Source organism: Musca autumnalis, unplaced genomic scaffold (genome assembly GCF_047663935.1).
Source record: "Musca autumnalis isolate F117 unplaced genomic scaffold, ASM4766393v1 scaffold_3, whole genome shotgun sequence".
NCBI classification, from domain to species: Eukaryota; Metazoa; Arthropoda; class Insecta; order Diptera; family Muscidae; genus Musca; species Musca autumnalis.
In genome coordinates, this window is record NW_027411866.1 from 256,272,695 (window position 1) to 256,344,783 (window position 72,089).

General features: G+C 35.9%; 3 protein-coding genes across 3 annotated transcripts; 2 read left to right on the plus strand and 1 right to left on the minus strand.

Annotated features, from left to right (window-relative positions):
* Window positions 1-35,001: 35,001 nt before the first annotated feature.
* LOC141398492 (uncharacterized) lies at window positions 35,002-38,179 on the plus strand. Its single transcript, XM_073975778.1, has 2 exons — window positions 35,002-38,092; window positions 38,139-38,179. Exons 1-2 carry the CDS (start codon window positions 35,002-35,004, stop codon window positions 38,177-38,179), a joined length of 3,132 nt encoding a protein of 1,043 aa, XP_073831879.1.
* Window positions 38,180-39,681: 1,502 nt separating this feature from the next.
* On the plus strand, window positions 39,682-40,440 carry LOC141398493 (uncharacterized). Its single transcript, XM_073975780.1, has one exon. It carries the CDS (start codon window positions 39,682-39,684, stop codon window positions 40,438-40,440), a length of 759 nt encoding a protein of 252 aa, XP_073831881.1.
* A 16,262-nt stretch (window positions 40,441-56,702) lies between these two features.
* LOC141397409 (acylphosphatase-2) lies at window positions 56,703-57,721 on the minus strand. Its single transcript, XM_073973554.1, has 4 exons — window positions 57,318-57,721; window positions 57,135-57,225; window positions 56,941-57,079; window positions 56,703-56,825 (listed from the first exon to the last, which is right to left on the minus strand). The coding sequence occupies exons 1-2, from the start codon at window positions 57,608-57,610 to the stop codon at window positions 57,213-57,215; spliced, it is 306 nt and encodes a 101-aa protein (XP_073829655.1). The 5' UTR covers window positions 57,611-57,721; the 3' UTR covers window positions 56,703-56,825; window positions 56,941-57,079; window positions 57,135-57,212.
* Window positions 57,722-72,089: the final 14,368 nt, after the last annotated feature.

Below are 72,089 nucleotides of genomic sequence, written 5' to 3' on the forward strand. Positions count from 1 at the left end.
AATATGGGATTTATAATATATATGTCCGTTTTTAGTAATGACATGATTTTCATCGAGTTCCTCCACATTATCATTTCGAAACTTTGAGTGATTTTTCCCGCCCCGATCCTGTTTTATATAGACATCACCGGTGCGGACTTCGCAGTTTTCACGATTTTGATTAATTTTATTTATTGATTTTTGTTTCGCATTCTGCAGTTTTTCTTTTATAGTGGGGTACCTATCTTGTCCTATTTTCCCGTTTATAAAGTCTGAGGGTCTACATCCCGTTGTCGAATGTATGGTATTGTTGTAAAACGAGATTATTTTGTATATTTTTTCTTCTACGGTATCGATCTCTTTGTCGGCATCGTGCCTGAGGATCCGTATGTGTTCATTTATCGTGTTGTGTAGTCTTTCAACGTCGGAATTGGATGAATGATTGTTATTTGATGTGAAGTGAATTTCTATATTATTTTCCTTTAGGAACTCTAAAAGGGGTAAAGCTTTAAATCCTAACTCATTATCTGTAACAATTTTCTTTATACTTCCCATAATACCTAAGTACTGAGTCAGTGCTCTTCTGAATTCAATCCATGTTCGATTTTCAATTTTGATTGCCTGTGCAAATTTGCTGAATTTATCGATAAATGTTAGGAACAAGGTTTTTCCTAAACTGTAAAATACGTCTATGTGTATTATTTGTCCTGGTCCGTCTGGTGTTTCGGTGATTTGAAGTTTTGGTTTTATGGGGTTCCTATCGTATTTTTCTCTATTACAGATGTCGCAATTATTTATGAATTGCGTTATTCGTTTTCTGAGCTTCGGATGATAGATACTGAATTTCAGTTGCTGGAAGTTTTCATTTATGCCTCTGTGATTATTTCTCGTATGTTCCTTTTCTATGTGTTCCGCAAGTTCATTTTCATCAGTAATATCTGTGAGAACGTTAGTGCATTTAATAATTTTGAATGTTTGGCTTTGTCCAAAGTAGGTTGAAATTGTTCGGTCAAATGTTTCATTGGTATCCGCATCTTCAATAAATACAGCGTTCAGATTTTTGGGATCAAAGTGGTTTTTAACTATCGTCAGAATGGTTGATTCGTCGAATAGTCGTGCAGTGATCGTCTTTCTATTGTTATTGAAAATTTTCTGGTTTCTTATTTTTAATGACCCTGACCCTATTTTCCGAAATATTATTTGGTTTCGGTACATATTTATAGGAACATTCTTTTCCGTAATCCCATTGATATTAAATAATTCAATAAAGCCTATTTCGGGTTTGATGCGTGAAAGTGCATCGGCATTTCCATTATTTGTGCCCTTTTTATACTTTATATTGAAATCAAATTCTCCTAGTTTCAATCTCCACCTAACAAGACGTGAGTTTGGTTCCTTTATTGAAAAAAGCCATTGCAGAGGTTGGTGGTCAGTAAGGATTGTAAACTTCCTTCCAAATAAGTATGGTCGAAAGTATTTCACTGCCCATACTATTGCGAGAAGTTCCTTTTCTATGGTGCTATAATTTAATTCGTGATCATTTAATGTCCTGCTTGCGTAACATATTGGATGGTTGTCTTGTGATAAGACGGCACCTAACGCAAAGTTACTTGCGTCCGTATTTAGAATAAATGATTTAGTAAAATCGGGATATGCTAGTATAGGATCGTTAACGAGGAGAGTCTTTAGCGTCTCGAAACTTTTACGGTATTCAGTATTATTTATGTCGATTTTAGCGTCTTTCTTTAGATAGCTCGTCATGGGTTTCGCTATTCTGGAATAATCCTTTATGAATTTTCTATAATATCCACTTAGTCCCAAGAATTGTTTAATTTGTTTTGGACTTTGGGGAATTGGATATTTCATGACACATTCTATTTTTTTAGGATTTGGTCTAATTCCTTCTTGAGTTACAACGTGTCCAAGGAATTCAGTTTCGCGTTTGAGGAATTCGCATTTGTCGAGTTGTATTTTCAAATTTGCAGATTTGAGCCGATCTAGTACCAAGCGTAAGGAATTCAGGTGTTCATCCAGGGATGTCGAGAAGACAATTATATCGTCTAAGTATACTAGGCACACCTTATTAAGTAGATCTCCTAAAATAGTATTCATAAGGCGTTGGAACGTGGCCGGGGCGGTTTTCAGCCCAAATGGCATACGAAGAAATTCATAGTGCCCTCCTTCGACTGAAAACGCCGTTTTATGTATATCTTTATCCGCGATTTCTACTTGATGAAATCCCTTTGCGAGATCAAGAGTAGTAAAGTACATACTCCTGCCGAGTTTGTCGAGGATTTCATCTATGTTTGGTATGGGGTAGCGATCGTCTATAGTTTTCTCGTTTAGTTTACGGTAATCTATCACTAGTCTCCATTTCTTCTGTCCGATCCAGATTGGAGCAGAATATGGTGAATTTGATGGTCTAATTATTTTATTTTCTAGCATTTCCTGAATTTGTCGGGTCACCTCATCCTTGTGTATGTACGGGTAACGATACGTTTTGGAATGGATAGGAATGTCGTCAATAGTATTAATTTGGTGTTTAATAGCGTTTGTGAAAGTTAGGTTGGAGTTCGTCTGATAGAACAATGGGGAATATTTGCTTATTAAATGTGTAAATTTTGATTTTTCCTCGGAATTTAAATGGTCCATTCTGATTTGGTTTAATAATGGTAAGTCACTACTAATTTCATCCTCTGTCATGTAATAGTTTTCCATAGTTACTGGCCATGAATTTCCAGGTTGCACATTGATTATTCCAGGACATTCGATATTTGTGTCTGTTTCGACCTCGACATTTTGGGAATTGTATATTCCTTCCTTAAGGATCAATTCTCCGCTGTGAGAACGGAAATCTGTAATGTGTGTTAGTCCGCACTCTACAGTGGTGACAAATTTAATAGTACGGGTACTTGGAAACTTCAGGGGAATAAGTTGGTTATTTATTTTCAAAATGTTTTGATCGTAATCTAGAGTTGCTTTGTATTTACGCAAAACATCATTCGCGATGATGCCATCGTATGTGTCATGAAATTTACACTCGATTAAATAAATCCAGTCCTGTGGGTTCCCTAACTCAGAAAACATTGGTACTTTATATACGGTGTCGGTTTTTACGTTACTTTGTAGTGTTTTGATATTCAATGGGGGAACATTGATTTTCCACTTGGGATTACATAAACCTGGGTTAACAATCGAATGTGTGGCACCAGTATCTATTAGGAATTTTAGGTCGTTTTTTAATATTATATACGGTAGTTCGGCGGAGAGGCTACTAAAGGAAAAATTTTGAATGTTTTCATTGTTATATTCGAATGGAGACGGTTGGTCGTCCACCGGTTCGGTTATGTTGTCGTAATTTTTATCAAAATTTTGTTCTAACAATTCATCTTGGAATATGTATGATTCATCGGAATTTTCGACGAGGTTGACGTCCATAGGTTCAGGGGCTGGTACATTATTTTCCCTTGGGACGTACTGATGATTGTTAAATTGTCGTTGCTGAATATTCGGATTTGGGTTACCCTGGTAGGTTCGGTTGGGATAATTAGGATTATTCTGTCGCAAATTTTGGTTATTAAATTGTCTGTTGTAATTCTGATATGTTCGTCCGTCTGCTTGTACCTTTGTGTTATTGTCTGTCTTAATCTTATTATTTGATTTGACTGGTTTTACGCTGTAATACGCGTATCCTGACTTAAATAATATTTCCATTGCATCCTCTAGGCTGCTTGGATTACGACAGGCCAGAATAGTTTTCATGGGTTCTGGTATTTTTTCTTTAAAGATATTCAAGGCGCTTTGCATATTATTTAAAGCGATTTGACTAGCTCCTGCGTTATTACCAATGATCATGCTGCTTTTATTGTTCAGACTCCTCAACCTATCTTTGATTTCATTATAAAAATCAAGTGTGTTTGTTTTAAAAGTAACTGATCTCATACGGTCAAATAGATCTTCTACGCTATACTTCTCCCCGAAGTTATTCATCAATATATTTTTTATATCGGTCCAGGACTGAGCATGGAAATTGATTTCAATGGTTTCCCTAGCTTTTCCCCTAAGACGACCTTTGATTAAATCAGAAAATACGAGTTGAGACATTTCATCGTATTGCCTGAGAAGCGGATGTATCCTGTCCACTAATGTTACGAAGTTGTATAGGTCTCGTTTGTCTCCGTCGAATTCGGGAAGTCTTTCAAGGTATTTGATAGGGTCAAGTGATATTGTTGGGGCGTTCGGTTGTGCCATTTTGTAAGAGTGTTGAATTAAAATGTATTAGGAGAAAAAAAATGTATTAGGAATTTTGCCTTGGTCTTATTCGTCTATGTCGTCTTCTAACAATCCGTCTTTGTTGATTATTGTCCCAATCTCTGATGTGTTCGTTGACCTCTGTCAAGTATCCGTCATTAGAATCAAACCCTGGATCTAACTCTATTTGCTGTAATTCTATAGATTCCTCTAATTCTAGATCTGACACGTAGTCTGAAGTTGTACTATCTGTATCACTCATACGAATTAAAATTAAAGTTCTATACTAGGGCTTACGGATTACAGGTTCTTGTTGATTGGTGGTATTTTTTGTTGTCTCCTTCTTCACGATCACGGTTATTGATTAGGGACTTCTCTTTCTTGGCTTCACAACTTCTCCTTTTCACAATCGTCGGTCTTCACAAGAGTTAGTTCCTTTTTTTCACGTATGCATTGGTCACACAGGCCCTTAATATTATGAGGGTAGTGTTTTTATTATATTTCTTTTTGTTCTTATTTGTTTTTTCACGGATCCTTAGTATTATAAGGATTTTTTTTTACAGATCCTTAGTATTATAAGGATTTTTTTTTCACAGATCCTTAGTATTGTAAGGATTGGTTTTCACGGATCCTTAGTATTATAAGGATTTTTTTTTACAGATCCTTAGTATTAAGGATCTTTTTTTTTTACAGATCCTTGGTATTATAAGGATAGTGTTTTTGAGTCACCTTTGGGTTATCACTTCACACGTCCTTAGTAATGTAAGGATAACGTTCGCGATTCACAGATCCTTAGTATTGTAAGGATTTTTTTTTCACAGATCCTTAGTATTATAAGGATAGTGTTTTTGAGTCACTTTTGGGTTATCACTTCACACGCCCTTAGTAATGTAAGGATAACGTTCGCGATTCGCGGTAGGCCTTGGTAATGCAAGGATCGATTTTAAAAGATACGCGTTACTTTCGTTGATACGAAAAAAGAGTAATGTCTTTACGCGTATCCTACCGACTGCGCCAGATATGATGTTGTTATTATTTTTTAGGAAAAATAAAACAACATTATTTTATTTCACGAGTAACTCTTTATTAAATTGTGGTAATGCACAATTATAACCAAGATGATAACTAAAACTACTTATTTTAGTGTCTCTTATTTATATCAATAATCATAGAATGGAAAAGAGGAAATGGGCTCATTCGGCCAGACAAAATACCGGGAATTGTTTATTTGTTAAATAGCTGATAGTTCAATATTCACATTGACAAATTATAGCCAACCATGATCAAAGTGATACAAAGTAATTCCAATGAATTATTGGATCAACTTTGGTTGCGAAAAAGAACTGCATTTGCATATTAAGAATTTTATATGTGAATATTGGGCAATTGCAAAAAGGTAAATTTCCAAAGAATTAATATTTGGTCGATTTTGATTGTTGCAAAAGTGCATGTTACTATTTGGACAATGAAAATAAGTGGCCTGATAAAATTTTGGGTAATTATTGGAAGACTGATTCGGATTGTGGCGGAAGTGTTACACGTGCCGGCATACAAAAGAAATTACATACATACATACATATGCTAATGTGTGTGTATGTGTTCGTTATATTGTGAATATTGGCGTGGCCGTAACTTATAACCCCTGTAGAACGGTACCGCCCAATTTTCGGCTGAAATCTTGTTCCAAAACAATATTATGGTTGAGGGTAAACAAAGTTCGGCGAATATGAAATTCACAATCAACAATCTATATTGAAGTTATTTATTTTTAGTTTGAAAAACAAAACATTTGTTTTTCTAAAAACTATGATTCATTAAACAAGTTCGGAGAAAAGTGGCTTACAATTTGTTTCGACATAAATTATTGGGTGTTAATGGGAAATATTAAAATAACTGCAATTTCCCCTTATGTTTACATGAATTTTATGAAATACTAGCGGACCCGGCGAACTTCGTCTCGCTATTAAGGAATAAAATTTCATACAAAAACTCAATTTTCGATTTTTCCAATTTTCCGACTTTTCCAGAGAGATTTTCCAAAATTTTCTTCCGTAAAGACCTTCTCCTCGAAAATACGAATAACTGACAAAAAATTTTACAGAAATCGGCCTAGCCGTTCTCATTTTATGAATTACTATACATTTTTTACACCATTTTTATATATATAGATTACCCGAATGCTAGAGAAAAAAAAATTCATGGTAATTTAAGGTGGGTAAAATAATTTTGGAAGGGTAATAATGAAATAAACCAGTTTTACCTTCCCTTGGTTACAAAAATTCACATATACCTCTCTCTACGCAGAACTCACAATGTGATCTGAAAGAATTAATTAAACAAAAACTTTAAGCGTTCAAAAAAAAAAAAACTAAAACAAAACTCCTGCAATATCGTTTTTATATCTGCTGTAATTTGCTCACATTAAAAAAATGAACCACATTAATATATTTTGTTGATATTAACCTTAATATTTGCTCATTTTCACACAAATATAATTTGTTTTTGTGATTAATTACATTTAACACTAAAGTTTAAGCCATTATAATATCACACAGAATGAAGCAACCATTTTTTTGGGACTGTTATAACTTTTCGAACAAAACCCATTTAATGATTAGTGGCGGTTGGTTGAGCTGGGTGGTTCCTTTTGCTGGTTGGCCTTTTTTGCTGTAGCAACAATAGCGAAACCCAAAATGCGCTTTATTTAATTAATTTAACTTGTCATTTAATACATTTTTAATTTCCTTGTAAAATTTAAAGCAATTTGTGTCTCTTTTTAATAGTTTCGTCATCAACAAACAGTACGTCCCTCATCAACCCCCCATCACTAGCAGACCATCCGTGGATTTCCGTGGATAATAACATTTAGTGGCATGTAGCGATGTAAATTTGGTTATATTGTTGTCTTTATTTTTCTCTCGTAATGTTTGCTATATCTCAGCAGAGTTTGCAAATATACATATGCATGTATATTATACATACATACGTATACATTGTATACAGATATGAATGTATGTATCTGAGGTGGTACCATGCACTTTGCGTTTTTTCCTAGGCACCTTAAAATTCCCATAATTACGAATAAACTATAAGACGAAAAAAAAGTTACACTAACGCAAATGTTGAAAAAATTAATAAAAAAAACATTTGCCATGAATGACAATTTCGTTTTCATTAAACAATTTGTGCTGTGCGTTGAAAACGTTGAAAACGTTGAAAACGAATTAATAAAAAAAACATTTGCCATGAATGACAATTTCGTTTTCATTAAACAATTTGTGCTGTGCGTTGAAAACGTTTTTTTTTTTTTTTCATTGCACAATTATTTTTTGTATTTGTTTTTGTTCCACTTGCAAATTACCACACACATCAGAATTAAGTTGCAACAGCAAATGTATGATCTGTGTGCGGACAGAAAAAACAACAACGTCATCAACACGTTGGTCAAATATTGAAAAAACAAAATTGTATGTGGATCTGCAATAATTACATTTAGTTGCAATGTTTATATTATGGGGTAGATCGAACATTACATTCCTATATGCACAATGTACATACATACATATATAATAGATTGGTTACACTTCATTGCATATAATTTGAACAGATGTCGCAGAGAAGCACCTAGACTTGAAATATATAGGCAAAAGTCTTAGCACGTACCCCTGCCATAGAAATTTCTTTTTTCGCAATATTTTGTTAGTGGACTGATTGCCAAATTGATATTTTGAGTTCAAAATATTAATTAATTTATGTTTCTGGAATATAAAGATATTAAGAGGAAAGTAAAGACCTTTTAGCCATCCAAATAATTAAGACTATAAAGCACTTAGTTGATTATTTTTTGGCAGAAGCAATGCCACACATTTCCCTCTAATATTGGTATCGATGCCAATGGAATGCCACTTATTGGTTCATTGCAATGTTTTTTAAATCGGCTTTTAATTAATTTTCGGTGTTTATTTTCCTATATAATAGGAGCCACCGTGGTGTAGTGATAATCACGACTGTCTTTCCCTCAGAAGGTGCAAGACATAGGTGAAAAAATTGATTTTTATTTCCTACTTAAGGAAATGGGTTGATATAATCCATCTTCGAATTTCATCGATTACTGCGTTCGAAAACAATATGCAACATTTTTAAGGCAATCTTGTGCAAACACTTTGAATTGAGGATTTTTTGAAACTACAGACCCAAACGACAAAAACCCTAGTTGGGTTTTGTTGTGTCAAATCCAACTTGGATTTTATGGCCCCATCTAAGCATGGTTAAATTATCACTTTTTAAAGCAATTCGGGGCTATATCTATGAAATCAACGCGAATCTTCTTCTGACCTCTGAAGCAAATTTGTAGATAAGGACAAGAATAAAATATTTGGAGAAATAGTGAAATCGATAAACTACATTTACTGCCTCAAATTTTATAATATTTCTAAAAATTCCATAATCTGTATATATTTAGCACCCTATCTTCAAAACTGCTAAATTTTCAGTAATATTATCTTTGAGAAAAATATTCGCTGGAATTTAATACATAACTCGTCAGAACATTCCTTACTTACTTACTTAGTTGGCCCATTACAGAACATTTCCATAGACCCAACTAAGAAAAGATCTCCATTCCTCTCTTTTTTCGCTTGACTTTTTGGAATACCGCGCCATTCCATTTCTTCATCCACTTGTTTGCTCCATCGAAGCTTAGGCCTGCCGATTCTGCGTGCACCGCCATGTGGCATGTATTCATACGCCTTTTTAGCGGGTTCATCATCGCTCATTCTCATGATATGGCCTAGCCAACGCAATTGTTGCATCTCTATACGTTTAACTATATTCATGTCTTTGTATAGCAGATAGAGCTCGTGGTTCATACGACCGTCAACGCAAATCGGCCCATAGATCTTTCAAAGAATTTCCCTCTCAAACACACCAAGCACTGCCTTATCTGCTTGCGCAAGTACCCATGCTTCGGAGCCATACATTAGCACGGGTAGTATCAGCGTTTTGTATAGTGTTATTTTTGTTTGACGAGATGTGGCTTTGTTTTTAAATTGCTTACTTAGACCATAGTAGCATCTGTTGGCCAATACAATTCTTCTTCTTATTTCACAACTGATGTTGTTTGTTGTGTTTATGGCAGTGCCGAGGTAGACGAAGTCTTTAACTACCTCAAAATTGTAGGTACCAACTTCCACAGTTGGTCCGAGCTCTATGGACGCTTTGCGCGTCGACACCATCAATTTGGCCTTTTCGCCGTTTACCGCCAGACCCACTTTCGCAGATTCTGCTTCGACCTTCCTAAAGGTATCAGTTACTTCCTTTACTGATCTCCCATGATGTATATGTCATCAGCATAGGCAAGTAACATGTGGCTATTGGTGTAAATTGTGCCATTTCTGTTGACATTTGCATCTCGTTTTACCTTTTCCAGCAAAATGTTGAATAGGTCACACGAAAGGCTGTCTCCTTGTCTGAAACCTCTTTTGGTACAAAGTTCTTCGTAGAGGTTCTTTCCAATTTTAACTGAGGACCTAGTATCAGTTAAAGTCATCTTACAAAGCCGGATGAGCTTTGCGGGGATACCAAATTCAGACATTGCGTGGAATACCTTTGATCGGAGGGGAGTGTCGAATGCTGTTTTATAATCGACAAAAAGGTGAAATATGTCGATCTGCATCTCTTGGGTCTTCTCTAGGATTTGCCGCAGGGTAAATATCTGGTCAATGGTGGACTTGCCAGGTCTAAAGCCACATTGGTATGGTCCAATTATGTCGTTGACCATTGGCTTTAGTCGTTCGCACAATATCCATGACACTATCTTATAGGCAATAGGCAGAAGTCTTATGCCCCTATAGTTTGAGCATACAGTCTTATCTCCTTTCTTGTGGACGGGATATAGAATGCTCAGGTTCCAATCGTCGGGTACGCGTTCCTCCTGCCAGATGGTACTAACTAGCTGATGCATACACCTTATCAGCGCGTCGCCTCCGGTTTTAAACAGCTCGGCTGGTAAGCCATCGGCTCCTGCTGCTTTATTATTCTTCAGCCGGTTGATTGCTGTGTTTACATCATCTTGGCCGGGCGGTATACATTCTATACCATCTTCTGGGATTGGATCTGTGGTATCATCGTCTTCGCTACTATTGGATACCAGCAGATTGGAGAAATGTTCCTTCCATATCCTGAGCACGCTATCTGTATCTGTTACCAGATTACCTTGCTGGTTTCTACAGGAGGATGTGCCTGTACCAAAGCCATCTGTTTGATGTTTCACTCTTTGGTAGAATTTTCGGACTTCATTCTGGCTCCTGTACATCTCGATTTTTTCACACTCCCGCTTTTCCATTTCTCTCTTTTTCTTGCGGAAAAGACGTTTCTCTTCTCTCTTTTTCTCCCGATATCTCTCTCGCGCGCTACGCTTTGCTACTGATTGCAAAGTAGCTCTATATGCCGCATTTTTCTCTTCGGTAGCAGCGCGACACTCCTGGTCATACCATGAATTCCTTTGTGGAGGTCTCTGGAATCCAAGTATGGATTTTGCGGCTGTTTGCATGGAGTGGGCAATATGTTGCCATTGTGTTGTTATGTTATCAGGACAAGGAGTGCTCGCGTTAAGCAATTGGGCTAGTTGAGTGGAATATGCTGTGGCTATATGTTGTGTATGCAGCCTATTGATGTCCAACTTCCGCGTTGAGTCTGTTCGTGCTTTATTTTCAACGTTTAGACGGGTACGTACCTTTGCTGGAACAAGGTAGTGGTCCGAATCAATGTTTGCGCCTCGGAACGATCGTACATCCAACACGCTGGATGAATGTCTTCCATCTATTACAACATGATCAATTTGATTACTTGTTCTTTGAACTGGAGACTGCCAGGTGCCCTTATGAATATCGAGATGATTAAATCTGGTACTGCTAACAACTATGTTTTTTGCAGCTGCAAAGTCTATCAGCCTCATACCATTGTCAGATGTTTCACTGTGGAGACTGAATTTCCCGACTGTTGGGCCAAAGATATTCTCCTTTCCAATTTTGGCATTAAAATCGCCTAGAATGATTTTAATGTCATGGGCAGGGCAACGGTCATATGTTTCTTCTAAGCGCTCGTAAAATATATCTTTGGTCTGTTCGTCCTTTTCTTCAGTGGGAGCATGAGCACAAATAAAGCTGATGTTGAAGAATTTAGTTTTTATTCGAATTGCAGCAAGTCTTTCATTCACTGGGGTGAAGCTTGATACCAGATGTTTTAGTCTCCGACTAACTACGAATCCGCAACCAAACTCATGGTTTACGTCATGGCAGCTATAATACAGTGCGTCACCTTTAGGTGTTGTTGTGACGCCTTTCCCGCGGAACGCGGTATTTCCTGTATGGCAGTCATATCGGCCTTGTATTTTTCAAGTACGTCTGCCAATGCGAAGACTGCACCTTCTCTATAAAGAGTGCGAACATTCCAGGTGCAGATTCGCAGATCATGGTCCTTAAAACGTTTGCGGGGTTCGTCAACTTTAGAGGGGTTTGCTTTTCTTTTCTTTCGTTTTTTCATAGTAGGATGTTTTTTCTAGGGGAGGGTTACTAACCCGACGCCCAAAACCAAGTTTTTAACGTTCTTATGGGTGAACGCGCGGCACATGTTAGCTCACCACCTTTAACGGGTGTTAAAGGCAGTTCCCCAGGTGACACCACTTGGAGGTCAGTGTCCACTTGAGATGAAAGAGGGACCAAGATAAATCCTGGGCTTTGCCATGTTAAAGTCAGAACATTCCATTGTTGTTAAATACCTCTATCTCGTTGTTTTTAGAATATTTTTAAACGACGATTTAATAAATATGTCAATAATGTGGTGAAATCTGAAATGCTTGAATGTTGGTGTTGGTGTGAACTGTGTTTGAAATACGTGTTGTAAAAGATATGATACAAAATACCGCTGAAACAACATGAAATAAGCAGTTTAGAGTTTCAGAATGTTCTGAAGAATTGTTAAAAACATTATTTGGAACATTTTTGTTGCATGTTAATTGGTTCAACTCCCAATAGTTTAGCAGCTACTGACAGGAATTCCAGAAATTATGTAATTATACCCTACACCACTATGTGGGGGGGGGGGGGGGGGGGGGTATTATAAGTTGGTTTTGGCCAAAAAGTTTGTAACGCATCGAAATAATGGTCGTAGACCCATACTTATATATACCAAAATGAATGTCTCGACGAGCTGAGTCGATCTGGCTATGTGTGTCCGTCCGTCAGTCCGTCCGTCCGTCCGTCGGTCCGTCTGTCCATCTAAACCTTGTAATCACGCTACAGGTCGCAATTTTGATCGGATCGTCACGAAATTTTGGATGTTGATGGGGGTCCCGGAGGGGAAGATGCCTATTGATTTTGGTAATGGTCGGATAATATTTAGGGGTCGGAATGGCAAAAAACTTATGTGCATAAAAAGACAACGTTTTTTTCCAAAGCGAATATCTCAGCTTCTATATGGGGTATACCAAAAGCAAAACCACAATAACAATAAAAGTAGAAAATATCGCATTTCTAATGATGTAAAGTAGGTTCTCGTAGGTGATCAAACAACGAAGATATCACAATAGTCGCAAATAAAACCCAAATTTTCATTTTTGCAATTTTAATTATAATGACGAAAATCACAGCTTTGGTTGGGGACTTTCCAAAAGCAAAGCCTGGCTGTGAAAGTAGAAGATCCCATTTTTACAATGATGTAAACTAGGTCGGCGTAGGTGACCAAATAACGGAGATATCGCAATAGTAGGTAATACATCCCATTTTTCCACTTTTTTGGAAATCACACTACAGGTCTCAATTTTGATCGGATCGTCACGAAATTTTGGGGGCTAATGGGGATCCTACAGAGAAAGAAGTCTATTGATTTTGGTGATGGTCGGATAATATTCAGAGGTCGGAATGGGAAAAAACTTATTTGGGGAAAAATACAACGTTTTTTTCCAAAGCGAATATCCGAATATCTCTGCTTCTAAAAGGGGCATATCAAAAGCAAAACCTGCTGATGAAAGTAGAAAATATCACCTTTGCAACGATGTTACGTAGGTTGTCGTAGGTGGTCAAACAGCGAAGATATCACAAAAGCCGCTAATAGAACACAACTTTTCATTTTTGCGGATTTAATAATAATAACGAATATCACAGCTTTGGTTCGGAACCTTCTAAAAGCAAAGTCTGACAATGAAAGTAAAAAATCCCATCATTAGAATGATGTAAAGCAGGTTGGCGTAGGTATCCAAATAACGGAGATATCGCAATAGTCGGTAATACATCCCATTTTCCCACTTTTTTGGAAATCACGCTACAGGTCGCAATTTTAATTGGATCGTCACGAAATTTTGGTTGTTATTGGGGGTCCCACAGAGGAAAAAACGTTTTGATTTTTGATAATGGTCGGATATTATTCAGGGGTCGGAATGTGACAAACAAAAATATTTGGAAAAAAGGCCAACGTTTTATTTCAAAGTTAATATCTCCCTTCTGTAGGAGGTATATCGAAAGCAAAACCTGCCAAGGAAAGTAGAAAATATCACCTTTACAACGATGTGAAGTAGGTTGTCATAGGTGGTCAAACAACAGAGATATCTCAATAGTCGGTAATGCATCCCTTTTTCCATTTTTGTGCAATCACACTACGAAATTTTGATCGGATCCTCACGAAATTTTGGGGGTTGATGGGGGTCTAACACAGAAAGAAGCCTATTGATGGTTGGCATACATCCCACTTTTCCATTTTTTATTTGGGTTGTACAGTAGATGCACTTAAATGCGTTTCAAAAAAATTGACCTGTGTTAATGTAGACATTCAGAGCAAAGGCGCTAAGCTATCCCAATTTTAATATTTTGAATTTTATTAGTCAAAAGCTTATGAACAGGGGTAGTGGTGTAGGGTATCACATAGTAGGCCCCGACCCGACTATAGCCTTGGCTCACTTGTTATACCCTCAGCCTTTAGGCTAAGGAGGGTATATACACTTTGATACGATGAAAATGTGCCTCATCGAAATAATGGTTTTAGACCCCAAGTATGTTTGGACGAAATGTGTTTCAGACAATTTGGAGTCGATCTAGCCATGTCCGTCCGTCTGTCTGTCTGTCCTGCTGGCTGGAGCGCACGATAACTCTCGAACGGATTAACCGATTCTGTTCAAATTTTGGCTTTCGTAATATTTTGTCCAAATTTAGTTTAAGTTCGAAGATGGGTTATATCGGTCCACTCCTTCCGGTACCTCCCCCACATAAGTTCGAAAATGTTCGGAAAAATTGTGCTAACGATAACTCTTAAAGTAAGTAACCGATCTGCTCCATACTTTACACATCGTGAACATTCTACCAGACATAGATGTGGTTCCAATATGGTCTCAATAGGTCCACTCCTTCGGGTACCTCCCACACAAAATTTCGGAAAAGTTCAGTTTAGGGCCATCTCTCGAATCGCTTTGATTTTTGTTTCAGCAACTTGTATTCACTGCCCTCCATACGACGGTACTAGTTTCATCAGGGGCAAGTCCATACTTCCTGAGGAAATAGCATGAAAGTTGCAAAAAATCCCTATGACACCCTGTGAGGTGGTTGGAGCGCAAGATAACTCTCGAACGGATCTGCCGATTCGGTCTAAAATATGGCCTTAGTAATATTTTGTCAAAACATAGTTTAAGTTTGAAGATAAGCCATATCGGTCCACTCCTTCAGGTACCTCCCCCACAAAAGTTCAAAAATGTTCGGAAAAATTTTTCGTACGGTAACTCTTGAAGGGAGTGGCCGAATTGGTCTATACTTTACACATCCTAATATATCTACCAGATATAATTCAGGTTCAAATATGGACTATATTTGTCCACCCCTTCCGGTACCTCCCACACAAAATTGCGGATAAGTTCACTTTAAGACCTAATATCGAATCACTTTGATTTTTGTTGAAGCAACTTGCATTCGCTGCCTTAATTACGATGGTAAAAGTTTTTTTCAGGGGCAAGTCCATAATTCTTGAGCAAACAGCCCGAAGGGTGTAAAAGCGACCTATGGCACCATATGTAGTGGCTGGAGATCCACTTCCATAATGGTCAGTGTCGATCCATTCCTTTTAGTATCTCCTCCGCAAAACTTTTGATCTTTAATCCTAATCAACATTTTTGTCGGTTCAAACGCCTAAAATTTTTAAAACCCCCTAAATACATACGTTTTTTAGAAAAAATTGTTTCAATATACACAGGCTGAGGGTATATCTCTGTCGGCAAAGCCGACTGATACTTTTTTTACTTGTTTTTTTTTATATTTTATCGATTTTGATGGAGTTTTTCTTGTACTATCTGTTAACCAGATAAGTCCTATTTATTTAGGGCTACAATATTGCTAAAGACATCAAGGCAAAATTCCTATTCGTTTCTGAGATAAAGACACTATAAATGCAAAAAATTTCATTTTAGCCCGGTTTAGATGAGGCCATAAAATCCGAACTGGATCTGATAGGACAAAACCCAACTAGGGTTTTTGTTGTCTTAATATGTAGTTTCAAAAAATGCATACTGGATGTTGTTTGCATTTTCAGTGTTGTACAGTGAAATTGTCGTACGCAGCCGCCACTACATTTGGTTCAAACGATTGAGAACTTTGTGGGGGAGGAGTGGACCAATATATGGAGTTCATCTTCGGAACTGATCTCCATCTGAAAGAAGTATTACGACATATAAGACCAAATCGTTTACCCAGTGTTCACCATTTTAGCGAAAAATGCTAAACTTTTGTTTAGGATGTGCCGAGAGCAGTGAACCCATAATGTCCATCTTTGAGCTTAAACTGATGTTGAAGAAAATATTAAGATATACAAAATTAACACCCATTAAGGTACTCTGTTCCGGATTTATCGTTCACTTCAGTCAGATAGATGGACGGACAGAATTTAGTCGACATCGAATTTTATGAATTTCTGAGAAAACGAAAATGTTTGTCGAATGTGTTGGATGTACGATTGATCCGAGAAGCAAACATGGACTCAGATGACTCCCATATTGCAATAAAGTTATCCCAATTGCTTAATGGAAGCGCTCATTTGCTCAATAACATCTCAAAGCTATGGCAAAATACTGTCAAATCGATGTTCTTACTTACTTGGTTGACCCCCTACAGGGCATTTGTCCTAAAAGCAGAACTAAGAAAAGATTTCGATTCCTCTCTATTTGTTGCTATGCTTTTCCAATTTGGAATACCACGTTTTTCGATCTCGTCTTCCACTTTTTGCTCCACTTGGCTGTCTCCTTGTCTGAAACCTCTTTTGGTATTAAACTCTTCGTAGAGGTTCTTTCCTATTCTAACTGAGGAGCTGGTAACAATTAACGTCATCTTACAAAGCCGAATGAGCTTTGCGGGAATACCAAATTCAGACATGGCTTGGAGTACCTTTGAACGTATGGGGCTGTCGAAGACTGCTTTATAATCGACAAAAAATTATGGGTTGGATTGAATCTTCTTCTTATCCAGGGTAAATATCGCAGGGTCAATCGTGGATTTGCCAGTTCTAAAGACGCTTTGTTATGACCCAATTATTTCGTTGACCATATGCTTTAGTCATTCGCACAATATCTCTGACACTATCTTATAAGCAATAGTGAGCAGATCTGCGGAAAAGGCGTTTCACCACTCTCCTTTTCTCCCGATGGGCTATGCGTTGCTACTGTTTGTAGAGTAGCCCAATATGCCGCATTTTTCTCTTCGGTAGCAGCAGTATACTCCTGGTCAAACCATGTGTTCATTGGCGGAATCTTGGGATCTTAATATGGATTTTGCGGCTGTTTGCATGGCGCGAAGTGCTTTGATTAAGCAATTGGCCCAGTTGAGTGGAATATGTTGTCCAACTTCCGTGTTGTGTCTGTTCGTACTTTAATTGTTACGTTGAATCGGATACGTGCCTTTGCTGCAACATGTCGGTGTTCCGAGTCTATGCTCCTCGGAGTCTATGCTCCTTCAAGTACATCTGACAGTGCGTAAACGGCAACTATTCAAAAAAAAATTGCGAACATTCCAGGTGCAGATTCGCAGATCTAGGTCCTTAAAACGGATCAATATTTTGCCCAAACTTAGTTAAAGTTCGAAGAAGGGCCATGTCGGTCCACTCTTTGGGGTACCTCCCCCGCAAAAATTCAAACATTTTCTGTAAAATGGTGTGAACGATAAATCTCGAATGAAGAAATAGATTTGGTCCAAACTTTGCACATCGTATTATTCCAGATATGCTTAGGGATCGAATACGGACTATATCGATCTACTCCTTCGGGAACCTCCCACAAAACATTTGGAATAAGTGAAATTTAAGAGCTCCTTTCAGATTGTCATGAATTTTTTTTCACCAGGTTGTTCTTGCAGCACCATTTACGACGGTAACATTTTTTCGGGGGGAAGTCCATACTTCCAGAGATAATGGCCTAAAATCGCCAAGGAACTTAATGGGAGCAACTAAAATGGCAAATCCGCAAGGGAGTTTCTGATTGGTGAAAATTTGCACATCGTATTATTTCAGCGGGTCATGCATCAGGTTGGAATATACCATATCAGTTTCGTCTTTCGTGTACCTATCACACAAAATTTGCGAAAATGCAGTTTGAGAACTCGTCTCGGATCTATTTAAAATATTTTGCAGAAGATTGTTTTCACGGTCAGAGTAAATCCTACTTCCTGATATAATGGCCCAAAATCCTGCAGCACATACTTAAATGGCTAGTGTGCAATAGGGCTATAACCAAAAAATTACCACACCAGTACCATGTGCGGAATATTGTCCTGATTGATTTTGATATTGATTTTGAATTGGATTTAAACTATTAATAAGTTATTATAAAAAGCGTATTGTCATTATAATAAATAAAATTAAGTAATTCATTACTGAACTTCATTGCATTTGGTGCGGAAACTTTTTTCGCGATAGAGAAAAAATGACACGTATTTCATAGTAGTTTTTCATGCTCTACACAGCTATTCGGTGGTATTTTTGATATTTGCAAAAAATGCAAAAAAGTTATATCCCTAGTGTGCAACTCTCAAAGATTTTTAAAAAATTTTCTTCTTTGCTTACTAATTTACGGTACTACAGGTACTACTATATTACGGTACCTACAGATTCCATCTACTTTGAAGCAATTGATACAAAACCAAAATATTTTATGAATATTTTTGGTCAGAGGCCACTCCAGTAATATTTCAACAAATTAATCGCAGTTTAAGGCATGATCGAAAATAGCTTTGAATTATTTTCGTTATAGTCCTGATTACAGGGTGACGTAGGGGGTGGAAGATACCAATCAACGGTCCTGACCGGTTTTAACATGACAAAGCCCAGGATTTATCTTGGTCCCTCTTTCATCTCAAGTGGACACTGACCGCCCCGTGGTGTCACCTGGGGAATTTCCTTTAACACCCGTTAAAGGTAGTGAGCTAACATGTGCCGCGCGTTCACCCATAAGAACGTTAAAAACTTGGGTTTGGGCGTCTGGCTAGTAACCCTCCCCTTGAAAAAACAGCCTACTATGAAAAAACGAAAGAAAAGAAAAACAAACCCCTCTAAAGTTGGCGAACCCCGCAAACGTTTTAAGGACCATGACCTGCGAATCTGCACCTGGAATGTTCGCACTCTTTATAGAGAAGGTCCAGTCTTCGCATTGGTAGACGTACTTGAAAAGTACAAGGCCGATATTACTGCCATACAGGAAATACGATGGATTGGGAAAGGCGTCACAACAACACCTAAAGGTGACGCACTGTATTATAGCTGCCATGACGTAAAGCATGAGTTTGGTTGCGGATTCGTAGTTAGTCGGAGACTAAAACATCTGGTATCCAGCTTCACCCCAGTGAATGAAAGACTTGCTGCAATTCGAATAAAAGCTAAATTCTTCAACATCAGCTTTATTTGCACTCATGCTCCCACTGAAGAAAAGGACGAACAGACCAAAGATATATTTTACGAGCGCTTAGAAGAAACATATGACCGTTGCCCTGCCCATGACATTAAAATCATTCTAGGCGGTTTTAATGCCAAAATTGGAAAGGAGAATATCTTTGGCCCAACAGTCGGGAAATTCAGTCTCCACAGTGAAACATCTGACAATGGTATGAGGCTGATAGACTTTGCAGCCGCAAAAAACATGGTAGTTAGCAGTGCCAGATTTAATCATCTCGATATTCATAAGGGCACCTGGCTGTCTCCAGATCAATGAACAAGTAATCAAATTGATCATGTTGTGATAGATGGAAGACATTCATCCAGCGTGTTGGATGTACGATCGTTCCGAGGCGCGAACATTGATTCGGACCACTACCTTGTTGCAGCAAAGGTACGTACCCGTCTAAACGTTGCAAATAAAGTACGAACAGACACAACGCGAAAGTTGGACATCGATAACAGATAGCCACAGCATATTCCACTCAACTAGCCCAATTGCTTAACGCGAGCACTCCTTGTCCCGATAACATAACAACACAATGGCAAAATATTGCCCACTCCATGCAAACAGCCGCAAAATCCATACTTGGATTCCAAAGACCTCCACAAAGGAATTCATGGTATGACCAGGAGTGTCGTGCTGCTACCGAAGAGAAAAATGCGGCATATAGAGCTACTTTACAATCAGTAGCAACTCGTAGCGCACGAGAGAGATATCGGGAGAAAAGGAGAGAAGAGAAACGTCTTTTCCGCAAGAAAAACAGAGAAATGGAAGAGCGGGAGTGTGAAAAAATCGAGATGTACAGGAGCCAGAATGAAGTCCGAAATTTTTACCAAAGAGTGAAACATCAAAAAGATGGCTTTGGTACAGGCACATCCTCTTGTAGAGACCAGCAAGGTAATCTGGTAACAGATACAGATAGCGTGCTCAGGATATGGAAAGAACATTTCTCCAATCTGCTGGTATCCAATAGTAGCGAAGACGATGATGCCACAGATCCAATCCCAGAAGATGGTATAGAATGTATACCGCCCGGCCAAGATGAGGTAAAAACAGCAATCAACCGGCTGAAGAATAATAAATCAGCAAGAGCCGATGGCTTACCAGCCGAGCTGTTTAAAACCGGAGGCGATGCGCTGATAAGGTGTATGCATCAGCTAGTTAGCACCATCTGGCAGGAAGAACGCGTACCCGACGATTGGAACCTGAGCATCCTATGTCCCGTCCACAAGAAAGGAGATAAGACTGTATGCTCCAACTATAGGGGCATAAGTCTTCTCCTTATTGCCTATAAGATAGTGTCAGGGATATTGTGCGAACGACTAAAGCCAATGGTCAACGAAATAATTGGACCATACCAATGGCAAAAAGTCAAGCGAAAAACAGAGAGGAATGGAGATCTTTTCTTAGTTCGGTCTATGGAACAAATGTTCTGTAATGGCCAACTAAGTAAGTAAGTAAGTCCTGATTACAACATTACATGTAGACTGTGTTGCCACCATATATATCCACAAATTATTTTTAATATTATAGAAAAATTCCGTTTTCATATTCGCTGTAATAATATCAAATGATCAGGTAAGTGTATGAATGTTTCATTATAATATGTTAACCATTTTTTGTTGATTTACAAAATATGCTTCAAGCAAACTGCGATTAGAACATTGAATTTTTTATTTTGCTACTATCTGTATTGACCGAATTCGATTGCATGTTCATATTTCTGTGGTTTGCACAGGAAACTACATAAGTCGACAATTGCAAATTCTCTGTAGAGAAAAATGCAATTTGTTGTTATATTTGCTAAAGCTGATCGATATTTGTGGAAATGAAGCACAACTGCCTAGAAAAAATACATTTTTAGTTATGGCCTGTTTCACTAAGACGAATCGAATTCAAATTCGTTGGAACTACTACCAAACTTCTGTTTTTTTGAAAAATATTTGATTCATTTGTGTTTTCAATTAATTAATTCGAACGAATTCAAATCAATTAATTCGAACGAATTTGAATTCGAGTCGTCTTAATGAAACAGGAAATTAATTTTTTATTATTCAATGCGAATCTTTTCATGTACGACTTCTTTATTTTTTATCGCGCATCTTCTAAAAGAGTGTCACATCTCAAAAAATGCAGTTTCGAAAGAAACGCGCTTTAAATTGCCGATTGAAATCTGACTTCCCAGCATAAATAGATTATCACACGAAAAATAGGGTAACTACTTGGACCCTCTTTTAGAAAGAGCTAGCCAGATGTGCTAAATTTCTATGCAAAATCAAGCATGATTTGAAATGTTTTAGTGCTTCATAAACTCAAAAACCATTTTGTTGATTTATGCTAGACTCTTAGTAAATAAGCTGTAACTCGTTGAGTTTTAATGATATCGACATCAAAATTTAATACCATATAAAGTAGAAGTTGTAGAAAAAATAGAAATTTCTAACTCAAAAAACGCATTTTTCGAGTTTTGCCACTCTTTGAGTAAATTAACGATATGCTTGTCAACATACGTAGTACATACTAATTAATAGTACTTAAAACATTTCTTAGAGACTTATGTTGTTTTTTTTTCATTAAAAATATAAGAAAAGATCAACTGTTTTCAAAGTAACTTTAAATTGACATAAGTCGACTTATGTTGTTTTCTCAGAAAACCATATACATACATATTTATATACAATCCACTGTTGTTATGAACATTCATTCATATGTTACGAAGTTTCTGTATGAGTTTAAAAGGTAAATGAATGATAAGCACAGGTTGTATGTATGTATGTATACGAAAAGACACTTGCTCTTATCCACCATCGCACAAAAACTGACCCAACCAAGTCATATCCACTTTGCCTCGATTATGAATATGGAGGGAGACTTTTAAAATTGTCCAAGTGCCATACTGTGCAATACCATGTAATTATGAAATGCTGCTAAGTAACATAGAATTGACACACAATCAGTATCTCCAAACTACTAACTACACATACATACAAACTAACCATAACGACAAACATGTCTCCACTAAAGTGGCGGCAAACGGCTACAGTAAAAACAAGAGCAGCAATCAACATTAATTTATTATCGATGAATTATTAAAAAACAATTATTTTGAAAAGTACAGCGGTTCTCTGACTCTCAATATTGTATGCATAACATGTTCATTGTGGGCGGGGGGTCCCTTAACCATTATTAACCAAACCCATTCATTGGTCCTTGCATGCTAGTGAAAAATGCAATATGTTTTGGTCGTCCGATGTCAAAAACAATGATGAATGTTTCGTAACTTAAAGCAAAAACGTCTCCTTGCTGTCCTGGATCACTAAGTGGGATACCAAACAAACACTTGGAGATTGTTAACAATTAACACTTGTATCTGGTATTGATAGTTCCTTGGAAAATGTGTTGTTGGAAAATGTCTTAGTTTTAATGCAGATAACTTATGCAATACAACTTTCAAATTCAAAACAAGTTGTGTTCAATAAATGTGGTTTTCAGCGTCATAATATAATTGCATAGATTCCTGAGAATCAAGTTTGCCTCTAAAAGCCTTAATCAGCGCAGTTCGCTGCATAATTGGTGCAGCATGGTAATGATATCTCATGCCTATAAATATGAAATTAAGTCACGTACGGTGTAGCATTAATTGCATAGTTTATTTTATAATATTTTTATTGGACAACTCAACGCTTCAATAAAATGAAAAATAATGTGCACTTTGTGCACGTTATGTGAATCGATGGAAAAAAATATTCGACTTCCATGTTAGATTTAGAAATATAATTAAAATATGTAATTAGTATGGAATGGTGCGATCCTTTAATGATGTCCATAAAACTATGAATAATGAGTTGATGAGGAAATTCAATTAAAAGAAAGAAGTTACGGTATGCAAAGGTTTATTTTCAAATAACATTCTGAATATCGACAACTAAATTCTTTTTAACAGTTTCATTCAGTGACTGCAAGTATTTGATTCTTCAGCCAATTACCTGTCCTGACAATGACATTAAAATTATTTATATGATTTTAATATCAAATTTAGTAAGAACAAGTAAAAAAGTATCGGTCGGCTTTGCCGACAGAGATATACCCTCAGCCTGTGTGGATTGAAATACTTTTTTTTTCCAAAAAAAAATAAACCAGTAAGCAAAGGCTATAGTCGGACGAGCCGACCATGTCATACCCTACACGTTTGATCCGCATAACAGACAGTTTGATCCGCATAACGGCTACACTCAAGACTCGTTTTTCTTATAAAGTGAAGATATTTGCAATGCCATTCTATCTACATTAGACTGCCATAACTTTCCGTAGAAGAGTTTTGTGAGTATTTCTACGGATAATGCATTTAGGACATTTATATCGTATCTTTATAGTCCATTTTTGTTATCCCTTACTTTAATACTAATACGGAATAAAGTTCGCATTACCAAAGATTTGTTATTACATCTTCCATATAACATTTGATCTGTCCCTTTACTTTTAAAAATGGTAAAAGTAGCAAAAGTTTTGAACTACTCTCATATGAATTGTATGGTATCTGAAATAAGGGAACGCTTTTCGAGTAAAAATGGTAAAACTTCAAGATTCATGCACGTTAAAGAACAGAGCAAATAATATTATGTGGAAATTTAGCAACATCAAGCAAAAAAAAAACAGTATACTTTAAGTTTACTCAAATCTGTAGTGGAATTCTGTAACACATTTTTCGAGTTACCGACAAAAATCGGTCAAATTAATGTTTATAATTTCGGTAGTTAAAGAAATTTATGGATAAGCTTACTTACTTACTTAGTTGGCCCATTACAGAACATTTGTTCCATAGACCGAACTAAGAAAAGATCTCCATTCCTCTCTGTTTTTCGCTTGACTTTTTGGAATACCGCGCCTTTCCATTTCTTCATCCACTTGTGTGCTCCATCGAAGCTTAGGCCTGCCGATTCTGCGTGCACCGCCATGTGGCATGTATTCATACGCCTTTTTAGCGGGTTCATCATCGCTCATTCTCATGATATGGCCTAGCCAACGCAATCGTTGCATCTCGATACGTTTAACTATATTCATGTCTTTGTATAGCTTATATAGTTCGTGGTTCATACGACGTCGATATTCACCGTCAACGCAAATCGGCCCGTAGATCTTTCGAAGAATTTTCCTCTCAAACACTCCAAGCACTGCCTTATCTGCTTGCGCAAGTACCCATGCTTAGGATCCATACATTAGCACGGGTAGTATCAGCGTTTTGTATAGTGTTATTTGTGTTAGACGAGATGTGGCTTTGTTTTTAAATTGCTTACTTAGACCATACTAGCATCTGTTGGCCAATACAATTCTTCTTCTTATTTCACAACTGATCTTGTTTGTTGTCTTTATGGCAGTGCCGAGGTAGACGAAGTCTTTAACTACCTCAAAATTGTAGGTACCAACTTCCACAGTTGGTCCGAGCTCTATGGACGCTTTGCGCGTCGACACCATCAATTTGGTCTTTTCGCCGTTTACAGCCAGACCCACTTTCGCTGATTCTGCTTCGGCCTTCCTAAAGGTATAGTTACTTCCTTTACTGATCGTCCCATGATGTCTATGTCATCAGCATAGGCAAGTAACAGTGGCTATTGGTGTAAATTGTGCCATTTCTTTTGACATTTGCATCTCGTATTACCTTTTCCACCAAAATGTTGAAAAGATAACACGAAAGGCTGTCTCCTTGTCTGAAACCTCTTTTGGTACAAAATTCTTCGGAGAGGTTCTTTCCAATTTTAACTGAGGACCTAGTATCAGTAAAAGTCATCTTACAAAGCCGGATGAGCTTTGCGGGGATACCAAATTCAGACATTGCGTGGAATACCTTTGATCGGAGGGGACTGTCGAATGCTGCTTTATAATCGACAAAAAGGTGAAATATTTCGATCTGCTTCTCTTGGGTCTTCTCTAGGATTTGCCACAGGGTAAATATCTGGTCAATGGTGGACTTGCCAGGTCTAAAGTCACATTGGTATGGATAAGCTAACAATCAAAATAAAGTTGTCAATAACAACAGTGTTGTCAACGTTTATTGTTACTTTTCATTCATAATTTTATGTTTTAATTTAGTCGGTAATTCAAAAATGTGTTACAGAATTCCACTACTGATGGGTGGATTTGAATTTACTGTAAATTTTTCCTTGGTTTTGGCGTATCATTTTTCACTTTCACTTTTAAAAGGAACACGAAGTTCTTTTTAAGTTATCTGACACTTATTCTTAAAGCAAACTTGTAAGAATAAAAAACCTGTTATCTGTCCGATAAGTTTACTTATACATATGTACACGAATGCTTTTATGTTGTTTTCAGATTTTAATAATAAAAAAGTGTGATTCTTTTTGTGCCACTTTTTCGAAAGACGTGTGCTACTTTTTTCAGAAAAGATATTTTGTGACACTTTTTAAAATTTTCCAGCGGTCACGCTGCCTACACCACAACCTCTAGGAATTAGCTATGTTCAACACCCTTGGAATGTCCGGGTTCGATTCCCAGGCCTGGCCACATCAAATTTTCAACGGTGGCAAAATACCCCTTTCTTATGTTGGTGATATTGCCTGAGTATTTCAGCATTGAAAAACGTCTCTACAAGTGGCAACTTAGGACACGCTGTTCGGACTCGGCGATAAAAACTATCAATAACTTAATATGAATCCATTGATATGTATAAGTGAATCCTCCCTTGTCCCTCCATTGGCCCATTATTTCAGGAAGTATGGACTTACCCCGGAAAAATCAGAAAATCCCCTTGAGAGTTATCTTGGGGATTTGCCATTTTATTTAGGTTTCTTGTTTTTTCAGGGTTTCATGGAGGTTTTTGGGCCATAATCTCAGGAAGTATGCACTTGCTATTGCAATTGTTCCATCGTAAAGGGAACCATAAGGACAATCTGCTGAAAAAAATTCAAAACGATTCAAGAGGACTCTTACATTTCACTTTTCCGAATTTTGTGCGGGACGTACCCGAAGGTGTGGATCGATATAGTCGTACCCGATCCATCGATTGCTCACTTCGCCTGTTATCGTTCACACAATTTTTCGAAAAAAATTTGAACTTTTGTGGGGGAGATGTGGACTTTTAAAGCCTATGTATATTTGAACTTAAACTAAGTTTGGGAAAAATATTACGAAGTATAAAATTTGGTTCGAATCGGTAGATCGGTTCGAGAGTTATCGTGCGCACCAGTCAGCTAGACAGTAAGAGAAACAGATGAACGGACAGGCCTAAATCGGCTCCAAATTGTCTGAAACGAATTTCGTCCAAACATACTTGAGGTCTAAAACCATTATTTCGATGAGACACATCTTTGATCGTATTGTATGTATCCCCTTTACCCAAAATCCTGAGATATAAAATAGGAGGCGAGGCGATTCCATGCTGCAATATTTGTAGAAAAAAATCCAATTGGACAATTGAACTGAAAATTTCTCTGTCATGATAGAGACAATTTGTATCATGGGAGGAAATTGTGGTTATCTACCAAAATTATCTACCTTCTTACCAAAGTAATGGTCTATTTCACCAGTTAAATAATATCATCATAAAAATTATAGACATTTTCTTCAACCTAAACTCTTACCTCGTGCAAAATTTCGTGGCTCTTGAGCTATAATTGCGACCAATTGAGCTATAATACCATGTTTATGATTACACAACAAAAAAAAAAAAACTGGATATATTAGGCTGTAACTCTGTTATCTGATCACGTACATCAACATAATTGACATCAATTGAAAGGTCAAGAGAAAATCATCTTCCAAATATAACTCACGAGGAAGGAATGTGTCTTTCAGGAACAAAGATATAAACTGTATATTAAAAATTGTTACAATTATCATACAAAAGTTGTGGTCCATTTAACCCTCTAGATATAATCCGATCGCCATCTCAAATTGCAAGCTTCTTCCTTGTCATATACTCTTACCTTATTTATCGGATAAAAATTATTGGTTTGGTCCATTTCACGATCATCATCAATTAAAATAGCGATCTATTCTGATATGAAACTGACCTCCACACTAAATTTCGTGACGATCGGTCCATAATTGCGGCCTGGAGTTTGATTACAATTTATAATGGACAGACGGACACACGGACGGACACACATCTCAAAATCGCTTTATCTCGTCGAGATATGAAGATTGGTATACCGCATTGGTGTTACATGAATTTTTGCCAAACAAACTTATAATACCCTTTCCACATAGTGGTGTAGGGTATAAAAAATATGTATTTAGGGGGGGAGTTTCAAAATTTTGGACGTATGAACCGACAAAAGCATGTATAGAATTAAAGCTCAAAAATTCGCTGGCATATCGATAGATGCTTTTTTATCTCACTAGCCTACGAAAAACATAATATCGCTGTAAACAGGGTCACTAGGAGAACCTTCGGTAAAAATGCCCAAAGGTTCCTCGAACAGACCCTTAACCACACAAAAATGTTGAACATTTACGTGGGTGGTACCACAAGGATTGGACAGATAGGGCCAAAATTAGAATATAAACTAAGTTTCGACAATATTAAGAAATCCAAAATTTGGACAAAATCGGTTGCTACGTCTATGTGAAATCACGCGTACCATTTTAGCGAATATTTTCGAACTTTTGTGGGGGAGGTACCGAAAGGAGTGGACCTATAAGCACCACTTTTCATCTAATACTCGAAGAAATATTACAATATCCAAGTGTGGAAGAACGCAGTATTCGGTTCGAGCTCTCCAGCCACTACATATAGTGCCATAGGGGTTTTTACAACTTTCGGGCTGTTTTCTCAAACAATTTGGACTTGCCCCTGAAAAAACTTTTATTGTCGTAGTTGAGACAATGAATGGAAGTTGCTTCAACAAAAATCAAAGTGATTCGATAGCAGTTCTTAAAGTGAATTTATCCAAAATTTTGTGTGGGAGGTACCCGAAAGAGTAGACAGACTGACGGACATCGCTAAATCAACTCCAAATTGTCTGAAACACATTTCATTCAAACATACTTGGGGTCTAAAACCATTATTTCGATGAGGCACATTTTGCCCGTATGAAAGTGTATATACCCTCGTTAGCATAAATGCTGAGGGTATAAAAATGTCCATTAATTTAACAAGGGCATGCTTGATGTTGTCATTAACAGGTAGATAAACAGATATGTACAAAAACCCAACATTATTGAACGAATTTCTTGTAGTAATTCCTAATTAAAAATATTAATTTTTAAAAATTTTTAAAAATTCATCGTTTGCAATAATTTAGTTGACTAACTGTAAGATTACGGACGGGTTAAGACATCAAGATATTCACTGACGGCTATAAGATGATTTGTGTAGTCAACTTTTGGTTCTTCTCGTAAAATATATATTCGATATCCAAAAAGCAACCTCAGGACTGCAGTGCTTTTCAGACGGAGACATTCGTCTTTTACAGCCGCACACATCAAATTCAATAGGATTTTTTTTTGTGGTGTTTCAGTATTAACACTGTCACATTAAAGATAGTGATTTGGATTAAAGAATAAAAGAGTTGCACTTTTGCGGAAAGGTACCTGAAGGTATGATCCGACATTTCCATTTTGGAAGTGGAACTTATTTAACGAGCCATTCCTTTCGGTAGTTATAACTCCCAGTTTTTGGACCATTATGCCAGAAAGCATGGGTGACGTAGGGGATGGAAGATACCAAGGAACGGTCCTGACCGGCTTTAACGTGGCAGGATTTATCTTGGTCCCTCTTTTATCTCAAGTGAACACTGACCTCCCCGTTGTGTCACCTGGGGAACTTCCTTTAACACCCATTAAACGTAGTGAGCTAACATGTGCCGCGCGTTCACCCATAACAACGTTAAAAACTTGGGTTTGGGCGTCGAGTTAGTAACCCTCCCCTAGAAAAAACAGCCTACTATGAAAAAACGAAAGAAAAGAAAAACAAACCCCTCTAAAGTTGGCGAACTCCGCAAACGTTTTAAGGACCATGATCTGCGAATTTGTGCCTGGAAGAAAGTGCAGTATACGCATTGTCAGATGTATATACTTGAAAAGTACAAGGCCGACATTACTGCCATACAGGAAATACGATGGAACGGGAAAGGCGTCACAACAACACCTAAAGGTGACGCACTGTATAATAGCTGCCATGACACAAAGCATGAGTTTGGTTGCGGATTTGTAGTTGGTCGGAGGTTAAAACATCTGGTCTCCAGCTTCACCCCAGTGAATGAAAGACTCGCTGCAATTCGATTAAAAGCAAAATTCTTCAACATCAGCTTTATTTGCGCTCATGCTCCCACTGAAGACAAGGACGAACAGACCAAAGATATATTTTACGAGCGCTTAGAAGAAACTTATGACCGTTGCCCTGCCCATGACATTAAAATTATACTAGGCGATTGTAATGCCAAAATTGGAAAGGGGAATATCTTTGGCCCAACAGTCGGGAAATTCAGTCTCCACAGTGAATCATCTGACAATGGTATGAGGCTGATAGACTTTGCAGCTGCAAGAAAGATGGTAGTTAGCAGTACCAGATTTAAGCATCTCGATATTCATAAGGGCACCTGGCTGTCGCCAGATCAAAGAACAACAAATCAAATTGATCACGTTGTGCTAGATGGAAGACATGCATCAAGCGTGTTGGATGTACGATCGTTCCGAGGTGCAGGTTAAAACATCTGGTCTCCAGCTTCTCCCCAGTGAATGAAAGACTCGCTGTAATTCGATTAAAAGCAAAATTCTTCAACATCAGCTTTATTTGCGCTCATGCTCCCACTGAAGACAAGGACGAACAGACCAAAGATATATTTTACGAGCGCTTAGAAGAAACTTATGACCGTTGCCCTGTCCATGACATTAAAATTACACTAGGCGATTTTAATGCCAAAATTGGAAAGGGGAATATCTTTGGCCCAACAGTCGGGAAATTCAGTCTCCACAGTGAAACATCTGACAATGGTATGAGGCTGATAGACTTTGCAGCCGCAAAAAACATGGTAGTTAGCAGTGCCAGATTTAATCATCTCGATATTCATAAGGGCACCTGGCTGTCTCCAGATCAATGAACAAGTAATCAAATTGATCACGTTGTGATAGGTGGAAGACATGCATCAAGCGTGTTGGATGTACGATCGTTCCGAGGTGCAAACGTAGACTCGGACCAATATCTTGTTGTAGCAAAGGTACGTACCAGATTAAACGTGGAAAACAAAGTGCGAACAGACACAACACGGAAAGTGGACATCGGTAAGCTGCAATCACAACATATAGCCACAGCATATTCCATGGGCCCAACTGCTTAATCAAAGCACTCCTCGTCCCGATAACATATCAAGACAATGGCAAAATATTTCCCACTCCATGCAAACAGCCGCAAAATCAGTACTTGGATACCAGAGACCTCCACCAAGGAATCCATGGTATGACCAGGAGTGTCGTGCTGCTACCAAAGAGAAAAATGCGGCATAAAGGGCTACTTTACAATCAGTAGCAACGCGTAGTGGATGAAGAGATGACAAGGCGTGGTATTCCAAAAAGCGAAGCACGAAACAGAGAGAATTGGAGATCTTTTCTTAGTTCGGTCTATGGAACAAATGTTCTGTAATGGGCCAGCTAAGTAAGTAAGTAAGTAAGGTTTTGGGTACAAAATGATTTAGAAAATTCTGTGTGTGTGACAAGCTACGGGAATCGTGTCGTAAATGCTCGTACCTTGCAATTATATTATTGGGTATTCCACACTATCAAAATGCTTGAGTTTTTCATTGAAATTTTATCCAAAATGTCCATTGCCTCAGATATCTAGTATGTACTATCCACACACTAATTTGAACACTAAATTAAAATTTTGGATTATTTCGGGAAATTATTTTTTATTTTATGTTCCACTTATTTGTAATAAATTCTCGTCTATACTCAATCCTTTTTTTCAGAAATCATTCACATCATAAATTTCCAAGAAGTTGGAAGTACATATTTCACAAACATACACAAATTGTTATGTAGGTACGTGTGATCATTCTACTCCCAACAGACAAAAATACATTTCCAACGCCAACTTTCATTGCCAAATGAAATAAATTTTCTTTTATTGAAATATCTTCTTAGCAGCGTTGTTTTTCCTCTACTTTGTCTCCTCATTAAGGTGAAGTGTCAAGATCACTGCGACAAAAGTCTACGACTGTCTAGACAGAATTAAAAAAAAGAGTTCTTCTATTTGGTCTGCAAGCAAAAACGAAAGAAAATATTTATTTTTGGTTTTAATGCATTTTTAAAAGGAAATAATTTTACACATGGTCGACATATGAAATCAACGTGGAGTTGAGAATGATCATTTATCTGCTCCTAGAAGAGTTTGTGAGGTGATTGGACTACTGTTTCAAAGTACGCATTGGGTGGGTAAGGCGACATAGTCGCCTTGTAAGTACCCTTTAAGTGGTTGTTAGGAATGTTGTGTTATTAATGGGCATTTTTATAATCATTCTGGAGACACGAGATATTATGATGTGATATGAAGATTTGATGATGGTGATATATTTTTAGAAGAAAAGGCTTACGCACCTACACGTGGGCATATGTGAGGACAAGCCATTTAATGCAAGGGATTATGAGTCCTATGTCTTAAGCAACATTAATAAATTATTAACATTAATTACAAAAAATCTTGAAAGTATGGAAGAAGACAAATTCATATATTAGACACCTGAATAAGACAATGTGATGAAAGAGAACAGAAAAGTGAAATTTATTTTCAATTGTATTATTAAAATTCTCAATCAACGATGTTTCCCCTCACCCTCCTTCATCTAAATCTTTGATCTTATGATGTTGTTTTTTGTCAATTATCACGTGCGGAATTCCACAATCCATTAATACATAATTACTTAACTATCATTATTAACAAATTCCACATCATAAATCATGTCAATGGATAAAACTGAAAATGCCCGCTCATGACAAACAAACAAATCATAATAACAGATCATTAGATTTCATTTCTTCTATTGCATACAATTCTCATTAAATTTTGAAGGTCCCTCCTCTGGGCTGGTCTGCATGGGATCGTTTGTGAGTGGTGCATAAATCTTGGCATGTGAAAATGTTGCAAATGCAGTACGAAAAGGCATTAGACCATGTCTATGCATGGAGTTGGCAAAAGTATCTTCCATGAATATGTGACAATTTTGCCAATTCCCATCTGAGCTGTTGCTGTTGTTGGATGGATGGGTGGAAGGCAATCGTCCGTCCCGTTTGTACAAAAAGGTGCGTGTGCTTGTGCATGTTTTAAACAAAACATGCGTTTCACTTACGAAATTCATGCAGAACTCATCATACATAACAACAATACATGGATGATAGTATGAAGAAATAAATCTCACAGACCATCAGGCTGGCTGGCGTACAATTGGACAGACAATATTTCGTGATGCCGAAGCGATGGGTGTATTTAGAGGAAAAAATATTTGACATATTTTTTTCTTGAAAATGTCAATCACAGCTGAAAAAGAGTTCCCTTGCGTTTTCATTCACACCAAGGCGTTTCGCACTCGTTTTTCTCTAAATCAGATTATTGTCTGGCTAAGTACACACATAATCATGATGATGAAATCAATCGAGTGTTGGTTGTTAGTGTTGCCATTGAGGTTTTTGTAGTAGTCTTAGCTAGTAAATATGTATGTATGTATATAATTTAACGTGTAACAAGATTGAATTTTTTACCAGGAGGTACGTGCCTGTGCCGACCTCTTGTTACATCAATGGCCACCTGTAATATTTTTTAAAGCTGGCGTTGTTCTTTTCTGACCTAATAACATCAACTTCATATAAAAATGTTCGCACCTCAGACAATATCGGTTGAAAACGTGGACTTTAGAATACAGTTACATGGGTGCTATACCAAAATATATACTCATATTGAAAATCTTCTTTAGGAAGGTTTTCTAATACCAAAAAACCAAACTATATATTTTCAGCCAAATCGATTAGAAAATGTAGCCAATATACGGGTCCTGAACCCTAACGATACGATTTAATTTAATGTAGTTTGTAAAGTTTATTGTTTTCTTTTTAGTGTGTTGGGTATTTTATGAAAAGGCAACCCTGGTAGGATGCTCTAAAACATAAACTACACTTTCTTCTCATGGCTATGGCTGGGATATACAGTTCGCTTGCTTGTGGTTGGCAAAAGTACACAATTATAAATTATAAATTTCAACACGATCCGGTTACTCCCTTCGAGAGTTGTCGTCCTCACCATTTAGCGAAAAACTTGAACTTTGACGGACGGGCCTGGCTTAAACGACTCCAAATTTATTTTATTATTTATTTCAAACATACTTGATTTTATTGTGCTTAATGTACACTAGGGTTATAATTTTTTGGAATTTTTGAACATTGGAGAACCTCCCAGATGAAGAATGCTAGAACAGTCTATGTGTACACAAGCGGGTATAAATACGCGAGCGTAGCGTGTGGGAGTATGAGTTGTAATTCTGACCGCGACTTAACATCGTCGCAGTAATCTAAATAGTAAAAAGGTAAACTGATGCAAATGGTATCTGGAAATAAAACACGTCTACACGGGATTAATTGAAACCCTTATTCCGTAACAGTATTAAAGTGTAAATATCCTATTTAGCCTAAAGGTTGAGTGTATAAAAACATCTGAAGTCGCATTTGTTGGTTAATTACTGTTGAATACTATACTTTTTAACAACTGATATTGTTTTTTTTTTGTATTAATGGCGGTGCCGAGTTAGATGAAGCCTTAAGCTACGGGAAATACCACGTTCAGATATGATATGATAAAATTATTCCACTGCCCATAGGTATTAGTCGTTCACACAATATACTGGACCCTACCTTATAGGCAATAGCGAGCAGACTTATGCCCCTATAATTTGAACGCATAGGTTTATTTCCTTTTTATGTGGAGGGAACATAAAATGTTCATGTTCCAATCATCGGGTACGTGTTTCACCTGTCAGATGGTCCTTACTTGAACTACCAGACATATGATCGAGGAACAAAAATTGTCCAGGACCACTACTTTCGAACAGACACAACACGAAAGTTGGACATCGGTAAGCTGTCTGTTACCGCCGCCACTGTTTATTTACCTTTCTTCTTATTTATGTTGTTTTATTAAATACGATCGCAACCTTGAATTTTCATGTAGTCAACACACTTTTGCATTGATCTCTATTTATCTCTTTGTTGCCCTTTATTTATGTGGCCCTTTGCCTATGTGTATACATACATGCATAAAGTAATAAGTATGTATGTTGTTATTGTTTAATAACGGCAATGTCTAATGGACGAAAACAAGTAGCTTCAAAGGGCAACGAAGAGATGACAATAATTAGTTCGAATTTGAATACGCAGCGAACAAATTGTTTTTAAAGCGCCACAGTCCCTTTATTATTAATAAACATTTTAAGTGAAATTATTTCAAAGTGTTTTATTTGGAAGAGGGCGACTAAAAAAGTTGTTTTGCGTCTCGAACTCAACATTCTTTAAAAACAATTTGACTCTTTAAAAGCAATTCAATAAGAGTTCAGCATAACAAATAAAAATAATTTCGCGAGTGCTGCAAATTATTACAGTGGTTTCAGCAATAAATTTGTTATTGGGAAGAGAGTGTGTAAGATTGTTTGTGGCTCATAATAATAAATATAAAAGCTGTGAAAAATATCAAAAAGCCGCTGATACAGCATCACATTAAAATAAAGAAATTATTATTTAAAAAAAAGGAATTATTTTCTGAAAAATAAAAAAATATTTTCTCAATAAAATAACAATAATTTTATATCGTGTTTCAAAAATTTGACGACATGTCAGAAACCGATTTTAATTGCAACAAATGCGATTTAAAAGACACCGATCGTATGGTGCAATGCGATTCTTGTGACAAGTGGTTCCATTTCGAGTGTGTTAAAGTGGATAGCAACATTGAAAATGTAAGCTGGAGTTGTTCGTGCTGTGGTGACCAATCTGTGGCCCAAAGTAACGAGGGTGATGGATCGGAGCATATGCCAGCCGTAAATAATACCGCTGATTTCTCCGCCGGGAGGCAGGCATCATCATCACCAGCCAATATGGCGCAAACTGGCACATCACAAAAACAACAACAAAAAGAAATGGATCCCGTTCTTGGAAAAGGTGCATATAAAAAGGCACATAATCCAAGTACAAGTAAACATGGCTCCAGTACAGTGTCGTCAGTACCAACAACTATGTCTCAAACGACAGTTATGCCACTGACAAAAACAACATCGACATATTCAAACAGTGTTAATAAAAATTTTCATAAAGACCGCCATTTTGAGAATTTCGGTAATTCTGACGTGGTTCCAAGCAACATGTCTCAGACTCAATTGCAGCTGCAGATGTTGGAAGAGGAGAAAGAATTACAAAGGCAATATTTGGAGAAGAAATATAAAATTCTGTCCCAAGGCAACGTAAGCCAGCCATCGTGTTCCTTTTCTCAGACGTTTACAACATTTCAACCAACAGCAGCTCAAATTGCAGCCAGACAAGTGATACCAAAGGATTTGCCGAATTTTGATGGAAACCCAGAGGATTGGCCGTTGTTCATCAGTAATTTCAAAAATAGTACCGAGATTGCTGGTTACACTGATGGTGAAAATTTAATGCGTTTGCAGTCGTGTCTCCGTGGTCGTGCTAAAGAGTTGGTGAAAAGTAAATTATTAATTCCTTCGATGGTGGGTGAAATTATTCAGACGTTGGAAATGTGTTTCGGTCGTCCTGAACATATTTTAGATGGCATGATCGATAAAGCCATGAAGATTCCACCACTGAAGGACAGACTGGATAGCATAATAGAATATGCATTAACAATTAAAAATATTTGTTCTACAATGGAAGCGTGTGATATGAAGGCTCATTTAAAAAATCCGATGTTAGTGAAGACATTAGTGGACAAATTGCCGAATAACCACAAATTAAGTTGGGCTATGCATCAAAAGGATTCTAGTGTTCCGATAGTGAAAGTGTTCAGTGATTGGATTTACAACATAGCCGCTGCCGCCAGCCAAGTCGTGTCTCCAATAACAAGCAAGAAAGGAGCATCGGTGAATACACATCAGCACAGTGGCCCAAAGAAACCAATTTGTTTTTCGTGCAAAAGTGAAGCTCATAAAATCCAGAGTTGTGGTGAGTTTCAATCCCTAAATTTGGAAGCTAGATGGAAGATAGTGAAAGAAAACAAATTGTGTCGCCAGTGCCTAAATTCACATCGCAGAAAGTGCTTTTCAAATAAAGTGTGTGAAATCGGTGGTTGTAAAGCAAAGCATCATCCATTGTTACATAATCATCAGTCCTCATTGAATGTGAGTGCAAATAATTTCGTGCCTACCGAACAAAGCCGAAGTGTAAATTCTCATCGTGACAGTGATAAAGAGAAGACATGTTTCAGAATTTTGCCGATTCGAGTTTTTTATGATGGTGGCTCAGTGACAACGTTTGCTTTTTTGGATGAAGGTTCTTCCGTGACTCTTATGGAGAAAGAGTTCTTCAATAAGCTCGGAATTAAAGGCAAAAAAGAACCTCTGGAACTACGTTGGACTGGCAACACAACTCGTTCTGAAGATGACTCGGTGAAAATTAATATTGAAGTGTCTGGTGTCAAAGGTGATTCTCGTTTTATGCTGCACGATGTGAGAACAGTGAAGAATCTTGAACTGCCCAAGCAAACATTAAATTTTGAAGATGTTGTGAAATATAATCCACATTTAAAAGGATTGCCAGTCGAGTCATATGTCAACGCAAAGCCAACGATTTTAATTGGAGTTAATAATTGGCGAGTGGCTGTCCCAATGAAAATTCGTGAAGGTGGTTATAATCAGTTTATTGCAACGAAGACTCGGCTTGGATGGACTCTTCAAGGTAGTGGCAAGGATGTTGGTAAAATAGCTTCGCTGAATATACACACTTGTGAATGTGAACGTCGTTATCAAATCTTACATGATGAAGTAAAAGAATATTTTTCTCTGGATGTGTCGCAACCTAAAAATATATTGTCGATCGAGAATCAAAGAGCCAGGCAGATTTTGGAAAACAACTGCGTAAAGAAAAATCAACAATTTGAAGTGAGCCTACTGTGGAAAGATAGTGATCCTCAATTACCTAATAGCTACAATGTCGCAGTTCATCGACTAAAGTGTCTCATGAGGAAGTTTAAGAAAAATCCTGAATTAAAGCAGACTATGCAGAAGGAAATCGACAAGCTTCTCTCAAAAGGATACGCAAGAAAAGTTTTGGACTCCGAAATGAGTAATTATCCTGGTCGCACCTGGTATCTTCCAATTTTTGTGGCCCTTAACCCGAATAAGCCTGGTAAAGTACGTCTGGTCTGGGATGCAGCAGCCAAATCCAATAATAAATCACTCAACGATTATTTGCTATGTGGTCCTGATTTGCTTACGTCACTCTTCAATGTTTTAATCGAATTCCGAGTTGGTCAAGTTGCAGTCTGTGGTGATATTGCTGAGATGTTTCATAGAATCAACGTCAAAGATGAAGACATGCATGCTCAACGATTTTTGTGGTTCGAAAATGGTGACGTAGACAAAATCAGTGTTTATGTGATGAAGGCGTTAACTTTTGGAATTAGCTGTGCTCCATGTATTGCTCATTTTGTGCGCAACAAGAACGCAGACGACTTTCGTGAAAATTATCCCAGAGCAGTTAAGGCGGTTGAGTCGTATCACTACATGGATGATTTTATCGACAGCGTACACAGTGAAGAAGAAGCCCTAGAGTTAGCACTACAGGTTAAAACGATACATGCTGCTGGTGGCTTCCACATGAGAAATTGGGTGTCGAATTCCAAATTGGTGCAGGAAAAATTAGGCGATGGAGAGCTGACAAAGAATACGTTTGGAGCCGTCGAAAAAATTCTTGGTATGTATTGGGAATCCAATAATGATGTGTTTCAGTATAATTGCAGATTTTCACGGCTCTCGAGAAACGTATTCGAGTCGCATGTAGTCCCTACCAAGAGGGAGGTTCTTCAAGTCCTGATGTCCATATTTGATCCGCTTGGATTCATCTCCCATTACACGATTGGGTTGAAAATACTTCTACAACAGATTTGGCGATCGGCAATTAAATGGGACGATGAGCTAAATGACGAGCTGTACAACAACTGGTCTTCATGGTTGTCCAATTTGGAGAAAATTTCACATGTTCAAGTTCCAAGATGTTACTCCAAGCTGTTGAAGTTCACTCAAGATGTCCAAATGCATACCTTTGTCGATGCTGGAGAAGACGGATACGCAGCGTTGTGCTACTTTCGCATTAAGTATCTCGAAGAAGTCAATACCAGTCTTGTAGCAGCAAAATGCAAAGTGGCTCCCCTCAAACCAATTTCCATTCCGAGGTTGGAACTCCAAGCAGCCCTAACTGGAGTGCGCCTTGCAGACAAAATAGTCCAAGCGACGAGACTTCAATGTACGCAAAGTTTCTTCTGGTCGGATTCAAAAACTGTGCTGAGCTGGTTGTCCATGGATCCGAAGAATTTTAAGCCGTTCGTCATGTACAGAGTTGGAGAAATCCTGGAGTCTACAAATATTACCCAATGGAATTGGGTGCCCTCAAAATTGAATCCAGCTGATTTTGCGACTAAAATTGGGTCCTGTAATGAAGATTTGTGGTTCCATGGCCCTAAGTTCCTTGAAGAAGATGAATGTTCTTGGCCGAAAAGTCCTGTATTAGCACAAACCAATGAAGAGGTACGTAATTGTCTGTTGCATATTTCGAGATCACATACGTTCACCATAAATGTTGAGTATTTTTCATGCTGGAGACGACTTTATAAAGCGCTGTCGCTATTTCTACTTTATATGGAGAAGTTAAAATCCGTGGTTCGTAGCTGCAAATTACCAGAAAATGGGAGATTCGAATGTGTCCAGAAAGCCAAACTTATTTTGTACAAAAATTCCCAGAAGAGCAGTTTTCCTGATGAAATATGGTGCCTCAAGAATAACAAGCCAATAGGAAAAAGCAGCAAATTGAAGCCAATGAATATCTATTTAGACGAAAATGAAGTTTTACGTGTCTCAGGAAGAGCTGAGATGTTAAGTTGCAACAATGCAATAATTTTACCCAATGGTCATCACGTAACATTTTTAGTGGTTCAATTTTTCCACCAAAAATTTCATCACTGTATGCATGAAGCAGTGATGTCAAATATTAAATCCGAATTCTACATCCCCAGATTAAGAGCACTTTATAAGAGTGTACGAAGAAAGTGTCAACAATGCAAGAATTTAGCAGCAGTACCATGTCCACCTCAGATGGCAGCGTTACCGTCAGCCCGAGTATCTAGTTTTGAACGTCCATTTACTTACGTCGGAATTGATTTCTTTGGCCCATTATATGTCACAGTCGGCAGGCACAAAGAAAAGAGATGGGGTGTTCTGTTTACATGTTTAACGGTACGTGCTATTCACATCGAAGTGGCTCATAGTCTTGACACCAGCTCCTGCATAATGTGCATTCAAAATTTCATAAGTCGTCGTGGCTCTCCCAAAGAAATATACACCGATAACGGTACTAATTTTAAATCTGTTGAAAGAATGCTCCAAGAGGAAAGACAGCATTTAGAGTTCATGAAGATGTGTTCCAAATATGATTTTATCAAGTGGAGATTCAACCCTCCAGCTGCTCCGCATATGGGCGGTGCATGGGAACGTTTAATACGTTCAGTTAAATCCATCCTGTACTCAATGTGTCCAGCCTTTAAATTTAACGACGAAACCCTGCGATGTGCCCTATATGAAGTGGAGTTTATGATCAATTCTCGCCCGTTAACATTTGTGGCCCTGGATACAGTGGATGACGATGCACTTACACCGAACCATTTATTATTGGGCTCAGCAGCAGGGCAGAAACCTCTTTGTGAATACGACTACGATCTAAGACAACGATGGCATCAAACCCAACAATTTGCAAATAACTTCTGGAGAAGATGGGTACGTGAATATGGACCAATGTTGGTACGAAGAAGCAAGTGGTTCGAAAAAGTTCCACCACCAACTGTCGGAGATGTCGTAATTATAGTTGACGATACACTACCTCGCAACAAGTGGCCCAAAGGTATTGTAACCGAGTTATTTGCAGCAAAAGATGGTCAAGTTCGAAGCGTCAAAGTTAGAACCAGTTCCAGCGAGTACGAAAGGCCAGTAACCAAAATAGCAGTCCTGGACGTCGGTATTAAGAAGGATGACAGTAAGCTCAAGAGGCCCTAGTTCGCTTACGAAGGGGGGAATGTTACCGCCGCCACTGTTTATTTACCTTTCTTCTTATTTATGTTGTTTTATTAAATACGATCGCAACCTTGAATTTTCATGTAGTCAACACACTTTTGCATTGATCTCTATTTATCTCTTTGTTGCCCTTTATTTATGTGGCCCTTTGCCTATGTGTATACATACATGCATAAAGTAATAAGTATGTATGTTGTTATTGTTTAATAACGGCAATGTCTAATGGACGAAAACAAGTAGCTTCAAAGGGCAACGAAGAGATGACAATAATTAGTTCGAATTTGAATACGCAGCGAACAAATTGTTTTTAAAGCGCCACAGTCCCTTTATTATTAATAAACATTTTAAGTGAAATTATTTCAAAGTGTTTTATTTGGAAGAGGGCGACTAAAAAAGTTGTTTTGCGTCTCGAACTCAACACTGTCTTTGTGAATGTCTACATGCTTAGATCTGGTTCTAACTACCATATTTTTGCCGCTGCGAAGTGCATCAGCTTCATTCCGTTGTCACATGTCTCATTATGGAGATTGAATTTCCCGACTGATGGTGATACTCCCCTTTCCAATATTGACATTAAAATCCGCTAGAATAATTTAACGCCAGTCCTTTGTTTTTTTCTAAGCGCTCGTGAAATATTTCTTTGGTCAAACCGGCGACTTTATACATACGTCGCACTATGGTTCAGAAATCGATTTTCCTGGCCAAAAATAAAAATTTTGTTTTGTCAAAGATATTTAATTTCTATATGGGATTCGATAGTAAACATATTGAAACTAAGGAAACCCAAAAATTAGGTCAAAATAGTGGAAGGTGCGAGCGTGGTGTGCCACTAAAGACGAACATTTTCCCATTTTTGGGAAATACGTAATTTTTGCAAATTTCTGGAGAAAGACGTAGCTATTTCTCGGAAACTATAACAGGTATTGTATGCATTGTTTTTTTGCATGGTAGGTAGGATTGTGGTCTTAAAAAATCGTTCTAGCAAATTACCGTTGCGTTTACACAACATGAGCTATTTTATTTTTCCTCAGGTACTAAATTTTATGAAATTCCAAATTTAGTGGACTATAACTTTTGTGGAACAACATGGAACAAAGTTCCGTTTCCACAGAAAGATCCCCGAGAGTCTCTTCTTTCAGCCAATATATACTCTTGTACCCGTCCCGTTCCGTCCGTTTAACACTTTTTTCAATTTATTGAAATTACATGGGTAAAAATGAGTGTTTTTCTATACTGTTTCCATATGAATTACAGCTTTTTGACACAAATCCAAATTTTTTTGAGTATATGAGTTTTTATACGAGTTATGAAAATCCCAAGAGTATTTTTTTTGAATTTTTGAAAAAATTTAAATTTTTTTGTAAATTCTTTTTTTTACAAATTTTTGAAAAAAAAATTTTCGACATTTTTATCGATTTTTTTAGTTTTTTGGTAATTTTATTGTTTATTTGTTTGTGTTTGACCATCTTTAATATCTTGATGAAAAATAGTTAAAAAACTCTTAAGTTTAATTTTGACCTTGATTTTCTCTGCAACTATCAGACCGAATGTGACCGCTTATTACTCGTCTGAAAGCTGATTGTGTTATCTATCTAACAAAAAAAAAAATATGAAAATATCTCTATCCGTTCAAAAGTTACAGAATTTTGACCAGGAAAAAACGATTCTGAACCACTGTGCGTCGTTAGTCAAGCGACACTTAAATCACTCAGGTCCCACTCTAACAAATCTGCGCCAGTTTTGAACTGTAAGAACGAATAGGAGACCCTAAAACCAAACGTATCTTTATCTGTAAAGCAATCTGGCCAATCATCTCCAAGCGAAGAACCACAGCCTTACTTTGACTAAGGAAGTCCAACCTGAAGCTATCGGTAGAACAATTACGGATCACTGCAGAATCAGATCAATGTCCTGCAAATTAGAACGAAAGAAATTATTGAATACTGCAGAACACACGATCCAATTCTTCTTCTGCCAAACAAAGCCGAAAAGTCTGGTTCTCCTTGCCAAGGGACTGAGATATTGGTAACAAAAAGGAATTACCGCACCACGGTTCTTAATACGTACCTTAATTAATATCTTCCTTAAAATTCTTAAGTATCTTCACTCTGTCCACAACGTCTATTTTCTATAATTTATTTTTCAAGCAGCTGTCAATTATTACAGATGCGCATTAGGGTTATGACTTTTTGACATTTTTTCTCAAAAATGATTTGATGAATGAACTTTTGCCTAATAATCACTACGCCATCGTTTATTCCATTGAAATATAAAAAAGTTCACGCACAAATCGATTTTAAAAATATAATTTTTTGAAATGGAAAACATTTTTTTTCAAAAATTAATTTTTGTTGCACGAATATAAGCCTACTAATAACTATAATATGGTCGGGTCCAGTACTGCAAGAATCTACTAATTTTTACAATTTTTCCGATAACGCAAAGGAAAATTTTTTATCGTAGTAAAAAATAGTAGCTTCTTGCATGTTCTGGAACAGAGCAATAATTGGTCTGTTCCAGTACTGCAAAGCTTTATCTTTAATTTTGCGAAGTATAGCGCATAATATTGGGGGCCCATTACCTTTGGTTAAGGTTATATATGGAGCTCTAAGAAAGTTTGACCTGAGAAACCAAAACGTTTTCGGGGTTTTGATCTACAAACCAAAATATTTTATAGGACTACTTTAGTGGAAGCCACTAGAAGATTTTAACTTACTTAAATATAGTTCAACAAGTGAAAAAGTATCAGTCGGCTCTGCCGACAGAGATATACCCTCAGCCTGTATATATTGAGGAGATACTAAAAGGAATGGATTTACATTGACCATTAAGTGGATCTCCATCCACTACATATGGTGCCATAGGGGTTTTCTACACCCTTAGGGATGTTTGCTCATGAAGTATGGACTTCCCCTGAAAAAACGTTTTCCATCGTAATTGAGGCAGCGAATGCAAGTTGCTTCAACAAAAATCAAAGTGATTCGAGAGCAGGTCTTAAAGTGAATTTATCCAAAAATTTGTGTGGGCGGTAGCCGAAGGATGTGTAAAGTATGGACCAATTCGGCCACTCTCTTCAAGAGTTACCTATGAACAAATCTTCCAAACATTTTTGAACTTTTGTGGGTACCTGAGTGGACCGATATGGCTTATCTTCAAACGTAAACTATGTTTTGGACAGAATCGGCACATCCGTTCTAGAGTTATCTTGCGCTCCAACCACTACACACGGTGTCATAGGGTTTTTTTGCAACTTTCAGTCTATTTTCTCAGGAAGTATGGACTTACCCCCAATGAAACTTGTACCGTCGTATGGAGAGCAGCGAATACAAGTTGCTAAAATAAAAATCAGAGCGATTCGAGAGATGGCCCTAAACTGAAATGTGCAAAGTATAGGGAAATGTCGAAAACTTGTACATATTTCTTTATTTGGAGTGATATTGACAATTATGCTAGCAAACGACTGAGTCGTGAAAAGTTGGCGTGGCCAACCAAACCAAACTTGCTCGGCAAGCTACTTGTGAAAGAAAACAATATTCTTCACATAATTTATGGTTACTATTGAACAATTCTCTTTAAATTATGTTCTATGTTAGTCTGTGCAAACATTCAGTTGACTAACTGTATACAACTTAAATAATTTCTGCTAAACAGATGTATCACTAAATCATATCAGCCGTTGGCATTGTTAGACGATTATTTCATTCTAAACAAAATATTCACCCTTTCTTCCTTCCCTTCCCCGCACAGCCAGCAACATGTCCACTTCTTGATGTAATTGTTTCTTGAAATGTAATGACGTTCTCTCAATTCCATTCTCAGGTTTTATTCGATTAGTTTAGTTTTTGCTGTCTTCAAATAATTTTTGTATTTGTTCTCATCATTAAATGCATAGGCTAAAGCAACAACGACAAGAAAGAAGAAAACGCCAAAGTTTCTAGCATGAATGGATGGAAGAAGGAAAATGTCATTGCTTTGACATTGACTGTTACAATGCCACGCATTTCCGGTAGTGGGCAATTTTCAATATCTCAGCGAAGTGTAAAACTGCGTGTGTCTGGGACTAAAATCGTCATATCTTTGTGTGTGAGAGGATGTTGCTGCTGTTAACTTGTCTTTTTTAGTCTGAGTATTTTTCTTTCTTTTAATCTATCTTTATCTTAAACAACCCAACCCAATGTTCATTACTGATTATTACAAGTTGAAATCTAAACCTTTTTTGTTGTTTTTATTTTTATTAGCTTTTATTTCTTTGGAAGTTGTCTTAGTATGTCTGATTAATCTGTAGAATGATTCTTGTCTTGTGTATCTCCTTCTAGATATTGATACCTGTGACCACATGGAAACATGTGTTAAATCTTAGTTAATGGGATGTACCGAAAAAACATAACCCAGGTTTAGGGAGTAAAATTTTTGAGAGGCATTTAAAACACGATTTATTTAAGTTAGATATTCTTTTGAGCTGTCTAATGCATTGATTTACTTCGTCTACAGATCTTGTGTTATGGTTCCTTCGGACATGTTTCCGCTAGATTGTATATAATCAAAGGGATCTTAAAATTCAGTGCAAGCAGTGGGCAGTCGACTTTAGAGTGTAAAATTAAGAAGAAGTGTAAACAGAAGAAGTTAACTGTGTTAACAACATCCCTTAACCTTAGATTATCATTCCAGTGTCTGTACCACATTATAAACAAATCCTGTGGTCGGGACAACCTGACGTCATAAATTTGATGATATTTGCGGCTGGGTGTGTGTGTGTGTGAGTCTTGTTTGCTTTATCACACCTTGTCGGTAAAATACCTTTGTTTGATAATGATAGTGACTGCTGCAGCATCCGACAGTCTCGCTCAGTTATGACTGCCGCGACAGCAGTGAAGATAATCTTCTTCTTCTTTTAATGATTGTTATTAAATGGATGATGTGCGCTGACCCTTGTCGTTTATTCTACCTCTAACCCTCACCGCTATCAGCAAAATGCAACAGAAGCAGCAAGTTGTTGATGTGTGTCGACCTGCCAACAGCAGTGCCCTTTTTAAATGGAAGAAAAATTGCGTGTTAATGGGAAATTCCCACACACACATACAGAAGAAGAGAAGGAGGACGACAACGACTATGAGAAGGGAACAGCACGTAATGAGAAGAACAAAAACATCAAGGAAATCATAACTCAGTCAAACTCCTCATTGTTATTTACGTACTACATGCAACAATAACAATGGCCGAGCTCAACAACAACAACTACTACCTACTACATGCAACAATAACAATGGCCGAGCTCAACAACAACAACTACTACCTACTTGACCGACAACATTCTCAACTTTTTCTTGGTCGCTAGTTGTTGTTGGTTTTACTTCTTCTACCGCTCGTTGGCCGACAAATATAATTGCCTACGCGTCTTTAGGACCGACTCTGAACTGCATTGTTGCACTTGCTGCTAGTTGGTCGGCTAGTCGGATGAATAGTGAATGAATGAATGTGAATCGTCCTTGGCATAATTACATTATGATTTACATTAACAAAAGGCAAAATAACTTCTGCACATAGTGAAAAAGCAAACACCAACAACAATAAAGGTCTGAATGGTATTTAGCATTGGTTAGAGTGCTTTTTTCATTCTTTCAGTTCACTTGTAAAAATAATTGAAGGCATTGTTGTCGGACATTCTTCCACAACATCATTCCTTTAAAGTTGCGGGATTTGCAGTGAAATACACGATGTCGTAGCGTTAATGAATTGCTCTGTGTACTGTCGTTGTGACAGTATCAATAACGGACGATGTTGATGTGTACATCACCATTTGTCTCCTTTTTTTGGTTAATCACCTTTAAATTAAGGTGTGTTCATAATTGACTTGTAAATATGTAATTAGAAGTTAAATAAAATATTTTCGTTGGAAAAAATAATTAACAGCTAATTCAATGTTGCAAATAAAATTAGTGTAAATTAAATAAACACAAGCAATGACAATTGTTATACCCTCAGCCTTTAGGCTATGAAGGGTATATACACTTTCATACGGGCAAAATGTGCCTCATCGAAATAATGGTTTTAGACCCCAAGTATGTTTGGACGAAATGTGTTTCAGACAATTTGGAGTCGATTGAGCAATGTCCGTCCGTCTGTCTGTCTGGCTGGAGCGCACGATAACTCTCGAACGGATGAACCGATTCGGTTCAAATTTTGGCTTTCGTAATATTTTGCCCAAACTTAGTTTAAGTTCGAAAATGAGCTATATCGGCCCACTCCTTCCGGTACCTCCCCCACAAAAGTTCGAAAATGTTCGGAAAATTTGTGCGCACGATAACTCTTGAAGGGAGTAACCGATATGGTCCATACTTTGCCCATCGTGGAGCGTGTACCAGACTTAGATCAGGTTTTAATATGGACTCAATTGGTCCACTCCGTCGGGTACCTCCCACACAAAAATTTGGAAAAGTTCAGTTTAGGACCATCTCTCGAATCGCTTTGATTTTTGCTTTAGCAACTTGTATTCACTGCCCTCCATACGACGGTATAAGTTTTATCAGGGGCAAGTCCATACTTCCTGAGAAAATAGACTGAAAGTTGCAAAAAACCCCTATGACACCGTGTGAGGAGGTTGGAGGGCAAAATAACTCTCGAACAGGTCTGCCGATTCGGTCCAAAGTTTGGTCTTAGTAATATTTTGTCCAAACATAGTTTAAGTTCGAAGATAAGCCATATCGGTCCACTCCTTCAGGTACCTCCCCCACAAAAGTTCAAAAATGTTCGGTAAAATTGTGCGTACGATAACTCTTGAAGAGAGTGGCCGAATTTGACCATACTTTACACATCTTAATATATCTACCAGATATAGATCAGGTTCAAATATGGACTATATTTCTCCACTCCATCCGGTACCTCCCACACAAAATTTCGGATACATGTTTACTTTAAGACCTGCTTTCGAATCACTTTGATTTTTGTTGAAGCAACTTGCATTCGCTGCCTCAATTGCTATGGTAAAAGTTGTTTCAGGGGCAAGTCCATACTTCTTGAGCAAACATCCCTGAAGTTGTAAAAAACCCCTATGGTACCATATGTAGTGGCTGGAGATCCCTTTTTAGTATCTCCTCCGCAAAACTTTTGATCTCTAATCCTAATCAACATTTTTGTCAGTTCAAACGCCCAATATTCCCTAAATACATGCGTTTTTTTGGGAAAAAATTGTTTCAATATACACAGGCTGAGGGTATATCTCTGTCGGCCAAGCCGACTGATACTTTTTTACTTGTTGACTTGACTTTTAATATACTGTTACGGAATTAGTGTTTAACTTAATCCCGTGTAGACGTTGTTTTATTCCCCGATACGATTTGTACCAAATAAAACGAGGGTTCGCTTAAGATTACGATTCTACAATGCCTTATTGACTTTACTTCAGTTATTCAGACAAGACTTCAGTTCAGGTAGTTTACACTTTACTTCTTCAGATTAAACTGACGCACAGTGGTCGAAATCACTGATCTAGCGGCGCGAAATTAATAACTTCGAAACAAATGGAGATATCTTTCTGAAATTTTGCACAAACTCAGTCTGTGTCCATGGATAATAATAGACTAAATATGAACAACATTAGCTAATGTTTTGGTATAGCCCCCATATAATGGTACCTCCTGATATTCGGAATTTTGAGGATTTAAGCAAACCTTTCCTTCAAATTAGTTGCAATTTTGTACTTATGGTTTCTAGATCACTAAACCTTTCCACCAAAAATTTTGGACATAGGTCCACGTTTGGGTATAGGCCCCATTTAAGGTACCTCCCGATTTTCAGTATTTTGGGAGTTTAAAGCTACATTTTCCGGCCAAATTAGGTTAATTTTTTATTTGGGGTTCCCAGTGGACACAAACATTCCCATATAACGTTACCTCCCAATATTCGGTATTGTTCGGATTTTGTCTACATTTTCAGACCAAATAAGCTGAATTTTGGCATAGGAGGTTCTCTTTGGATATACATCTTCTCCATATAACTGGTCCGTCAGATTTTGGGTATTTTAAGGATTTAAGCTATTTTTCAAGACCATTATGCTTAGGATGGTCGTAGAGAAAAGAATTAAGTCTTTGTTAGAGGTATGAAACTTTCCAACTGAAATTTGTTGGTATAGGTCCACGTCTTCATAAAGCGCCCATAGAACGGTACATCCCGATTCTAGGTGTTTTGAAGGTGTTGGCCTCAATATCCCACCGAAATGACTGAAATTTTTTATTTAGTCTTCGTTGGAGGTATACAAATTTCGACTTGAAATTTGTCGGTATAGGTCCACGTCTTCATATATACCCCATAGAACGGTACCTCCTATCGAAATGGCTGAAATTTGGTATTTACGACGGTATAAGTTTCATCATGGGTAGGTCCATATTTCCTGAGAAAATATCCTGACAGTTTTTTTTTTTAATTTCGAAGATAATCCATATCGGTCCACTCCTTCAGTTACCTCCCCCACACTTGTTCGGAAAAAATGTGAAGAGAGTTACCGATTTGGTCCAAACTTTACACATCCTAATATATATACCAGATATAGATCAGGCTGGAATATGGACTATATTTGTTCACTCCTTCGATTACCTCCAACACAACATTTTGGATAAGTTCTCTTTAAGACCTACTCTCGAATCACCCCAATTACGACGGTAAATGTTTTTTCCGGGGCAAGTCCATACTTCCTGAGAAAACAGCCCGAAAGGTGTAAAAACTCTATGGCACCATATGTTGTCGCTGGAGAGCAGTCCATGCTACCTGGCGTATTGGTCCAAAAGTTTTAGGATGACCCACCGAAATGACTAGTGAGCCCAATATACGTATTTCGAAAAGATATGACTCTCAAAATAAGCTCCACTTCCATAATGGGCTATCTCGGCCCATTCCTTTAAGTACCTCTTCTGCAACACTTTCAAACTTTAATCCTAATCCACATTTTTGTCACAAGTTCAAATGTTGAAAAGGGCCACAAAATTCTGAAAAGACCCTAAATACATTCGATCTTTCCGTATATTAAAGTTTCAATTCACATAGACCGAGGGTATATATCTGTCGGCAAAGCCGACTGATAGATTTTTACTTGTTAATTTATTGAAATTACATGGATAAAAATATGAGTTTTCCATACCGTTTCCCATTTATATATTTTTTACACAAATGAACATTTTTCTAATATATGAGTTTTATGAAAACCCGCGCAGTATTTTTTTAATTTTTAAAAACAAGAATTATGTAAATATGTTTATCCGTTTAAAAGTTACAGAGTTTTGACCAGGAAAAAACGATTCTGAACCACTGTATGTAGTATCATCATTCCAATCATTCCTGCTCGGAAATATTGCATCCAAATGCTAGTCAATGATCATTAGAGGAATGCATTAATCAGTTTGTGAAACACGTACTTTATTTAATGTGTATATCTATTGGTTGAATATGCATTATTATGTTGAGGGCTTCCGTCGGCATTGCCGCTGTCAACCCGATGCACTAGTGCTCCTTATGTGTGTATTGGTCTAATTATGTACATGTACATCCATAACACCATTTTAAGTTTTAAGTCCAAGTTTTGCAACGGTTGCTTAATGGGCACGATTGATTTACGAATCTAGGAAAACGCCTAAGCATTTGGCGTTATCTGATAGAAATATTTCTTGACCTCGTAACAGTGGTAGGCCTGAGATTGTATAGCACCATTTTTGTGTTCAGTGGGTGTATTACGAGTGCTTGTGGCCCAAGTATCCAGTGATTTCAGTGATTCGTTCATGACGTCATTTAACACCCCATCCGGTGGCATTGATCGCTTTACGTGCTTTGACAGCCTGTTTGACAGTGGTGACCGTTCTCTGCTGAGTTACTAACTTTGTGCTCTAAGAACTTGCCAATAATCCTAACAACTTCTTTTATATTAATAATAATAACCATCCTGAAACCTGTTAAGGAACCGACTTCTTCCAAGCATACATACATCAAATTCAAAGATGGACTATATGAGTCCACTCCTTACAATATCATACCGATTAATCGTATCAATGTACCTGATTGAAAATAGACATTTACACTCCTTACATGTTAAAACGAAATTCTTTTAAGACAATTTTGTGTCACGCCCGTCCTTCTGTCTGGATGTTTGTTGATTACTCTCAAACGGACTATCCGCTTTGATCCATACTTTGTACGCCTATACTTAGTTTAAGTTCGAAGATGAACATACACTGTCAGTCAACGGTTAGCATTTCGAATTCAATTGCTTGCGAAAAATCATCGACATGTATCAATTTTTGGTACATATTTACTACTTCCATTCTCGAGAATAATTGTTTGCTAGACTACTGTGTTCCTAATGTCTATATAGCAACACAATAGTCTAGCAAAAAAATTTCTCGAGAATGGAAGCACAGCATGTTAATGCATACTAACTAACCATCAACCTTGTATGAAAGAGCTACCTACTCGAATTATCCATCAGAGCTTCAGGTGCTATCATGATAAAACATGGTGAACTTATATATAGCATTCACTTCCTGACATAAGGACCAATTTAGTTTTGGACTACTTTGAAGTTGTTTAGAACGTGGTGGTGGTTCTATACGCGCTGTTAATTTTGTATCAGTGCCAGAGTGAACATCTTAAGTCACGGTCAAAGACCTGCTAAGCCTAAACCAAACAATTGGGCATTATGTCCTATTTAATTTGTGCTTTGTGGCCATACTTAGGGAGGCCATAACTCACAAAATGAAATATTTAGCTGCCAACAAAATAAAATAATTAATATTTACCTATTTTTCCAGCAAACATTTGCTATCGACAGAGTAACCAACAAGTTTTTTAAAGTCAACAGAAAATAGTGTCACGTCCTCGATACTTCCCGCGTAGGTAATTTTCATTACTACCGGAAGTTACATAATCGATAAATTTGGTAGTGGCGAAAACAACACACAATTATTTTCAGAACACTTTTTGGTTGGTTTAGCGATATTAAAATATTTCCGTGTACTTCACAAAGTATTGGGTTGATTTGATTTATTAATTAGCAGTTGTACAACTGTCAAAACATGTTTTCAGATATAAATTATATAACTTCAGTTATTTTAAGTTACAGAGGTACTATTTATGTATTTTAATTGTTTTATTTATTACACTAGCTTAGACTTATTTTTCACTTCATATATTGTTCTGTTACTGGAGTTAGTTGATTAGGTTTGTACGGGCCTGTACCGCATGTTGGGCAGGTCTTCTGTGCGGTGTCATCAATCCTTGCACTATTAGTATTTAGACACTAGGCACTTTAGGCACTATCCCGAGCGTAGTTGAACCAAAACTACTCGGGTTTGTTGGGCAGGCCTTCTGTGCGGCGTCATCAATCCTTGGCACTATCCCGAGCGTAGTTGAACCAAAACTACTCGGGTTTGGCGTGACAGCAGATGTTCCTCAGCTATGATAATTGTTTATGGTATCCAGATAGAGTCCCAACTGGTGAATGCTATTCAAACCTGCTTGATAGGCATGCAAGACCTCAATTTCTACAATTGATCTTAAAGTGTTAATTGATCTTAAAGCGCGGCTCATTAAAATTTCGATTCTTGAAGAGAGTATATACATTATTTCTCAGTTAAACCTCACTTGAGCTTTATTAAAAAGTGCACTCGTTTCTCCTCCTGTTTACATGTAAAAATCTACTTCCGTTACAAATCGACAAATGAATCTCGTCATAAGCATGTCATGAATTAGTGTTCTGGTGGGAAAATCTCTCACGAATTTGCATTCCTGTGAATATCTTGGCCTTGTTATAAATTAAGTCGTAAGGCCTTCAAGTAAAATTAATAAAGAGAAAACGACCCTACTTTAGAATTTATACACACAGCATTGTTGCTAATTAGAACGCTTTCTTTGCAACAAAAACTTTCTCTGATTTTCGCAAAGTAATCGTCGCCATCGTTGCCTTTTCCATAACCAAGAGGAATGCAAATAAATGAATGAATGAAGTGAAATGGTGCACAGGGGCATTATTGCGACCATAAGTTTTGAACAAATTATGATGAAATGAAATAAAGTTTTTGTTGTTGTTGGTTTTCTTTCATTGTTGTAAGCTGTTTTACTTTACATGGGCCACTTCTCACGCGTTGTTTTACTTAAGACACCACAATGCTTTCATTTGCTAGGCTTAGAGTGTCAACAATTGAAGCAACAACAACAAGAACAACAGTCAAATCACTGTCGGCAGTAGTAGCAGTAACAATTTATTGTAATGAGCTGCAAAAAAATAACAACAGCAACAACAAAACGCTAAATAATAATAACAACAAATAAATAAAATGAATTTCCCACATTTATGTACCTCCTCAAAGTGTCGGTCGGTACTTGTTTGTTTGTACGAGTAGTAAGTACATTCATGTACGGAAGCTGGAACCGACACAATTTCATCATCATCACGCAACACCAAAGACTACGTATTCCACTTGTTCGTGGTACATCAGTAACAACTTTAGCCGCTTGGTAGGTTGGTTGAACATGGAAGGCATGCAGGCCGTTAGTAAGTAAAACATGCACGTCTCCCTGTGTTCCCCCATCAGGTCTCAAAGGGGTCTAATATTGTCTCTTGAGATTGTTGTTTTGTTTTTTTTTTTCTTCACAATTTGTCTTCTTATTTTATTTTCATAACCGTTTTTTATTTTGTTTTGTGTGACAACGAAACGTAGGAAAACAATTATTTTTCATTACAATAATTCTTCTTACTGTGTTTTGTTTGCTGGTTCGGACCAAGGTTTTTGTAGGCTTTTCAATTATTACACTTGGAGAAAAGTTCAATAACAAATAGAGAGAAATAACACTGAAGGGAAGTGGAAACGATTTCGTGGCAATTGATCTGAAGAAAGGAAATAGGAAAGCAGCAAGTTAAACAATTGAAGGCGTTTGATCGTCTAGATCCTAGAATCGGGCATGGGAATTTACCTAATGCGATAAAACAAACTACTGTCTGCAATTGAAACATCTTCAGTCTTAAGAGAACAAATTGGGCAATTAGGAGTAAATAATTGACATTTTTGTGATTCAACATTTCGTTTAATTTCCTCAATAATTTTTATTTTTATTATTTTTTCTCAAATTGTATAGTTTAATTTTGACTCTATTATTCTTTAATTTTTATCAGTGTACACAATTTATCTGCCTTAAAATTACACTATGGAAATTGCCTACTGGTATTTACCGACTCTAAAAATATTATTGATTTTTTCCGAATGTATGTGTGATATTTTTTCATTGTTTTGTTTTGTAAATACCCCAAAGTGTGAAAGTAACACGTATTGATACGTCTGTCTGTCTGCCTTGTCATTGGCTGTGAGTGTGTGTGTGGTGTGAGATTACATGCAGTTTTTTCTCCATTCTTCTTCCTTTTACAGACACCATTCACTGACAAATTATGGCCGGAATTGATGAAAACACACGCACTTTACTGCCTCCAGGTGATTTGTCTCAAAATGCCATAAAACATCGATAACAAAAACAACAGAAGCTGCCGCGCACAACAACAGCATCAACAGAAACAAAACATTATTAGATTGTCTACTTCCTGACTTATTTTTGGAAATTGAACATCAGCATCCTTTTTCCTTGTTCCTAGTTCCCCTTTTGACATAAAGATACCAACATTTATTTTTGTTTTTTGGAAAATTCATTTAAAGAACCCCAGCATGGTAATGCACAGTGGAACGGGAATTACAAATGTGTCGTTTAAAAGAAAGAAAACCTGATTGCAGAATTTTTTATTCTTTGTCAAGAAAGAATTTCTTCTTGGGAGAAGCAAAGCTAAGTGCTACCGGTCGCTTCCACAGGTTAAGGAATGAAATATGATGTTTATATCGTAAAATGCAATGGTAATTTTTTGCGTATTATCTGGTTTTCGATCCATGGGGAATGAAATCGCTTCAAAGACGTCACCGAAAAGTAACGGGCACCTAATATGACTTAAAAACAAGTTAGAAAGCATCAGTCAGCTGTGCCGACAGATATACACCCTCAGCCTCGGACCTACATAACAAATGAAGCAAACACAATACGTGGGTGCACGATAACTATCTGGCCTAACAATGAAAACGCGAATATTTACCATCAAAAATAGTTGTATCGTTTTCTAAAGTAGTCTCCAGCATGATTTATACACTTTTTAGTGCGCTCAAACCATTTGTCCAAGCACTTTTTCCACTCCGAGCTCCTTCTGGCGACGAAAATTATTGACTACTCCTTTTTTCTTGATATGCTGGAATCAACTGAAGTCATTGTATCCTCATTCAGGGCTGTACGTCGGGGGGCCCATTAAATCCACGTTTTGTCCGGTCAAGCAGGCACTGATTTGAATAGATGTGTGAGAGCTTGCATTATCATGATGCAGGATGATTCGTCTTCCCTTGTTTGTTTTTCGAATTTCTCAGGAGACTTCCTATATTCCTGAAGCCATATAGTCGCCACACGGTCAGTTTTGCCGAAGAAACAGGCGACCATTTGCTTCGATGTGCTTCTTTCATGAAGAACTTTCGTTGGATTTGGCTCGCTTTCGAAGTCGATTCGTGTTTTGTTTCGTCGTCTGTGAAGAACTTACAAACGTCGTTTGAAGCACCCGGAATGTTTTTATTCACAATTTCTGTGCACTAATCCATAAGAGCCTTGTTTTGAGCGATTGTTCAATTTTGCCGGATCTAACGAGAAAAATCGATTTGTGCGCCCATGTGTCCATGCAATATAGAATAGTAGGTGGTGGAAAAATGCCCAAGGATGCTTCCATCTCACGCTATATAACATGGCGATCTTGCATTATCCGTTCACGAACGGCTTCATTTTTATACCCTCAGCATTTATGCTAACGAGGGTATATACACTTTCATACGGGCAAAATGTGCCTCATCGAAATAATGGTTTTAGACCCCAAGTATGTTTGGATGAAATCCGTTTCAGACAATTTTACCGGAATGAGTGGACCGATATAACCCATCTTCGAACTTAAACTAAGTTCGGACAAAATATTGCCAAAGCCAAATTTTTAACCGAATTGGTTGGTCCATTCGAGAGTTATCGTGCAGACAGGCGGACGGACATGGCTGAATCAACTCCAAATTGTCTGAACACACATTTCGTCCAAACATAATTGGGGTTTAAAACCATTATTTTGATGAGGCACAGTTTGCCCGTATGAAAGTGTATATACTCTCGTTAGCATAAATGCTGAGGGTAAAGGGTTTTGTAATGAGTATTTTGCTGAGAAATAATTTGGCCTTTTTTGTCGGTACAGAATTACACTATGACGTACATATATAGTTGCCATGATATCCCAGTGTGCGCAGGGAAATTTTATTCATATTATCTGCTGCTGTATAATTACTCTTAGGTGAATGCTTGTTCTACTTATCGGTTAGGTTGAGTTACATAATTCAAATATTGCGAGAAGTTTATAATTTTTTCCCGACCTGTCACACTGTGCTCTATTTGATAAAGAGGAGCCTTTATAGTTATGTGTGTTGAGTTTGTTAACTCAAAATCAAAGGTCATCGTAAATTCAAAACAAATCTTTTTTCTCGATATTTTCTCAATAACAGTGACTGGAACAAAATTGTCACCCTCATTGTTGTTGTTGTTCCTACAAACATTATTTTCAAGTTGCACATTTATCTCAATAATGGGTTGATGTTGGTGTTTCTGTTCTTGCTACTACCGTGTTGTTGTTGTTCATGCTATTTTTTTCTTGCGTTATCATCATTACAGATTGTATAGGAAAAAATCGATGCAACTACTGGATATTTTTGTGCCTGATTATTTACTTTTCCTTCGGGATTTCACAACTCATTTGACAATAAAGTAGCCGTAGCCTATGTACCGGAATGATAAATAAACATTCATCTATTCCAAACTATTCAATTCGTTCATTCATCCAGCCGTCCCTACAATCGTTGGAACCCAATGAACCAAAGAATCAAGAACTCTCTCAATGACACATTTTCCTAGCACCAAAATGACATTGAATGGATGTTTTGTTATTTGGCCTATCTCTCACTCTGCGTCAGTCTGTCTCTGTCGTACTTCCTCTAGGAATGCAACAATTTACCCCATTCAGGAAATTGTTGATATTCTTGTTGTTGTTGCCGAACTGCTGCTAAAGTTAGGAAAAAGAAAACACATTTTGTCATCGGAAGACAATTTAACAAGATAGAGTATTCCAAGAAAGATATGGAGAGCATCATTAATAAACTATACCATTGTAATTGAAAATATTAAAATGTTGAGATGCTGAGGTGGATGGCGGATGATGCCACAGATGCTACAGCAGCAGTATTGTCGCAGTAATATTCCAGTTCCGTTTTAAGAGTAATTGATGTTTCCTTATTGAATCGAATTTAATATGTAATTGAGGAAGATGGGAATTTCTTGTTATTTTTTAAAAGAACAATGATAATGGATATAATTTGCAAATAAATAAAAAGTAATATTACTTACGATTAGTGAATGCAAAGAATTATTTACTTGAAACAAATATGTTGGGAAGAGAGGAGATGATAATGAAGGCATTAACGACCGACTTTTAGTTCAACAACTTTAATCTCGTAAATTGTCAACTATTGTGTTGTACACGGGCCTATTGATTGCATTTTACTATTATTGGGTATTAATGGAGCTGATACAGCACTTACCTATTATTTCTAAACTTTACAAATTCAAGTAGTGCATTTAGCAGCTATGGTGTAAATAGCTCGTTAGCACCGGCTATCTTAAGTACTTTTACTATGTGATTTGTCCAGTTTAAAAACACATGAAATGTTAAAAACACCTCTTTTTATTTTTTTATAAATAGTTGGCCATAAAAAATACTTCACTTAATCTTGAATGTCTCTTCGGTAAACTTCTCAATTTCCTTGATCTCCGTAAAAGCGGCCTTTGTTATCAGAGCAATAAAATCCTTTGACTTCTCCATAATTTGTTTTATTTTCTCCAATAGCTCCTTATTTTCACTTTCCAACTTGCCTTTGAAACCCTGCGCTGTTGCTTCTATATAGCCACGTAAGCCCATTAGGGAGGCTTGGACAGAAACGAAATTCTCGTATATCCCTTTTGGTATTTTGGCCTCGATATTAAAATCACAGCTGAATTTCTTTTTATTGTCGGTCATTTTTTGTGTGTGGCGCCAGAGAATTTAGAAGTTTAGTTTTATTGCTTTTCAAATATTTTCAAATCGAAAAAGGAAAAAAATATTTAGAATTGAAACGTTTTCAAAAATGAAATAAAAAGCAAAACCAAGGCATAGTAGGGAAGCAAACTAACATAAAAAATTTTCTAATGTAAAGTATTCACTATTTACATTAAGCGGTTTTATGTACGCCAATTCTCAGTTTGTTGGATGGAGATCGTAAAATCACCCAATGTAAATCATGAATATTTTACCTCGGGAAATTGCCTAGAATAACTTTGGTCATATATGCATCGTTAATGTCGCAACCCCATGTACAAATTTCGATTTTGACATGAATATAATTGTATTTGTATTTTTTCATTATTTGTACACCCGTGATTCGGATATATACCATCAATAAAAATCAACAACTTAATTGTTGTGTTACAATGAATTATAGATGAGTATTTTTATGGGTATCCATTAAGTTTTTTTTTGTTCTCATGGCCGCTCTACTCCTTAATACTTCAGTGGTTATCATAACAACAAATATAAAATGTTTATATGTATATATTTTTGGTATTTCTACATAATGTTTGTACTTAAAATTCTGGTTATTTGTTTTTATATTATATATAAAATTATATAATATATAATAATATATATATACATATATAAATAATTGTTCCACAAACATCCCAGATGGGACAAGGGAGACTTCTCTCATGTCAATGAGCGCACCCCGATTCATATTAGCTCAATGATATGGGACCTAAGGTTTATCGCCGAGTCCGAACGGCATGTCTTAAGACACCACTTGTAGAGAAGTTTTGCTCAGGAAATGTCGCCAATATTGCTGAGGGATATTTTGCCACTTTTGAAAATTTTGATGTTGGGAATCGAACGGCAGACCTTCTGCAAGGCGGGTGTGCAAACCACTGCACCACGGTGGCACCCATTATAAAATTTTATAATACAATTACATATATTCTATATATTTTTTTTTTGTTTATTTTGATTATTTAATTTTTGTAAACATATTTTCAAATTAACTTTATTTCAATGTGCCATTTATTTTACTTCTTTCATTTAATTTTATATTTTTTAATTATATTCTATTTTGTTTTATATTATTATTTATTTATTATATTAACTTGTAGTAAATACATGGTTAATAAGATATAGCATTGGTTTATTTTTTATTTTATTTTATTTTATTTTATTTCATTTTGTTTTATTTTATTTTATTTTATTTTATTTTATTTTATTTTATTTTATTTTATTTTATTTTATTTTATTTTATTTTATTTTATTTTATTTTATTTTATTTTATTTTATTTTATTTTATTTTATTTTATTTTATTTTATTTTATTTTATTTTATTTTATTTTATTTTATTTTATTTTATTTTATTTTATTTTATTTTATTTTATTTTATTTTATTTTATTTTATTTTATTTTATTTTATTTTATTTTATTTTATTTTATTTTATTTTATTTTATTTTATTTTATTTTATTTTATTTTATTTTATTTTATTTTATTTTATTTTATTTTATTTTATTTTATTTTATTTTATTTTATTTTATTTTATTTTATTTTATTTTATTTTATTTTATTTTATTTTATTTTATTTTATTTTATTTTATTTTATTTTATTTTATTTTATTTTATTTTATTTTATTTTATTTTATTTTATTTTATTTTATTTTATTTTATTTTATTTTATTTTATTTTATTTTATTTTATTTTATTTTATTTTATTTTATTTTATTTTATTTTATTTTATTTTATTTTATTTTATTTTATTTTATTTTATTTTATTTTATTTTATTTTATTTTATTTTATTTTATTTTATTTTATTTTATTTTATTTTATTTTATTTTATTTTATTTTATTTTATTTTATTTTATTTTATTTTATTTTATTTTATTTTATTTTATTTTATTTTATTTTATTTTATTTTATTTTATTTTATTTTATTTTATTTTATTTTATTTTATTTTATTTTATTTTATTTTATTTTATTTTATTTTATTTTATTTTATTTTATTTTATTTTATTTTATTTTATTTTATTTTATTTTATTTTATTTTATTTTATTTTATTTTATTTTATTTTATTTTATTTTATTTTATTTTATTTTATTTTATTTTATTTTATTTTATTTTATTTTATTTTATTTTATTTTATTTTATTTTATTTTATTTTATTTTATTTTATTTTATTTTATTTTATTTTATTTTATTTTATTTTATTTTATTTTATTTTATTTTATTTTATTTTATTTTATTTTATTTTATTTTATTTTATTTTATTTTATTTTATTTTATTTTATTTTATTTTATTTTATTTTATTTTATTTTATTTTATTTTATTTTATTTTATTTTATTTTATTTTATTTTATTTTATTTTATTTTATTTTATTTTATTTTATTTTATTTTTCAAAATAGTCAGGCTTAATCCCATAGTCGTTGTTTTAATATTTTATTAAAACAACTTTAATTTATTAGTGGGAAAAATTGGCGATGTTTACCAAGGGGTAAGGCAGAGAATACTATAGTTTCAGATCTTGCCACAGATCTTCATATAGTATTCCCTGCCTTACCCCTTGGTAAACATCGCCAATTTTTACCACTAATAAATTAAAGTTGTTTTAATAAAATATTAAAACAACGTCTATGGGATTAAGCATGACTATTTTGAAAAACAAAATAGAAGTCGTCATCCCAAACAAAAAACGCCAACCCTCCTATTTTATTTTATTTTATTTTATTTTATTTTATTTTATTTTATTTTATTTTATTTTATTTTATTTTATTTTATTTTATTTTATTTTATTTTATTTTATTTTATTTTATTTTATTTTATTTTATTTTATTTTATTTTATTTTATTTTATTTTATTTTATTTTATTTTATTTTATTTTATTTTATTTTATTTTATTTTATTTTATTTTATTTTATTTTATTTTATTTTATTTTATTTTATTTTATTTTATTTTATTTTATTTTATTTTATTTTATTTTATTTTATTTTATTTTATTTTATTTTATTTTATTTTATTTTATTTTATTTTATTTTATTTTATTTTATTTTATTTTATTTTATTTTATTTTATTTTATTTTATTTTATTTTATTTTATTTTATTTTATTTTATTTTATTTTATTTTATTTTATTTTATTTTATTTTATTTTATTTTATTTTATTTTATTTTATTTTATTTTATTTTATTTTATTTTATTTTACTTTATTTTATTTTATTTTATTATATTTTATTTTATTATATTTTATTTTATTTTATTTTATTATATTTTATTTGATTATATTTTATTATATTTTATTATATTTTATTTTATTTTATTTTATTTTATTTTATTTTATTTTATTTTATTTTATTTTATTTTATTTTATTTTATTTTATTTTATTTTATTTTATTTTATTTTATTTTATTTTATTTTATTTTATTTTATTTTATTTTATTTTATTTTATTTTATTTTATTTTATTTTATTTTATTTTATTTTATTTTATTTTATTTTATTTTATTTTATTTTATTTTATTTTATTTTATTTTATTTTATTTTATTTTATTTTATTTTATTTTATTTTATTTTATTTTATTTTATTTTATTTTATTTTATTTTATTTTATTTTATTTTATTTTATTTTATTTTATTTTATTTTATTTTATTTTATTTTATTTTATTTTATTTTATTTTATTTTATTTTATTTTATTTTATTTTATTTTATTTTATTTTATTTTATTTTATTTTATTTTATTTTATTTTATTTTATTTTATTTTATTTTATTTTATTTTATTTTATTTTATTTTATTTTATTTTATTTTATTTTATTTTATTTTATTTTATTTTATTTTATTTTATTTTATTTTATTTTATTTTATTTTATTTTATTTTATTTTATTTTATTTTATTTTATTTTATTTTATTTTATTATATTATATTATATTATATTATATTATATTATATTATATTATATTATATTATATTATATTATATTATATTATATTATATTATATTATATTATATTATATTATATTATATTATATTATATTATATTATATTATATTATATTATATTATATTATATTATATTATATTATATTATATTATATTATATTATATTATATTATATTATATTATATTATATTATATTATATTATATTATATTATATTATATTATATTATATTATATTATATTATATTATATTATATTTTATTTTATTTTATTTTATTTTATTTTATTTTATTTTATTTTATTTTATTTTATTTTATTTTATTTTATTTTATTTTATTTTATTTTATTTTATTTTATTTTATTTTATTTTATTTTATTTTATTTTATTTTATTTTATTACTAGCAAAGTACCCGCTACATCGTATGCGGAAAGGATATAAAAAAAACCAGTAAGGAAAGGATCAAAGTCGGGCGGGGCCGACTATATGATACCCTACACCACTGTGAATATGTAAAATATAAATCGGAGCTATATCCAGATCTAAACCGATTTTGATATAATTTGGCACATTTATTTCCAGACCGAATTCAGTCACACATTCCAAATATCATTGAAATCCGACTTATATAGCGTGTTTGGAGCAGCAAATACGCGAAATGGGCCGAAAATATATATGGGTGCTATATCCAAATCTGAACCGATTTCGATATAATTTGGCACATTTATTTCTAGACTGAATTCAGTCACACATTCCAAATTTCATCGAAATCGGAAATATATAGCGTGTTTGGTACAGAAAATACGTGAAATCGGCCGAAAATATATATGGGAGCTATATCCAAATCTGAACCGATTTCTATATAATTTGGCACACTTATTTCTATACCAAATTCAGTCAAACATTCCAAATTTCATTAAAATCGGACGTATATAGCGTGATTGGTACATCGCATACGTGAAATCGGGCGAACATATATATGGGAGCTATATCCAAATCTGAACCGATTTCGATATAATTTGGCACATTTATTTTTAGACCAAATTCAGTCACACATTCCAATTTTCATCGAAATCGGACATATATAGCGTGTGTGTTACAGAAAATACGTGAAATCGGCCGAAAATATATATGGGGGCTATACCAAAACTTGGACCGATATAGCCCATCTTCGAACTTGATCTTCCGACGGCTAAAAAAATGATATTCCCCAATTTTCAGCGAAATCGGTCAACAAATGCGACCTGTATGTTGCGAACGGACGGACGGACGGACGGACGGACGGACGGACGGACGGACATGCATAAATCGACTCAGAAAGTGATTCTATGTATATCCCTAGAAGGAACTATGGGTCTATCTCGCTTCCTTTTGTATGTTACATACAAATGCACTAACACATAATACCCCTTACCACATAGTGGTGTAGGGTATAAAAAAAACAAATAAACAATATTTAATATGGAAATGGCGAACACTGACAATTTTGGTGTACTGTTCGTACCATGGTGTAAGAAAGAATACCAACTGATGTCTTCATTTGCAGTCAAAATAATTTTTAATCAAAAATAAATAACAATATTTTCACTTTTCACTTCTATCAAGAATTTGTGTTTACAACATCTTTATTTAAGCTTAATGATGAATATTTTACCGTTTTCTTCTACATTTTGGGGATATTACGCGCAAAAATGTTTGACAGCAAATGAAGACTACGGCCTGAATTCGCCTGAATTCGCCTGAATTCGCCCATTTTCCTTGTTAAATTCGCCTTGGTTCGTACCACTTTAGTTCGATTTCCAAAAAAATAAAAATCTGCCGTATCTAACCCAGAACTTGTACGAATTAAAAAACTCCTTATATTATTATTGCTCATGCAATAGCAAAATGGTACCAAATTTTTTCTTAGTATCTTATATCTCTATGTCTTAACCCAACATACCAACAATGACTCTAAGAACAAATTTTAGAATTCCAGCTCTGTTCCTACACCCGATACAACATTTAGACCGCTTAGGTACTTTTCGTCAATTTATTTTCTTATATCTTAAATTTTCTTATTCCTTAATTCTTAAAACACGTCCATATAACAAAGGCGTCCCTAACTCATATCCCATATTTTCCAAATTTCCAAAACATCCTCAATCCTACGCTCCCACAGTAATATTAATTCCAAATTTGAGGATTCTAGTTCTATCAGTTCATCCTAATACAGGTTGTACTAAAATTGTGTTGTACCTAAAATTGTGAAAGGAAACTAATTATTCCATCCATAATTAAGACTATTTAATGGTGGACGGTATAAAAAGTTCGGCCTGGTCGAACTTAACGACTTTTTACTTGTTCTGCTTAAACTGGGTATTTCTTCATTTCTGGTAATGTGGCTGATTCGATGGGTTGTAACCCATGGTTTGGCAGGTGTAGTATCTCGTGCGGGACTGTGTCACATGCTGGGCAGATCGTCGGCACGGTGTCATCAGTCCTAGAGGAATTTAGACGGAGTACTTGAGTCACAACTGCTCTGGTTTGTCTTGACAGCTTACGCTTAGATGAGGTATGTTCTCTGTGGACCACATTCACACGATAATTGTTTATGACATGTGCTGCGAATTAATGACTGATAACACCCGAGAAGGTACTGCAACTAGAACATGTAATTATGTTACTGTAATGATGCTGATGATGATCGGAAACTGGATATCTATTACTGACGCTGGGGGAGCAGTATAGCCCCAATAGCCTTTGCTACGGGCGACAAAAGGGAAATCGGTCTGTACGATTCACTTTTGCCGGCATCATTGCCAGTCTTCAGTAGGGGGATCACCCTGGTCATTTTCCAGACTTTGTGAACTATGTGGGTGGCGAGCGACAGGTTGAGAACTTTGGTGAGATACTCAACTTCCGGCTCATCCAGCTGTTTCAGCATTAACATTCAGGTCCCAACGTTTTGGATGATTTAGAATTCCTGATGATATTCGCAACATCATTCATTGTATATTGTGGTGGTTCCTCCACGGGAGGCAGAGATCTAATGCGACGTAGTACACTTCTTTCCGCCTTGTCACTCCCGGGGTGGTCGACATAATTCCGATTAAAATAACTGCGCACCTCTTCGGATCAGTAAGAGTAACGTCTTCAAAAGTGACTCATGAGGTCATATGTTCCAAGTGGCCCCAACAGCCCCAATGTTCCAACACATCAGATGATTTTGCTACTTATTTCGCTTATGCTCTCCGACCAACCCGTTAACTTCCAGTGTCAGCTCCTTGACTATGGGGTCACTGGGGTTGGTTGGTTCGACGAAGCTCATCATAGCCATTTGCTAATCTCGCCGCCACCCTTGGGAAATTAGCCCTTACTTCCGGTATTCCACCAGCTGGTATATAGCGATCGGCTGCCGCAGTGTTGATATCTCAGAACATTATCTTTGCTACCCGAATATTACAATGGTGGGCAGATCTCTGAAACGTGTGATTAGTGAACTATGCAAGCTAGCCTCCCATTGATTGATGAAAGTGCTGCTTTCAGATGCGATGAAATCTGGCAGTCTGCTGATGTTGACAATTATGGGGAGATGGTCTTACCCAAGAGAAACGACGGCTTGCCATGTGGCGTCATTTGTCAGACCAGATGACACGATGGTCATATCTGGCGAACTGTGACACTCTCCGCTAATTCTGGTAGGGGTGTCATGGTTGACCGTCTAAAATGTAGAACTACCAATCTGCTCAGCCAACCATGATATTCGCAACATCATTCATTGTATATTGTGGTGGTTCCTCCACGGGAGGCAGAGATCTAATGCAACGTAGTACACTTCTTTCCACCTTGTCACTTCCGGGGTGGTCGACATAATTCCGATTAAAATAACTGCGCAACTTTTCGGATCAGTAAGAGTAACGCCTTCAAAAGTGACTCATGAAGTCATATGTTCCAAGTGGCCCCAACGGCCCCAATGTTCCAACACTTCAGATGATTTAGCTACTTATTCCGCTTATGCTCTCCGACCAACCCGTTAACTTTCAGTGTCAGCTCCTTGACTATGGGGTCACTGGGGTTGGTTGGTTCGACGAAGCTCATCATGGCCATTTGCTAATCTCGCCGCCACCCTTGGGAAATTAGCCCTTACTTCCGGTATTCCACCAGCTGGTATATAGCGATCGGCTGCCTCAGTGTTGATATCTCAGAACATTATCTTTGCTACCCGAATATTACAATGGTGGGCAGATCTCTGAAACGTGTGATTAGTGAACTATGCAAGCTAGCCTCCCATTGATTGATGAAAGTGCTGCTTTCAGATGCGATGAAATCTGGCAGTCTGCTGATGTTGACAATTATGGGGAGATGGTCTTACCCAAGAGAAACGACGGCTTGCCATGTGGCATCATTTGTCAGACCAGATGACACGATGGTCATATCCGGCGAACTGTGACATTCTCCGCTAATTCTGGTAGGGGTGTCATGGTTGACCGTCTAAAATGTAGAGCTACCAATCTGCTCAGCCAACTACTCTGGTAATTTCTGAGGACCGAATGCCAAAACTCATGATGAGTATTAAAGTCCGCCGAGACAAGTCGATTATGAACTTCCAAAATCAGGTCAATGTTCTACCTATAACTCTAGTACAGATATTTATCGGCGAGATGTATACGTTAAGCAACTCTATCTCGGCAGTTCTACACCTGACTGCTATCCCCATACATTCCATGTACGAGTCATTAGAGTCAGACTCAATCGTGATATATAGGTCTGTATTGAACTGATGCAGTAGGAAACCTAATCCCACACCTCCATTTCTGGTGCGAGCTGCAATTGTTGTTGATATAGGTTTTCTGTCCCGCCGCGACCATAATATTCTTCCGACTCAAAAATTCACTATTTCCTCGATCTTTCTTTGGATCATTTATTTGGATCAAATTTAAAAAATATAAATTTTCAGGCATTGAAATAGCAACGGCTAGTGTTAGGTGCACCTGTCGATTCACCCCCTGAAATGCACCTACTCCCGGCATCTATTGCATCTCACCGACGTTTGAGTATTATGGATGCGGATGTGACAAACCGAACACATTAATAGTGGTCCTAGGTTTCGATACAAATACAAACATATGTGTACACGGGTGTTATATTGCAATAAGTCCCTCTGGATATGTTCGTGAGAAATTGCTGATAAGTTTATCTTTTTCTAAAAATGCTATTCTTAGCCTATAGCTTTTATAGCTAGTGCTTTTATAATTTTCTTTATTATAATTTATATTTTAATACATGTTCATAATTAAAAATAAATAAATGTTATTCTAATTTTCCAAACGTTAATTTCCGTAGTTTAATCTATATGAAATGTTTTTTTTATAAAATAAAATATTTTCCCACACTAACCGAACGTCACATTTATAGAGGACAGACTTTTTGTTTCATTCATTTATGGGATATCACAAATCTTTAATCCATTAAAACTTCGATACCAACACTTTATGTTTCACATAAAAACCAAAATTAGATTCTGATAAATCATAAAATCAATAAAATATTTATTGTTATTATCCGATTATTTGCATTTGGTGTTTTTATGAATTTTTAAAATGTATCCTGAAAGATAACATAGATAAAACATCATTCTTAATAATTTTTAAAGAAAAAGAAATTGTTTTTATGCCTGCCGCCACCACCGAGCGCATCCATTGTCGTTTGATTGGAAACCACCTACTCCTATCAGTGTCAGCATGTGCCATTGTCGATCATTAATCGCCGAAAAAAAACGAAAAAAATATTCTTCTCATTCATCAACGAGACAATTGACATCATCTTTTCCTGGGGTGTTTGTAGTTGCAGCCAACCAACCAAATGACGCAACGACAAACAAAGACCATCAATTTTCCAATTAATGACATACAAAATCAATTAAGATCACTCGATCTAAAAGGGACATGGCTGACAACAGAGAAACAAAGAAGGCATCACCTAAACCAAAGCAAAGCGAGCAGCATCCAGGCTATGATTGCTATAGCGCCTCCTTTGAATGGGAAATAAAAACGAAATACATGGCGTGTTTTTCGTCTTGTTGTTCTTCTTCTTTAAAACATGAAATTGGGTCGCTGTTGTTCTTTGTTCGGTCCTATATTTTTTTTTTTTGGTACAACAACTGTCAGCCGAAATAAAGAACCCACAAATTGTTGGTTTGAAATTTTACGAGCCTCTTTTATTGTTTGAAAATTTGAATTTGTTCTCTCCTTTACTTTGAACTTTTACGGTTTGTTTTATGTCGTAAAACTAGAAAAAGGTGTCGATTTAAGAACATGTCATTAGAATGCTGAAGATATGATAAAATTTAATTAAAAACCAACAACAACAGCAAGAGCAACAAATGAAATATTCAGATAAATATCAAATAAATCGGGAATAAAACGTAAAGAAAATAATTTTTATGTAGGTTTTGTAGCATCAACGTTGTTGTTTCCTGTCCATCACATTCTGTCAACCAACCACTCTGGCAATCATTGCGACTGACTGTCATTTGCCTTTGTATGACATTTTCGTAAATCTCAACGTAATCTCTATTGGAAATTAACATCAACGCGCTAAAATAGATGATTTTGTTTGTTTATTGTTGTCTGCGCGTTTTGTTCATTGCAATCGCTTTATTTCAATGGCCGTTGGATGGATGGCTGGGTGACTGCTGCTGATTTGCTAGGAAATGAATTGCCTTTTTGGAATGTCATCAAATGAAAATTAAATTTTTGTCATCTATAACAACAGCATTTTTAATGGCGGTAATGATTTCGTGCAGATTTTCATAGATTTCATGGCATTACAGAGATTGAACATTCCGCAATGTTGTACATAAACGAATACATATTTTATAAAGTCACAACGATTATTTTTGGTTAAATTTTGTTAACAGGAAGATGAATTGTTTAAAATCATTGAGTTTTATGATCGAGAAGTGATGGTACGAAATTAAAGATAAAACTTTAAAGGCGCCAAGGTGAAATTATATACGTTGTAGTTATATCAAATTTAAAAACTGTAAGAATTTTGGTTTGTACTATTAAGTGGGTAGTACAAAAACAGAGTCGCATAGTGAATTTGAAATGCAACCTAAAGGTACATAAATAAGTATCTTTACAATCGAATCTAAGTTATATGAACCTACTTGAAAAAGTTTTAAATTACAAGAACAAGATCATAGGGGACTTGAATGCGTCTTCTTGTTATCTCAAAAAGACGTAGACGAAATCGCATCTTCTTCGCCTACAGGTTGTAATTACATATTATTACTCTTTTCACACGTAAAGTTAGCTTTTTTAATGTTGCTGTTGTTACTGTTGTAATTGGATAGACTGGAATCGGGAGGTGACACAGTTTCTCAGGCAGCTCGTATAATATTCTATTCTATGTACACTATGTGTGTTAATTCTTTTTTCCATTTTTATAGCCTCAGCTTTTAGGTTAACGATATGATCAAAATTATGCTCCATCGATATAATTGTTTTGAATTAAACTGATTTAGCCCAATTCACCTATATGTAGCATGTCTGTCTGGCTGGCTGGTGCAAACGATAACTCTCAAACGAATCAAGCAAACTTAGCATATCTTAACATTTTGTTAAAACCCAGATCAAGTTCAAAGATGGTTTAAATTTGGGCACAAAAATAGTGGACACTACAATGTTTGACGTCATCAGGAAGTGTGGAGTTCATGATATAAGAAATCAGCATCGAATGGTCGATTTTGTCGAATGCCTTGAACAGATCAAGTGCTGCCACAATTATCGATTCGGGTGATCACCGCTGATTTAGGACATTCGCAATCTTTGTCCCCCCAAGAGAATTAATTTGTTGCTGGTGGATGAGAGATTTACCAGAATCCGGTATAAAAGCTAAAATGTTCAACATCCGTCTTCTCATCGTCCATTAGTTTGCCGAAGAGAAGGACGATAGATATATTTTACAAACCACCAGAATAGGAGAAAATCTTAGTCCCAACTGTCGGTAAACTTGGAGTCCGAAAACAAACAAAGTCCTATAAGTTTAGGACCCCAAAAGTCTAGCAATAAGAACGTGTACCCGATGATTGGAACATGAGTCCCGTATCGTTCAAACTATAGGGGACAAAAGTTTGATCCCTATTGGATATAATGTAGTGTATATTATATTTACCTTGCGGCGAATCTTCGAAAAGATCCAAGAGATGCAGATGGACACATACATTTTTTTCTAGATATGTTCAAAGGTATTTTAAGCCATGTCTGAATTTGGTATTCCCGTAAAGCTCGTTCGGATTTTAAGAATACACTAAGCCACCTGTAACGTAACAAATGTCACATACATACAACAACACCTGCGGTCTACCCCTACCATCACAGTAGGAGTGAATCAGCGGCACCTATATCTACCTGAGGCATGCATTGAAATCATTCGCTTGCTGTAATTAATGCTGAATGAATCTCATACCCTCTGAACTGTGCTATCCACCAAGGTATTCTTTGGTGGCGAGTTGCGTTTGCAAATTTTGAAAGGGACTACCCATTCTGGCTGTCCCATTAATACATTGCACATAGTGAATACTTGTTTACTGTCTCACAGAGACTTCGGTTTCCTGTTCCACACAGAGACTTCGGTTTCCTGTCCCACACAGAGTCTTCGGCTTTCTGTCACACACGGAAGCTTCGGCTTTCCGCCCCATACAGAGATTTCGGCTTTTTGTCCCACACAGAGACTTCGGCTTTCTGTCTCACACGGAAGCTTCGGCTGTCCGTCCCACACAGGTACTTCAGTAGTCTGTCCCCCACATGAACGTCGGTTCCCTGTTTATATAGATAAGTAGTAGTTTGTACGAGATCGTAGCAGTAACTAACTAGCTAATCACATCGTCGTACCCAATCGTCATCAGCCGAGCTCCCTAAATCATCAATCGACACGTTCCCGATCATCACTAAATCGTAGAATTAACCAACTTCTTCGTTCCCGTTCATCGACAGCTGTCATCGATCATCGTCGTTCATTAGCCGAGTTCATGATCATCGTCAGCCGAGTTTCCGAATTCCATCATATCGCCGTCATCCGAATGATCAGCAATCAACACGTTCCCGATCATCGGTTAATCGTGGAACCCGAACGCCAACCAGCTTCGTCGCCACAGCCATTGCAGAACCTGATTATCAATCAAGCTCGTTATTCCCAATCATCAACGCAGTTCGTCGATACTGAAACATCAATCAACATCGTCGTTCCCGATCATTCCTAGCAGTTGGTCACACTTACCAACTAAACATCCGATTAAACCCCTAGAAGGGATAAAACTAGTCTTTTATTTCGTAAGGTTTAGTGGACCTTACGGAGACCCTGGACGCGACTGAACATACCCCAGCCGACGAGAAAACCACGTTACACATCTCCGAAGTTCAGTACCAAAAGAGGTTTCGTGGGTGGCGGCACACGCAAAACTGGAAGGCCAAGGCTTCGATGGAGTAAATAAATGGAAGACGTAATAAAAAACTCGATATTTTGGATATACATAGGTATTTGTACAAAATAATACGGCAAATTTTCGGCCGAATCAGCAGATCTTTGCGAGAGTTATCCTGCGATGCAGCCACTACTAGTACATATGGTGTCATAGAGTTTGTTTACTCCTTGCGGTCCATTTTCTCATGAGGTATGGACTAGCCCCAGAAAAAACTTGTACCGTCGCAATGCTATGAAAAATAAAAACATTCCAATTCGGTCTAGAAGATGCAGAGGTATCCAAGATCAAACTTAAAAAAAAAATACTTTTTCATATTTTGCATCAAAATATTCGTGTTTTTGACGTTCTAACTATTTAACAAGTAAGAAAAGCGTTAAGTTCGGTCGGACCGAACTTTTTATACCCCCCACCACAAATTTCAGCCATTTCGGTGGATTAATGTGGCCACAACCTTCAAAATACCGAAATTCTATGGGGCAATATGATGGCGTGGACTTATACCTACAAATTTCTGGGGGAAAGTTTTATACGCCTAAAGAAGACTAAATACCAAATCTCTGCCATCTCGGTGTGATAATGAGGCTAAAACGTTCAAAATATCGAAAATCGGGAGATATTGTATTAGGGGGCTATATCAACACGTGGACCTATATAAACATTTTATGGTAGAAATGTTTCTTAGCCTCTGGAAACACAAAATACAAAGTTACAACCGATTCTTTGGTCAAATGGGTCTAATACATTCAAAATATATTAAATTGACGCGTACTTTATAAGGGGCCTTATGTGGGGCCTATACCGAAACGTGGACCTATATAACCCAGAAATTTGCAAAAATTACGTATTCTCGAAAATTGAAAAAAATTGTCGTCTTTAGGAGCATACTACTCCCACATCTTCCAATATTTGACTTAATTTGTTTGGTTTCCTTAGTTTCAATATGTGTTATTCGAACCAAATCGTTGTCTCGTAGAAATATTACGATGTGCAAAATATAGACCAAATCTGTTACTACCTTCGAGATT

What these genes read in the sequence shown, in the direction of transcription:
- LOC141398492 (XM_073975778.1), top strand. Translation starts at nt 35,002, where the DNA reads ATGTCAGAAACCGATTTTAATTGCAACAAATGCGATTTAAAAGACACC. An exon ending in AGCCGTCGAAAAAATTCTTG is followed by an intron (nt 38,093 to 38,138) that starts GTATGTATTGGG and finishes GTATAATTGCAG; the next exon opens with ATTTTCACGGCTCTCGAGAA.
- LOC141398493 (XM_073975780.1), top strand. Translation starts at nt 39,682, where the DNA reads ATGTGCATTCAAAATTTCATAAGTCGTCGTGGCTCTCCCAAAGAAATA.
- LOC141397409 (XM_073973554.1), bottom strand. Translation starts at nt 57,610, where the DNA reads ATGACCGACAATAAAAAGAAATTCAGCTGTGATTTTAATATCGAGGCC.